This window comes from Plectropomus leopardus, chromosome 10 (assembly GCF_008729295.1).
Source record: "Plectropomus leopardus isolate mb chromosome 10, YSFRI_Pleo_2.0, whole genome shotgun sequence".
Classification (NCBI taxonomy): Eukaryota; Metazoa; Chordata; class Actinopteri; order Perciformes; family Serranidae; genus Plectropomus; species Plectropomus leopardus.
Window position 1 is genome coordinate 20,685,695 of NC_056472.1, and position 62,569 is coordinate 20,748,263.

Below are 62,569 nucleotides of genomic sequence, written 5' to 3' on the forward strand. Positions count from 1 at the left end.
ATATTTTCTACTCTAGTAGTTGTTTATAGGACGAGTAAGCTCAGTGAAATATGTCAGTCGATTCCCAGCAGTGTGTTTGAAGTGAGAGACAAAGTGGAATGAAGCATAATATCCCCAGGGTCCCATTTAGGATTTGGGGAAAATAAACATTTGCCAAGCCCGATCTTGTGTGACTGACTCTGTACGTATAGGTCTGGGAAAAGAGCCAATAGTATTTCTACAATGTAATTAAAAGAAGAGGTATTCAGGAGATAAGTCGCTCTGTGAGGACTAGTGATAATTTCATTATTCAGTCTTGTTGATTCCAGAGAGACGCTGTAGAGCAGTGATACTCAACTCACGGCCCGTGGACCAAATCTGGCCATCGATAAACAGCTGGGCGGCTCACTGAGTGACTCGCCAAAGTCTATGATTCATAATCAAAATAAACTGATTCACATTGGGATTTTTTTTCCCACTTGGAATACCAAGATACCATAGAGTACTTCATTTGACTTGCATAATGTGATTGAAGTAGTGCAGTGATACTCAACAACTCAACAACTGCAGGCCAAATCTGGCCTCTGACAGGGTGCCTGGTGGCCCCCCAAACATTTTCTAATTCACAATAAAAATAAAGTGATTCACACTAGAAATTGTTTCTGTACTTTTAGTATACATAAGGTGCCAGACTGCATAAAAAAACATCAAAATACAGCTTGATTATCAAAAAAAGTGCCAGTGGAGGATCCCTTGCACCCCATGACAGAGGTCCTTAGCCCCTAACATCCTTAAATCCTAGAAATGTCCCAAAAATTCTAGAAACACCCTAAAATCCTTAAAACATGTATGGGGTTGTTGCGACTGGCAACTGGCATTTTGCAAAAGTGGCCCTTAAACAAAGCAAGTTGAGTGTCCCTGGAGTATATACATACAAACATATATATATATATATACATACTCAATATAAGGGGTAAAGTAATGATAGGGGAAACACTACCATACCGCACCATACCGTTTTAAAAGTATCATATTAGCACCAGTACCAGAAAAACCCAAACCATACCCAATTATTCTCTAATCCATCTTTTGTGTACATACTATTCTATTACTTAATTATTATTATGTGTACATACCTTATTTCCTCTATGTACATACTTATTTTATTACTTATTTATTGTTATTGTTATTGTTATTTTCTTTGTTACATTTCACTTTTCTTTTTTCATGCTGCTGTAACATTTGGAATTTCCCCCAATGGGGGATCAATAAAGGAATATTCTATTCTATTCTAACACTACTCCAAAGACTTCAGAAAGTCTGTTGATCCAGCACAATCCAGGATCTGTCCCACAGCACAAAAAAAGGATCAAATGCTGGAATCGTTTGACTGTCAACGTTACGATATCACTCGGTACTAAGTTATTATGGTCAATACCTTAAAGGTACTGAGTATCAATACCCAACCCTAATTTTAAAAGATCATCAAAATAGAGCTTGTTTATATTAAAGGTGTCATGAGAGGATCCACAACAGAGATCCAGACGGAGGCCTAAATTCCTAGAAATGCCCCTGCATGGACTTGCCTCTTGGCAAAGATGGGTTGGGACACTAAATGCTGAAAGGTTTATTTATTACATATGCAGATAAATATTAATGTTTGTGTGTTTTTTTAAATGACCTCTGGCCTCCTGTCATTTTTGCAAAATTGGCTCCCGGAAAAAGCAAGTTGATCACTGACTTCATTACACGATGAGTACTGCAGATTCATGGGGCACTTTAAATAAATATCATACTTTGATACATTTCTTGTGTTTTTCCTTTAATATTTTGAATAGAAAATAAAACAAAACCTCATAGGCTATTAAAACATAAACTGTTAATCCTTGATGTTATTCCAAATGCTTGAGACAACAATTACCATAAGACCCATTTAACAACTGATTTGGAGCTTTCAATCATATTATATGGCCTTCATCAGCAGATGGAGCTTTCCCAGTTGTCATGCAATTGCAGCACTTCAAATTCCAATTTTGTATGGAGGGATAAAAAAAATAAAGCATTATAAAAAGATATTTTCCTTGTGTTGGGTTAGGAAGCATTACGACAATTAGATTTGATCACTAAATGCAGATCTGAGGGGAAGAAGATGAAGTAAGACACAGTTGAGCTTCAAGAACTGACTCATCAAAGCTTATCTGTGCCTTTTTAATGACAAACGTGCTTCTTGGCGTTTACTCAGAGGGTGCTATCCAAGAAAGGAAAAATGAAAATCTTTCTTATGACTGCGAACATATTTTTTTCATCCTTTTCCAAAGCCCACACTCCAACCACTCATAATATTCCTGCTAAATGTCTTGATTTATTACATCTTCGAATTTCACAATCTGGGGACAAATTGGTCCCCTCAAAAATGCATGAACATGGCTGAGAAGCCTCATATTAGATGGAAATGCATTCCTGATGTTGCAACATGAGAGAATGCGGGCATGGTTATGTCACTGTGGATTAAAGGAGATGCCATGTTTTATGACCTGCAATACTGTTACTAATTTGGGGACACTTGATACGGTGCATTTCATTAGAGGGAGACACAAACAGAGAAAGCCACAGTGCTGTCTCTCTTGCAGCCCAGTCGCTGAGCTCAAGGTGACAGAGACACATGGCCCGCAGAGTGGCTGGGTTAAGCATCTCTTTCTAACAAGAGGAACAAAAGCATTGTGAAGCGGAACAGGCCGTCATGCCAAAACACTCATAAAGAGGCATGAACTGGCAAGTCCTCCATCTCCACATCTTGAGAAATAATCACTCCCTTCTGGATGTGTTTATGAGGGCAGAGGGGCCTGTGCTGTGATGCCTGTACAATATAGTGAGGAAGAAGCGTACAATGCAGCTGATCTGAGCCTTGGACTCTCACAGAAGGGCATGCCTGAAGTGACATTGTACTTTCGTCATTCCCAAACGGCAGACACGTTTATTAGTTGTGAGATTATCGTGGAGATCGAGGCGTCTGACATTCAACAGAGCCGAATGCAAAATGTTATTGAATAAGATGACATATCTATCTATCAGTGACCACACAAAAAAACACCACGCATTGTTTCACTTTACAGCGTTATAATCGTAGGTGTTCTCCACATGTGCTTCGGATCAAATCATAAAAGTGCGGCGTACATTAACTTTTGCAAGAAAAATCATTTATCCTAGCGCAAGCTTATATAAGGTTTGCCGTAAAAAAGGATATTTGTCCCTTGGCACCGAGTTATTGTGAAGTCCAAGGAAAGAGAGAGGAGAGTCGAGTCCAGCTTCTCTGTGACTACAACACCATCCAGTGAAAGGCTCTTTCTGATTCAAATGAACGGAGCCAAGGTCGGGGCCAAGGAGTCTGGACACCACACAGCATGCAATCACCTCTCAAAGCGGCACTGAACACATGTTTTTGTGCGAGACCAGGGGCGGGTTCAGAAACTTTTGAATGCACTGGGGCACAGTTTTTAAGAAGGGGGGCACATTTGTAAAATCAGTAAAAATGGGTTACAGTAAGACTTAAATCCAAAGCAATAATAAACAGAACATTATTATAACTATATAATAGTTGCATAGTTGTTTTCCGTCTATCTTCACTATTTTGGTATTTTGGTGGTAATTGTGTGTCATTTCTTATTTTCCTTTTTAATTGATTTCAGTGTCTTTCAGGTCATTTTGCAAGACACGGTTCACATTTGTGTCACTTTTAAATTGTTCGTTTTCGTTAAATCGCGCATTTCTTTGTGGTCATTTTGGATCTCTGAGGGTTTTTTTCTCTCATTTTTTAAAGTAATTTTATCATTTGGGGGCTTTTTTATTCATTTTACATCTTTTTATATGTTTTATGTCTCCTTTTTAGCCATTTTGCATCTTTTAGTTGCATTTTTGTGTCTCTGTTTTCATTTTGGGTCTCTTTAGTCATTTTGCATTTCTTAATATAATTCATGTCTCTTCTGATTCTTTTGGTTCTCTTTAGTGATTTTACACCTCTTTAGACATTTTATGTCTCTTTTTTTATTTGTTTTGCATCTCTTAGTGGTTGTTTGGTTCTCTTTGTAGTTGTTTGTGTCTCTTTGTATTTGGTTTGCATCTATTTGTGGACATGTTTGTTTTTCATTACTCAATTTACATCTGTTTAGATGTTTTGTGTCTCTTTTCGGCTGTTTTGCATCTCTTTGTGGTTGTTTGTGTCTGTTTGTTGTCATTTATGTCCCTTTTATGTGTTTTTTTTCCTCTCTTTTTAGTTGTTTTGCTTCTCCTTGTAGTCATTTTGAATCTCTTTCTGGTTGTTTGTTTCTGTTTGTAGCTGTTTGTTACTTTAGTTGATTTGCCTCACTTTGTGGTCTTTTCTTCTTGCAGTCTCTTTTATCTCTTAGTCATTTTTCATCGATTTAGTTGTTTCTGTTTGTAGTCGTGCTTTGCCTCTTTGCAGTTGTTTTAGTATCCCTTTGTGTCTCTCTGTATTTGTTTTGTCCATCTTTATAGTACTTTTGCTTCTCTTTGTGGCCATGTTATTTTCTTGTGATTGTGTGTGTCTGTTATATTTATTTGTGACTTTTTAGATGATTTGCTTCTTTTTATGGTTGTTTCAGGCATTTTACATCTCTTTTTTTGTCGTCATTCAGCTTCTTATTTTCATGGTTTTGCTTTTGCATTTCTTTGCTGTTGTCTGATTAACTTACTGATAAGAGGGTGGAGTGACCCTCTTATTGGGTGCTGTGTGAGATAAAAGAACAACATGAGGAATGCTGGGAAGAAAACCACAACCTATTGACTTTACATTGGAATTTGGTGGACGCTGATTTTAAAAGCAAGGCATATTGTAAGACGAGAAAGACACTGAAAAATACTTCAGTGGGAATGAGGTATGTCATGTGAGCAGTAGACTGTTTACAAGTTACCACAGGATTAAGATAGGGTGGATTTGTGCCCCAGCAGAGGTTCAAATAATTCCATGTCAAATCCAGGGATATGTATATTTTGTCCACCCATTTTAAAGCAGCCCTTTCAAGCTGATGGATATGGTGAGAGCACATGACATGCAGAGGATTTGCTATTCCCTTTTATGATCGCTGTGGCATTGTTTCTGTCTGAGCTTTGTGAGCCTCTGAGGACATCTGGGAGAAGCCAGGCATGTGTTTGTTTGTCAGGAGCCCATTTATAATAGATCCATATTTCAAAACAAAAGCAAACCATCAAAGTGTTTATCTTAATCATTACATCCTAGTCAGTAAAGCGTTTATGAATTATGTTACAATGAGGAAACAAGCTTCAAAACAGGAAAGAACAAAAGAAACCTAAGGATTTGGTGATACTCGATACAGTGGAATATGAATTAGCATCCATTTAGAGGATTGTTGATTCATATAAAAACAAGTTTGTCTGAACCCACACAGTTTGAAGACACGTTAAAATCTTTTATAAGCCACTGTGCATGCTATAATGGTTAAGTCATGATTTATTTTTCTTCCAGTCTGATTTGCATTTGGAGGAGGACAATTCCTCTGAGAATCTGCTCAGAAGAGTTGCATCAACCTTGTTCTCTGGATAGACGCAGAGGGCTTTATGTGTCTCTGCGAGCTTGTTAAAAAGCAAAGGAGAATGTCAAGGAAAGGAACACGTGGATATACCATTCCCAGTGGAACAGCCCAGACTTTATGAGAGAAATCTGCTCCGGTCGTTTTTTTTTTTCCCCCTGAATGGCTTTTGCTATCAATATATTTTATTAAATATGAAAAGTTCACGAACAAACCTTGCCATTGACCTGAAATGTCATAAAATTTTCCTGGAGCACAACTCGGAAGTGAAATAAAAGAGTGTTTGTTATTGCTGGTTCTGAGTCCGTGCTATTGTTCACAGAGTCACTGACCTTGCTACCTTTGAATTGATAGTTAAGAGTATGATTTATTTCCTACAGATGACCTTAGCACATTAAAAGGCTGTTACAAATAGATTTTCCACCTTCGCCAAAGTTACGCAAGTGGAGCACAGCCCAGATACTGAGGAGTCACTGAGGCAGGAGGCCACAGTGTGTGCTGTAATGGAATCCAGGTTACGACCTATTTTTGTTTAGATTCACCTTCGTTTGCATGTCATGTCTACAGCAGTTTCTGTGCTGACATTTACAAGGCCTGTGATGAATGTGGCTAGCTGTTGCAGGCTTCATTGTCTCACATGAAGGGTACTGGGTGTGGTGTAATGTCAGCCTGTCCAGCGTCTGCACCAACCACAGAGCATCCTGACAGCTCCATGTTGCAAGCCCGGTGACATGACGTCCGGACCTTGAGCTCTGGCTGCCTTGTAGCACCACAGGATCACTTCCTCTAATTGGTTTCTTCATTCATCAGTCAGACCCTTCACCACATGCCGTTTATGTATAGTGATCCTGAAACTAAGAGCTCTCCTTTGATATGGAAAAAACACAATTCGTCACCTTCTCCGCTTCCCGTCGCAGCGGGCAGCTCGGCTCGGACAATGACGTTGATTGTAATGGTTTGCCATGTGAAGGTGCTCCCTCGAGTTACTTCTGATTTGACTTTAATCTGAATCTAAAGGTGTGATCACAAACAGGCCGTGAATCAGTGGAGCGGTTCACGGTAATATCTCTGGAACTCATTTCTCGCAGCGTCTGGACCTCGCTACGAGGTGTGGATGGGAAACGAGAGACAACGTTGTAGTGGCTACAGCTGAGAGTAGATCTATCACCCTGCCAACTGTCCTCTCTGCATCCCTCCTCGGATGAGAGCTTTAACCTTGAGGGCAAGCCAGCGCCGAACATATGCAAGTAATTTGTATAGAATAAATAACAGGATGATCTTATGACAGTCAGTGCAGCTGCGCTAAGCTTTGTTGTTGGCTTGGAGGAGGCAGTTCTCTGGAGGCAACAGTGCCAGGCGTCTAACTGTCACTGTGGAGGCCTGGAGCAGCTCTTTGTAAGTTCAAACGAAGCGGAAACCTTCAGGGCTAAAAAATGAAGCCAACATGAAGTGCCAAAAACTGCAGTTTCTCGAATGGCCACATGAGACTGGCTCCAAGAGTGAGTCAATCCCCATAGAAGCCTATGTTTGAAGTAAGTATGTTTACAGCCTGTTACAAGAAATGTTTTTGGTCTCCATAGCTAATTCATGACTAATGTTCAGGGGCGAATTTTTATATAACTTAACTATTATATCAGGCTCAAAGTTATGCATGATTAAGCACCTGGCATGCTTAAGGACAGGCCGTCTGTGAGGCATCGCCACAGTCTATGAGTCAGATACACCCCTCGCTCATCCATAGCTCCATCCTCAGGCCAGATTTATGAGGACTCCCATGTTTCATGTGGTCAAATTAACCCAAGCTATGTTCTTTCCACAACCTGCTTTTTGTATGGAAATTTAACCAGACTTTAACCACAGCATTATCACAATATTAAACAGCAAGACAAGAAGATTTTGAAGCAGCTCGCAAGAATTTCGTAAATGTGGGGTAACCATCTAACTGAGACCCCTCACATCACTTCTGTCTCCAGAAATCCAGGATAACAAAGCTTTGTCACGCTCTCTGCATCTCATAGAGATGTGCAAGGCATTATTTAGTGTCTCTGTGTGACCTGTAGCTGAAAATCATTGCATGTGGTTAATATTGTGAAACGGGTGGGATTAGATTTAGGCAGTAAAACTACTTGGATAGGTTTAGAAGAAATATCACTTTAAGGGTTAAAATAAGTACTTCTTTTTAGGTAACAATAATATGAAGTGACGAATTTAGTGACATCAGTGTGCAATAACCAAAAGTAAATTACATCACATTATGTTAAAACTACACTGATTTCTGGTTTCACACCAAGCACAAACTGCAGCCTCCTGAGTGGAAGTCTTGTTTTGTTTGAACCATTTCACTCCCCTCCTTCCCACTCTACATGGGCTTTCTTGCTGTTTAAACTATGTCAGTTTTCTCAGCATCAAATATTGCCATGGAGGGATTTAGTCGAAAGCATGGTGCGCCTCATGAAGATGCTTGAGGGTGCCTTTTGCACCAAAATCACATGGCGAGAGGCGTGACAAAGCATTGGTATTTGACGATCTGGGAATAAAAACGGGCTGATTAAACAAGGGCGGAGCCAGATGTTGTAAACATTCAGGGCTCAACCCAAACTTCGGGGCGTCCAGGGGCATGCTCCCCCAGGGAGATTTCTTTTCCCGTATGCGGCAGCTATAAACACAATTTTCCAAGCTATTTGAGATAATGGCGTGCATAAAAATCTGTACATCATTTGGGAAAAACATGAACCTACATCCTATTTTGTGTGTAACTGTTCTCCAGTTATTGCCATCACTCTGAAACCATAACACAATAAATGCTGAGAATAACAAACTGTTACTCCTGCCACCTGAAAAGAAGCAAAAATGGTCTCATGGTACTATTTTTAAGTTGCATGACATAGGTAATGTAGAAGGTTGGCATGAACCACATTACTGATATTTTGAACAACAATCTTTTATTGTTATACTATGTTGACGTAGAGTTCACAGAATGGCAAATCTGCTACATGTCAATCCATGTAATCTGGGTGGCTCGAATTGCAAATCAAGGATCCCCGACAATGCTAAGCAAATTTTAGGGAATAGATAAACAACATGGGCATATATCATTATATGAATAACACAAACTTCAAGGTATTTTAATAACTTAAAAGACTTGGGGCCTTTGAGAAAATATTAAAGGATAAAGCCCCAGAGGCCACCCCTCTGCTCTGCCTCTGCAAGTAAAGACTGTTTTAATGAGGCAATTTGATTTATTGTTTTTCTACTTTTACCTTTTAAATACTGTATAATTGCTTATAATTAGATTGGTGACCACAAAAGTAAAGATGTCAAAAAAGGAGGAGTTTTTTTTTCACGTTTGTAGATGTGAATTATAGGAACAATACGATCCAGAGGTCCTTCAATGTACAAAGGTTAAACTCTGGGCGTGAAAACACTCACACAGTTAAACAGGACTTCAAATTCACACACATACACATGTGAAGGGTGGGGAACTATTTGGGAAATGTCTTACAGCGTGCGAGTAACGGGTCATAAACCTCTGCGTCTCTAGCAGCGTTTTTTCTCTTTTTTTTTGATGTTTGATGATTCACAATATTGGAGCGCTTAGATAGTGGAAGCAAACAGCTTTACGCATTTTTTTTTTCACCCCACTGAGACGTCTTAGCCAAACAAAAATCTCCTGGAAAGATAAACCTGAGCACCAGATCGATCACTCCCGTCACCGTGTCAGATCAACTTGCCAGTGCAGGTATAGATTATGGATCTGCTCATTTCCTCAATGTGAGCCAAAGAACAGATGGATTGCACATTAACAGACCTCAGACGCGCCAATGGCCGTTTATAAAAAGCTAGAAATGTGGGATCGAGGTGACATCCTTTCAGGAAGGAGAAAGATTTAAAATGGCGTGATTTTCCTTCAGTAACTAAATGGCATTTGGAAAGAAGACTTCAGAGAGAAATATAACCATCTTGAGTTTTTGTGATGTGTTCTGTACATGAGTTCATAACATTTCAGATGAATGAAGGCAATAAAAACTCCATGCAGCAGCTCAAGGTTAAGATGCTCATTAGAGAGCATAGCTAAGGAGGATCAACAAATTACACACTGGGAATTCAATTAGGTGCAAATGGATGCATGTGTGTTTATGGACAAATGTTCAGCCCACATGTTGAATATTGGCATCCGAGTAATTCTTACCAGGACTTACTCTGGCTCAGCTAGGGGAAGAAAAACATCGCCTGATGCTTTACAGAGATTAATAACAACCTTGGTCACACAGTACATTTACGTTAGATGGATGAGAGAAGAACATTTTATCAGACATCTGTTCAGCCCGACTAATCTCAGACAGTTGGACCCGAGGCTCGCTTGCAGAACCAAATAAAGCCGTGAACTGTTGCTAACACTGCACAGTGACTCGCCGTGGACCGTCATCCAAGAATACCACATAAAACCAAATCATTCTTATAAAGCTCTGCTGTCCCCACGGCTTTGAGCTGGGGCTTCGGAGCTTATAAAGGGGATACTAAACCCCTTTAAGAGACTCTGTGGCCTCGGGGTTAAGGTAACAGTTAATTGTTTCGCTTGTGTCCTGAAGATATTCGCTGTGAGCTCATGAATCAAGCATGTGACTTATGCATCAAGCCACATCCCCTCGCTCTCCTCGTGCAGCATGCAGCCTGTGATTTATGGCTGGACAGTGGCCTGCAGAGGTGTTGGATTCAATGAAATACAGGGGAGAACATCTGGAAAGCCTATTAGCTCCGAATCACAGCTTGGGCCAGTTTGATAGCGACGGCTGATGCAAGCCTGGAATTGACATGCTGGTGCACACTGAGGGACGCTGCTCTCTCTCATCGAACGGACATGTGCAAGCCGCCGGTGTTCATATTTTAAGTAGATCAATATTAATGGTCCTACTTAAAGCGCCAGGTGAGCTAACAAGAGCCTTAAATGAGCCTCTTCCATGTGTCCCTAATGTCTCCCAGATGTAGAGTACTTCGGTCCTATTGGCGTCCTTGGTTAGAAGCAAGAGGAGCCCTTAATCTGAAAAATGAAAAGGCCTTGATAGGATAAAACATCCATTCCAAAGCTGCGTGACACAGCCAGCGTTACACAAGTCATCCTAGTCAAGGATAATTGGGTAAGAAAGAGCATCGGCGGGGAGTGTCTGAACAAGGTACCCCTGCCTCCACTCATCTCAGCCCCGTAATAAGAGCATGGGGAGGTGTGTTGAAATACAACCCCGTCACTATTCATCCTCGCCCCCTTGATGCAACAATGACTAGCATGCAGTCTGCTTTTCATTTAAGGGAATTACCTTTGGGAGGCCGGCAGACGTCTCCCGAGTTGCTCTGTGTGTGTTCTTCTCATCCCTGCAGAGCTGTCTCATTAACACAGAACCCAGCAGGCTTGGTTTTAAGCATAGCCCCGTCTCTGTCCTGCCGAAACCTGCAGCCTGCTGCATGGAAGCTGAAAATAATGACTCATACATTACAGAGTCCCTGTGCTCGGTCCCCAGCTCCAGCACCACTCCCCAGGTCGCCGTGGCTCAGACCTCCAGCCTCTCTAACGAGTAGACTGTAATGTTGAGGCCATGAAGACTGAGAGCCAGGAGGGAGAGCTGTTATGTTGTGTGTTATGTGAAGCAAGAAAAGAAGCACTACCTTAGTCTGATTTATGACTTTCATGAGAGATTTTGTGACATCTTGTGTAGCTTACCTAATGAGGTTTCTGACATGCTACATGAGTTTAGATTTTCAGCATGAAGCACGAGCTGTTGTCTTATTTAAGTTTGGCGTGGAGGAGCTATAACTCTTCCTCTGTAAAACATGTTTTACAGCCATTGAAAATACCTAATTATTCAATCATCAGTAGGGTGGCTACTTCCTCCTGAACACTTATGAGTTCAGGCGTCATCTCACCAGGGTGTGGCTCATATCATTTACATTTCATTAAAGCACGCTGTGAGACATCATTGATTTTTCAGTTTCCATGATGCAAGCTCATGGGTGGGGGGAAGCGGGAGACGTGTCACCCATCAGGAGCTGTCAGGAGCTGTCAGAGTACAGGATCCAGACCCTTGGCCAGGAGAGGCCAGGCCAGCCAGCTGTCACCTCTCTGACACTGGCTGAGACCATCCATCTGGCTGTGAGAGGCCCACCATGGGTGGAGAGAACCTCGCCAGATCCCAGACTATATGCACATGACGGCAGGAATGCGCACGCACGAGCTGACATGTTTCATGTGCGCATGAACAAACATTTATGCATGTAAAATGGCATGCACGCACTCCTCTACGCATGTATGCACGTATGAACTCGTACAAAGCTGCGTGCCAGGGCTATTTTGGGTAATCACCAGCACAATCTGTGGTGCTGTCCACATGAATCATTCCCCCACAGACAGATCCGGGAAACAGAAGTGACACGCTGCCATCGAGCTGAACAGACACAAATAAACAATTATAACATTTGGCTGTAACGCTCCCTTTCACATACAGTAACTCTCTGTCTCGCAGAGCGAGCTTTAACAGCAGGAGGGTTTTTTTTCCCCTCACCATATACCTATACATCATTATGGAGTACATAAAAAGTCCTCTGCTGGCAATAACATTTGAATCAGTGGCAAGCTTCATCTACTCCAAATTTAGACATGCCACAGTAGTCAATCTATCTCTCCTTGTTAGGTTTCACTGGAATTTTTACTGCTGTGATATTCGTGTAAAGTAAAACAACAACATCACCGCACATCGGCCGAGCGTGGAACACATCCACCCTGGCAATGTTTAAGTAAGAGGGGTCAGCGGAGTTGCCAGACATATGGAGAGCATTTGGACATATTCAGACTCCGCATCGACCACAACAGAGCCAGGCAGAGTGTTGTACATCTTGTTTTGGTAACATCTCATTTTCATAAAAATGTTAAATAGCCACAATTGTCCCCAAAATTCTGGATTTATTTTACTAAAAGAAACATGTTTAACTCAATTAATAATTTGCTATTTTCAAACATTTTCAAGAATTATTGTCATTTTAATGTTTTTTAACTGAAAAGAACACCACTTTAAGCGTATTAGTAATTCAAAGTAGAATTTCTGTCTTTTGGGTCAGATTTTAATTGTTCATTAAGGATTTAATCAGTTAGTGAGGACTGATTAAACCAATTAACCAAGGCACAGTTTAAATGTGGGTGACCTCCATGTCAAACCTTTAGTTTCTGCCTGCTATGCTGTTAAAATCTTGCCCGTTCCTGCAGCGACATACTCAAAGTGGTGATTATGTGTTTGAAATTTTCTCAGAATTGATTTAATAATTGCTGTGAACAATGCTCTTGCAGTCAATGAATACACCACATGAGGCTCTACAATTTTGGCAGAAAGCCTTTCTTTCGGTGTGAGGACAAAACAGCCAGAAATACACCACCAGACTGGCAACAATTACCTCGAGCTGTAGTCCCAACACATCATTTCCTCCAATTATAACCAGAGATTAGCGAGTATTAGGAGCAAGTTAAGGTGATTAGATTCAAGGGCTGGAACAGTTAAAAGTGCATCTCTGAGCACTCAGTTTGTTATTCCGGTGAAGTCATTCGGATTCCTTATCATACTTAAAAGATGAGAGGCAACAATGAGCCCTGAGAAATGTCACTGAAAGACTCAGGAAGGCAAAGACAGACAGGAGGAGAGCAGGAGAGGGAGATCAATGATAATGTGATCTGATGACATAGTTGAGCGAGCGTCTCCCCTCTGGTGGTCTCACCATCGACCAAGTCAGAGTTGAAGAGAGTAAATTTTGTTTGGATTGGCTTTAATCTTTCCATCAGACAATACGAGGCAGGCGGTACACTGCAAGTGTTTTCCATTTTACCACGAGAGAATTGTGTCAGGTTCTGCAAGTGCACAAACGCAGATACGTCAGCATGGCACGCTGACAGGCAGCTTGTTCAAATAAAGAACTGACAAAGCTCCGAACCGAGCGGCTCGACTGTTGCGCATAGTATTTACAGAAACACATGCACATGACAACAGAAAACAAAAACAAAGCAATGCCGGCTCTAAGAAACTGTCTGTCCACGGTGCTGAAAGGATATATTTCAAATTGCTGAAAAGGGCAATGCATACTTTTTCCACAGCAAAGCTAATTACAAATGGTTACAGAGTTGTTTAAAAATGCGAGCAAATGGAAAACATTCGCTTTTTGTGACAGCTTTGCCTACGCAAGAGCATCCAACAACTCTGTGGAGCTTATCTTTGACAAATAGCGTCATATGGGGCTGGTTGTTTTAGAAAAAAGATTGTTAAACCAGATGATGAGTGGTGCGCACTGTTTAAAGAATACTGTATGTAAATCAATAATGTGTCATCCATCTGCTGTATCTTTCTCAAAAGACTCCATGTTTAACTGGACCTTTATTGATTTCAAATAGCCGATTCTGTGAAGAGCAGAGCAAGAGTCCATGCCAGCAGCTTTGTGAGGCTGTAGCTACATGGGCAAAGTGGTGCTTTGAGCTAAATGCTAATGGCCACATGCTGACTGCTTTTTTGTTTCCCGTGTTCACCATATTAGTTTTGCATGTGAGGATGCTAACATTTGCTATGTTAATCAGCATGAAACACAAAATACAGCAGCGAATTATGGAAATGTGATTAGTACTGCAGGTATATCAAGTCAGCAGACTACAAAGTTAAACTGAAATTCCTCCAAATGAATCCGCTGTGAGTGTTGTGCTTGGAGAAAAGTTAAAGGATCACTAAAGTTACTAGGATTCTTGGTAGCCTGGTTTCACTCCCAGACTGTCATAATATGCTACTTGGGGGAGCACCAGTGTGAGACGCACCGGGCTTTCCACCAACTCCAATGTAAACCCATCCTCATCATTATTCGACGCTCAGGGCAACACGCATAGTTTACAGAGCATTGACGTTTGCTCCAGATGGGCAGAGGAGGAGGTAAATTGGGCCAACAAAACACAGAATTTGCCCCTGGACAGCTGTGTCTGGGACACACAAACAACATCAGGTGTGAATTTGTTGCCAAATTTAAAAGTTTGTTGTTTTTTTTTTTGCAATGCCATTGCCTTTCCGTTCGTGGCACTAAGAGCTGGGTGTGTTTTGGCAATATCCGTAATCCTTTTCTAGACATAACAAAGTTGTTTTGCTTTCTAAGTCTCACCACTGACCCTTTACATGGGATGCCTTATTTGAATGATGTCAACCACAATCTGTTCCTAACCTTAGCCAAATAGTTTAGTTTCTGAAACCAAACCACTAACTGCTTTCTAGGGTTGCCTCACATGCATAACGTCAATCACTAATTTTTGATGCCTAAACCTCATCGCTGACCCCTTCTTACCAACACATTTGTGGCAGTCCAAGCCAGGTGTTTTTTTTTCTTTTGCTTGAGCAACATCTGCAATCTTTTTCTAACCATTACCAGGTAGTTTTGTTGTGTAAACCTAACGGCAGAGTCAATGGCATGTGTTACATACGACAGGTCCCAGTACAGGCTATTATGACAGGCCCTTGGGCTCCTTAGTACTCATGCACAAACATATGCACACACTTAGATATGCACACACAATTAGATGTATGGAGTACCAGCCATGTGTTGGATTTTACAGTCATAATCTGTTGCCTAAGCTACTGTATTTGAAAAGTACAGAGGCCAGACAGTCAAAGTACTGAAACATGACAACAAGCAGCCGAGAGCAGAGGAGCTGATTATAGTAAATAAGTAAATAAGAGAGAAGAGAGCTGCGATAATTATCAACAAACAACACCATTTTCTGAGAACTGGCCAGCTACAGCAGCATGTATAGTTAACCCACAAAAGCACATTCACAACATATAACAGGTGCTCAGCAGCGAGCTGACATAATAACGTTTTAAACAGGGGCACAGCGGCCCTTCAGATACCCCAAATCTCCTAGAAAAGCCATTTTTACTCACCTGTTTAAATGATTCTGGCTCCGTCTCTGACTGGTTAGGCCTGCAACCAAAACATATAAATATAAGGGTTATCTAATGCAAAGAATAGCAAGCATATTTCATATTTAGAAAGTCAAATACTGTAAGTCAACCCCTTTATTTAAGTTATTTATAACTGAAATAGACTTTATTTTGAGTCTCTTAAATTTGGAACAAATAAGAAATGCATTTAGGTAACTAATACTTATTGAGAAATAACCTGAGAACTGTCATCTGTCATTGCTATTCAAAAAAGAGTCACCCATTCACTCATTTATTTCTTTATCTTTAATGTACTTTCTTCCATTGCCTCATGCCACCTTTGTTTTTCAGTTTTTTAACTACTATGGCTGATTGTTTGTACTTTACATTGTAAATAAACTGAAACAAAGATAAGGAATAGCCAGCATCCCCAAAGCTACTATGTATCTAACCAGAATAATTTGTAGGCTGACTATAAACCTGATAAAGACAGTAATTTAGTGGTTACCCAAAACTTCGCCGACATAATACACTTATATAACGTACCAATGTTATCTCTCTTGGTTTAAGGATTAGCCTACCTCCATGTTTGTTGACACACACCTGATGGCAGCGGCGGAGTGCGCTGGGCGTTGAATAGAAAGACTTTTCCACATTGACTCACAACGGCAAAGAGACGTCTGTAAATCAGTCTAAAAGAGCCGCAAAAATACATTTTTAGAGCGCCTTTCAAGCTAGCCAAGCGCTAATCCGGAAGTCGGTCGCTCCGCCGGCGAATAGGTCCATGGGCGAAAGTTAGGCGCTCGCGCCATGGATCGATATTTATAACAGTGAAGTCTGCGTACAACCATGGGGGCGGGGCCTCGTTCATTTCTATGACAGCTGTTCACTGTCGACATGGATGTATTATAGCGAAATCCATGGATGTATTGCAAAAACTGGCGCATGAAGCAGAAAAAAGCTCTTTTTCCGGGTTTTACAAATACGTAAAGTACCCGGATCTATCGGCACATAGAGCATGCGTACTGGAGATTAAGTGCGGCCCAGCTGAAAGTCAAAAATAACACCTGGAAATAATTGTATCATACTTTAATGTTTTCTATAACAATATAAAATATGATAATGAATACCCATCACCTGAACTATGAAGCTATATGAAGCGTTGAAAGTGTTTAAATGAGACTACACTATACATCATCACATGGCTTTACAGCGTTAAAGGGGCGACTGTAATTTTGTTCATTTTAGCCTAACAATGGGTTTTTTACTCCTGATGATTGCATTGAGGCTGCAAAAATCCCAAAAAAATGTGGTGTTCATTTGTGAAAAGTATCGTGTTGAACAAAATGTGGAAGTGTCATAAACATTTGTTTACCACAGAGCTTATGTTCCACAATGATCCAAAATCCAATGGAAAAATCCCATAGGCTTTTTGACAAGGGAACCCTTGTGAAGCTAATTTCTTGGTCGGCCTACAGAAAAACGTCATCCCTGGGGCACTCTATCAATATCATATTTCTGCCAGAGGTCCACTGGCCCCAACGCAACCTCACTGTAGCCCACTCAATGTCTAGATGCAATGCAATGGAAGATTGCATTTGTGATCACAGGACTATAAATGTACAAAATATCTTGGCAATATTAAAGATGGCAAATTTGAAACTTTAAAACATTTCAATATTTTTAAACCATTGCTTTGAAACATTTTGAAATGTTTCAAAACCTGTTCGCTCTATATTGGCATCTACTGGTAGAAGCTTGCATTGCACCCATTTATCATTATTTTTGTTGTAAGCACCCTTTTCCCCAGCCCAAAAGCCTACCTCAACAGGTGTCATGCAGATCAAATCAAACTGCTATTGATTTAGTTTTTGAAGGATATGGTGACTATTTTATATCATTATTAGGTATGTGACCTAATGTAATTGCTCTTATACTATGCTACAGTTAGTTTGTTCATTAACAGAGAGTTAATCTGTCTGGGTTTGGTACAGATCATGTGACGTTTCAAAACCCGTCTCGAGCTAGGTGCCAAAGCTAGAAGTGATGAAACAGTTCGATCTTCGGTGTCAAAAATGCCATCTCTAGGCAATGTATTCAACAGTTGATGAGATATTTTAGTCTGAACCAAAGAGGTGGACCAACAACCAACACTGACATCCTTAAAAACAACATTATACTACTAGACAGATAAATTATTCAAATGCTTGACAAAAGAAGCAGTGCCTCGTTTGCCTCTGTTTCATGCTTTAGCCGTGTGCCAACACTGTTCAGATAAAATGCACAAATTAGGCCAGGTTCTGTGTCTCTACCACAAAGATGAAAGCTGTCTCCAAAGCAAAAGCCCAAGAGAAACCATAATGAAAACATGTAAATGCTCCAAGATTTTTTCCTGGCCATGCAGGAGAAAATATTTACCCATTGACTTAACAATTGATGTTTCAGGAGGAAATTATTGCCAAGACGTTGTGTGACAGAGAAAGTGTGCATGCAGCAAGATGTCACCGAACTCCAAACTCAGGCCACAAGGAGATGTCTGAGACTCTGTAATTACCTCTGAGCCGTCCTGATGTTAAGGAATCCACCATGAGACTCACGCAAACATGGCTGCCGCTGTGCACACCTTCACTCAGCCTGGAGGTCTAATAACCTGTGTTTATATTGTGGTCGGCAGATATGAGCGTAGCAACAGTGGTGTGTTTGATAGACGCTGTGTTGTTCAAACACAGAAAAACAGTAGATGACATCCTCCAATTAAGTTCTTTATTAGTGGAGCAATAACAACATGATAGCCGTATAAATATCAACAATGACCTAATCAGGTTTTTCCCTCGCAGAGCATCTGTTATTCAGACCACAAAGGAACTGAGGCATATTTGTTGAATTATATCTGACTACTGAGATCATTTTTTGGTTCAGAGAGGACACTCAAACAACTTTTAACCTTCTACCCTACACCTATTTTATCTCTCTCATTTGTAGCATTTATAGGTATATAAGTAGTATATTAATACGTGTTTCCACCAGGTTGGTTGCTGCCATGGGTGTAATAATCTTTCCGCTTTGGGCACTTCACATGATGACCAAATGCAGCAGAAAAATAAAAGCATAGAAATTTAGTTGGACGAAAATATACAGTCATAAACATCATCACCCAAGAGGGAAACTGCTTAATATACTACAATAATAACAATGACAAACAATGCTCTACTATCACTTCTCATAAAAGCAGGGTCCAAAGACAAATCAAGCCTTAATAGAGGCCTTTTATAGAGATAGGAAAGGATTATTTCATTATAATGTCTCAACCACACTTAGCAATTTATCCACATAATTATGGTGGGCGCCCAGGTTGCACTGTCACAATAAAGAACTGCCCAGAGAGAGCCAAGAACTTTTATTGAGCTGATATTAATTGATTTGTCCTGACCTACCCAGACCTGGCCTCCCCGGGCTCAGCTTCCTCAGTGGAGCATTGCCAAGGTCTGTCCTAACTCTGCATAAAAATAAATGAGAAGCTATGGGGCTAGTCTCTAAAGCCAGAGGATATTGTTCGATTTCACGTCAGCCCTCCAGGAGGCAATTTAAACAACCCAGCATGCTAATCAACCTGGTATAAAAGGCAGCTCTGGAGGGTGGCCCATTCCTTTTTTTCCTCCCCTTCTCTCCCATTGCAACAAGGCCAAAAAAGGACCTAAACAATCTGAAGGGGGGAAAGTGTAATTGTGCCTGTGTCTGAAGGAACATTACACTCCAGTGTAATGTAACTATATGATGTGGAAAGGGAAACAAGTATTTTAAAAGGCATTCCCTGGCCGGTTAGGCTGGCATGCTGTTGTTATGGATCTCAAAATCCAGGAAAAACAAAGCCTCTTTGGTGTAACAATCATCCCGCAGAGAAGATGCTTATATAAAAATATGTTGGCGATGGAGGAACCGCTGCTCCATTGGAAGCCTCTCGAGCCAGGATGCGAGCTTCCCTGCTGCCATCAACACATCAGCAACGTCTCAGTAGAACCACACTGTGACCCTCGTGGAAGCAGGCAGAGCCCCGTTCCCCACAAATAATTCAATACTCGAATATCCCCTTGGTATTCATTGTGACCACAGAAATGCGATAGTGTTCATTCTCTGCTTGTGCCCTGAACCCACAGGTCAGGTGGTAGCAGATCACAGACTTCTCTGTGACTCAGAGGTTAAACTAATCATGCATGACTTTCTCACACGGCCCAAGCAGCACCATCAGAAATCGACACCAGCTTGTCATTTGTGAACCTGCTTTTCATGCATTAGCATCAGAGTTGATTTGACTGCTGGTTTACTGCAGCAGCTTTTCCCTAAATTTAATTATGCAGACCTACAGCACACTTACACACTGCATTCATACTCTGAACTCCACGTAATATCATGTATCTGTATGCTTAAGACTTTGGAGAAATGTTGCAGTGAATTCATGTAAAGCCTCATTTTACATCACATTTTTCAACTGTGTATTTGGTAGGCGTCCTTCTATAGCTGAGGATGTCCTTCAGCTGTTAAGATCTTGAAAAACATTCATTTCAATTTAAAAAAGACAGACCATTATTAGAGGCAAGAGCTAATAAACACTGCCCCCTACTGATACAAAAATGTTCTTACAGTGACGTGCCAGTATCAGCTGATGCAGCGCCAGTATTTTTAGTATGTGTGCAGGTTATAAAATTGCTGTGCTTAGCTGTCAAACACACAATCAGTTTATTACATTTTCTCCTATTTTACTGCAAGTGTATTGCATTTCATTTTACCAATCATTCCTCCGTCATACATGGCTTGTATAAATAAATTCCTTGAGGTTTCTGGCTCCATCATTTGGCTTTCAAAGGAATCTCAAAGCAAATACTACAACCTGCAATAAATATCCTGGTACTTTTACTAAAATATTTCTTTTAAAAACATTGGAATCTGAGCTTTTATTTTTAACAAAAAGAAAAGAAACTGGAAGTAAACATCTCACTGTGGCCTTTACTAGTGCAGTGAAACATTCAGCATCAGTGAAAAACAGCTGCAAGAGAAAGAAACAAAACACAAGTGTAACTGTAGTGTCGTGCACGGAAATCACATAAAATTAATGAAAACCAAAAATGATGAATATACCCTGTGTTTAACCCAGAAAATTCAAATATCATCACAGCCACAAATGAGCAAAAACAAGATGGTCTCAATAAAAAATAAAGAACTGTATAAAACACTTTTTAAACCCATGCAGGAACAAATATTAGACAAGCAACCATCGTTTTGGTATCAGAGATTGTTGACTCTGCTGCTAATAATCGCACCACTGTCACTTTTATTTTTTATTCTATTTTTTACTTTATATCCCTCATATTTCTTTACTCTCTGCAGGCTGCTTATCTGTATTTATTTCTGTCTTTGAGTTGCTATAACAACCAAATTTACCACTGGAAAACAACAAAGTGTGCATTATCCTATATATGTTCAACATCATAACAGCACAAATATTTTTCAGTCGTTTATGAATCCAAGAGGATGATGTGATGCGTGTGATGATTTTACACTCACACACCTTCACTATGGTGTTTTGATTTTTAAAGAGCAAAGATCTGTAGTTTTAACCTTGTCACAGTCACAAGATACCTCCAACTAAGCTTCCCATACACAAGAAAGTCTTCCTTATGAGTAAACTCACACTATGAGTATGACATTTATAAAATTATAAAAAATATATAAAATGTTAATCTAATTAGTTAAACACATTATTTCTTAATCATAATAGTTTGATCCATAAAAAAACATACATGTAGATATAGTCACCATATCCTACAATAATGAGATACTTTTTTTTCGTAGTGTTTAAAGACATACAATAAAAAAATAAATGTACAATGCAGATGTAAGTCACATTACATAACAAAGACATTACAAAAATAATATTAAAGGTAGAGAAGAAGTTTTAAAAAAAAAGGAAATCTTAAGCGAAATATAGAAAACAGATTTTTTTCTGCATGAGGTTAACTCGTGTAGATTCAGGTGCATGACAGCGCTCCGACTGACGTTTTTGCTGTGCACAAGATGATGATCTCGGCTGCATTTTTATCAGCTATCTAGTGAACATACTGGTATAACTGGTTTTAATGAAACTGTTACATTAAAAAAGTGACAGAGGAACCACCCATAACTGTCTGCTTCTTTTCTTAATGTATGACGTGTCTTCTTACATTCCCAAAACAAACATTTGTCTGCATTTGTACATCTAAACTCTTTTAACTCTGCCTTTATATCTGTGTATTGATGTTATTCCCTTATTGCGTGCTGCTGTGCTGTATTTACAGCTTTCACTTTCACTATCTGCTTCCCCCTTAAGATTTTCTCTTTTCAGGTTGACAGGTTGCATGAATGCCTATGCAACAACTTCGTCTTTCTTTTGTCCCACTTTATCTTCACTGAGGTGCTCATTGTCTGGTTTTTCTTCTTTTGGGCCACAGTGGACCTCATTTTCGTCTTCGACAGCGTTACCCTCACATTTCTGTAATTGTCTGTCAGAGCCGTAGCTCTGCTTCTCCTCTTCTTCCTGAACTGGGTCTGCATCTGCAGCATCTGGGGACACTTGACTGGTAGAAGTATTTATGTCATCTGGTTTGGTTGGGGGCGGGCCCTGAGGCTGCTGGGAGGTGGCCTCTTCACAGTCACCCACATTACCTGTTTCATTTTCAACCTCAGAAACTGGTTTGACTGTTTCTTGCTGGTTGTCTTTGCTTGTGTGCTCCTCTTCCCGAGGCTGGTTTACATCTTGGCCATGTAGTGATGTTTCTGAACCGTTCTGTTCAGGAACAGTGGTTGACTGTTTGTCCTCAGAGTTTTCCGATTCATCTCCTTCCCCTTCACTTGATGAATCAGATTCTTTGGTATTTTTCTCTGCTGTTTTTCCAGTGACCTGATCTGAGTTGGTGTCTTCTTTGTGTTCACCAGCCGTGTCTTCAGGTGCTGCATTTGGGGAGCATTGAGTCAAAGGAGAGCCTGGCTGAGCAGCAGGAGAAGTTTCATCACCAGCAGGAGCAGCAGGAACGGTGGTCAACTGTTTGTCCTTACTAGAGTCGTCTAATTTATTTCTTTCCCCTTCAACTGATGAGTCAGATTCGTTGAGATTTTTCCCTGCGGTTTCTCCAATGACCTGATCTGTGTTGGCGTCCTCAGGTTCTGCATTCAGAGAGTTTTCGGTCAAAGGGGACTTTGGTTGAGCAGCAGAAGTTTCATCACCGGCAGCAGCAGATGATACTTCCTCAACTTCAACCTCGTCCTCATCTGCCTCTTTCTCTGGCTCTGAAACAGACAGTAAAATGAGTACAAAAATGATTTTAGAAAAAGTGCACGTCTGCAAAGATTAAATTGTTCAGAGGCAGTTTCGTTCTAAAACGAATCAGACTTGCTTCATGGTTTACAAACAGCAAAGCTAAAAAGCCATCTCCAAAACTACCCATGGACTGCCTTTAACAGAGGAGCAATAATGTCAGTCAAATGTACCTCCTCATCCAGCTTTTAATATGCGCTTAAGTTTGAACTGTCAAAATGAAGAAATGCTTCTTAAAAGTCACGATAAAATGAAAAATGCCTCTTTAAAAAAATGCCTCTTTTTTTTAAAGAGATCACATCCCTGGTAATATTGTGCAAATTTTTAATATATGCCATAAATTCAAAAAAGGCATGTCTTTGTGTTCTTATATCAAAATCCAATCATGTTTTCTTCTTGTAAAACAAAATCTGAAATAATGTGCTAATGTGAACTGATGACTCCTATGACAAGCCCACTTTTTAGCGATCTATCCCCCCAAAAATGCCACAATACTGGAGCTACATACTCTCAAAATGTGTTTCATGTAAACTTTATGGGGTGGTCATTGGTCAATTCCTTCTTCTATTAGTACAGCAATACTGAGAATAACCAGTCAATAAATGAAACTGCTGCTTCATTTTTTATCTTGTGTGCTAGACACTAAAACGTATAATTAACTTAACTTTGGTGTTTCATCCAGCATTGCTGTACACTCAAACTGAGGCTACTTTTATTACTGCACTGCTGAAAAATGGTTTTGTGCTTATCCATAAGTTTTGTTTGATGAGGCATTTTCGGGTGCATTTTCTTCTCTATACAGCATTTTGTTTGTTTTTCCTGTGACTACAGTTAATTTAGCTCAGATGGTGTAGTTTCCAAACCTGGCTGCTCAGGAGTACCGGGGCGATCAGACTGTCCATTCTCACTCAAGTTGTCCGGCACAACAGCTGGGTCTGCTTCATTTGCCTTCTCAGAGTCTGAGGGGTCACACCGTGGGACTGTTTCCTCTCCGGGTTCTCCTAGTTGCTCTGCATCCACATCACCTTTGTCATTACTAGTAAAATTATTCCGATCCAGAGAAGAAGGTGACTCACTACATGGAGGGGAGGGAGGAGATGCCATTTCCTCATGCTCATCTGTGTTTTTTCCTGAACGGGAAACAGAAAAAAGTTACTGAAGAACGCAAAAGCTTTAAGAGATTATAAACACAGAACCAGTCTTAGAAACTGAAAGTCAAGTAACCACTAAATAGTGATTTTAGAAAAAATAGAACTGAAACAGTGCAGTTAACTGCTGAAATGATTAACAGGGAATGTGTTAACACGAATTCTAAAAATCACTTAAAAAGCCAAATTTAAACATCATTCTCACATTTGAGGACTTGCTGCTTTTCCTCCTTTTTTTTTGTTAAGTTTAGTTAACATTGGGTTTTGGAATGTTTCACAATTTGTTAACATATTATAAATAATAATAATTTCAGTGATAATAATGATAATAACAATAACAACAACAACAATACTACTTCTACTACTAGTACTAATAATAATAACAATTATCATCATCATCATCATCATCATCATTATGATTCAAAGAGCACTTTTCTCCGTGCTCAAACATCAGTTAAAAGGACCAGCGAAAACACTGAACTAGTCGTTAATTAAGACAAACTAATCATTAAATTGAGAGATTATTAAAATAAACATTTGTTGCAGCTGTTGGCAAACAACCTATTTTTGTTAACTGACAAAAATTACCTTTCAGTAAGTTTTCAGGCAAAGTCTGTCCACAATTACTCGGCTCAAACAGCATTTTTATCTTTTGGACGTACCCTGGAAAGAGTGAAGTCACAACCAGCAATATTAATGTGTAGTACCTTTTATATTTTCTATGTATATTTGTAAGTTATAGTAAATAACATTTGTATTATTGCAACCTTTTTGTGGTATTTCTTCTTCTTGACCCATATCACGTACTACAAAAAAAAGATAAAATTAGGAATTTCAAAATAAAATGCTTCCTATTTCAGCCCGTAATAGTTGTAATCGATAGTAAATTGTGACACACGTCATTTCCTGAAATGATCTCAGTTTCCTCACTCTATTCTTTCCCTATAAATCGTATGTATTTACGCTCTAAGGGGCAAAGTAAGAAAATCAAAGAAAACAATTATGAAAACAAAGCATTATGTTATTTCACTATTATAAGAAATACATTTTTCTATCAATTTGCTTTAAACCCAAATTTTTGCTCCTGTTGTGGCACACAAAACTGAATACATTTCTTAGCAGCCTTTCACCTTTTACAGTGTCAAGGTCTGAATCTGTGTCATCTTCGTGATTGTCATCATTTTGCCTCATACTCCTCTTACCTTGGACCAAATGGCCAAGTGGCTGAGTGGAAAGAAGTGTTGACTCTCTGTGGAGAAGAGGTTTTTTTTCCGGAGCTTTTCTCTTATCTGACCCTGAAACGGATTGGAATACAAACACAATGTAACTCACAAGGAAGAAAGATCAAAAGAGTTATTAGAAAATAGTACCTTTGAGTAAAACAGTAGAGCAATGTGTGATGAATCTGACAAACCCTTTTACATGGTAGCCCTGTACTGCATCAAAAGGGACCACAGAATCCATCATTATACATCATCAAAAAGAGATTTAACAGTGGGTCTTTTGTGGTTCAGTCCATTATTCATATTTCAACTTAATTTGGTAAAAAAAAGGTTTTCAACGAAGGAACAATTGCTTAATCAGTTCTGATTTTAACCCAGGAAATTAAAAAGAGTTTTGCAAGGCAACAGGTGTCTCATCAGCTTTCACAAAAAAACTTATGATTTAATATCACTGTGTTAATTTTGCAGATTGTATGCCAATCTATTTGAATTATTTAAGGGGATGTGCAGCTTTACAGGTATAAGGTATGTGCTCTCTGAGTGCTTTTTAGCTCCTATCTGCAGCACTCTCTCTACACGCAATGAACCCAACACAAGCCAAATGAAACTGCTAGACCCGTCATGCTCTCAGCACTGCAAGTGATAAAATCAATATGCTGAATCATGTTCACTCATATTTTATCTAGTTGCAATACCTTGCCATAATCTAACATTATACTTTCAGTTAAACTAGAAAAAGAAAATGAAAGTAAAGAGAAAAATAGAAAAAAGGAACACACTAGTTGCACAATTGTGCTCAATGGTCTAGTACATAATAAGTCAGGCTTATAATGCACTATCACTGACATTGCTTTACTTTTTTTTTGCTTTTCCATAACTTTCTTTATTATAGAAAAAACAACTATGCACCCAAACTTTTTTTTTTTTACCCTGAATTGAATTGTTTTCACTGCCTGTTTTCTTGTCTGAGTAGTGCTGAAATGATTAGTAAATAAACATGATTAGTCTATTCACAATTCAAAAAATATTTTGATATTATTGTTTTTATTATTATTTGATAATTATCAATTGTCTTCATAATTTCTAAGGGACAGATGCCAAACATTTGCTGTTTCAAGCATACATACAGTAACATACCTTCTGTTGTAACAGGTGGTTGTTTTTCCAAATCATCTTTTGCGAAACATGCTAGAACTAAGAGGACAGAAAAACAAGAAAGAAACCATATGTTTTAGTGTCATACATAATAATAGCTGATTGTGTTCAGTAATACTGTACATAAATAGCTTCCTGTACATATGGTTGGTAGACAAAGAAAAAAAAACTTTATAATTCATTAGCCGTTATGGCTTATCCTCTTAAGAGTCGCATTAGACTGGCTGCAGACTGCAGGGCTGACAAAAAGAGACAATCATTCACTCACATTCACAGCTACGACCAGTGTACAGTCACCAGTTAACCTGACCTGCATGTCTTTGGAGAACCTGGAGAAAACCCATGCTGACACGGGGAAAACAAGCAAACTCTGCACAGAAGGCTCCTATCACCAAAGGTCCAAAACCTGAGACCCATTTGCTGTGAGGTGTCAGTGCTAACCACTGCACCACTGTGCCACCTTCAAAGACTTGCCCCTTATATTACGGATTATTCATTTTGTTAACTGGTACACAAAGCCTTGAGAATACATAGACATCAGTGCATGTGTTAGCTAGTTTTCCATAGTGGCAGAAAAATACATTTTTTGTGGACCAGTTTCTCTGGTTATGTTGTCTTTTTTAAAAAATCTTTACCTTTAGGGCGTAGTTTGCAGAACAGCGTAATGCCCAGAGCCAGGAGCACAATTAAGAGAATGCAGACCACGCTGGCAATTATGGCTGTAGATGAGCTTTTGTCTGCTAAGAAACACAAAAATCAAACATAAAATGTCTTATTTCATTACATGCATTACTAAAAAAACATTAATGTAGTACCAAAAGACCGGACAATGTGTGGACAAACTGTTGTTCCCACTGGTCACTTAGACACAAAAACATGGGAAAACAGGCCCAGGTTGGAAAATACCAAAGTTACCCTTATTATGGGTTATTAATAAGAATATCCCATGTAAATTAGCATCTAAAATTACATTTGAAAATGACAAATTCCACAATATAAACAATAAATCTACAATACAGCTTAAGCCTGAATGAAATCCTACCTGAGTAACAATCCTTTGCAGTGAATGTAGCCGCTTTGCTACTCAGAGGATTGCTCACATTACAACTGTATACTTCATCGTCATGTCTCCCCCCCAGAGATATTGTTAAGTTTGGGCCAGGCTGCACTTTTTCTTTTGATCTCCACTCAAACGTCATCAAGGACTGAGGTTGTCTGGGCTCTGCAGAGCACACCAGCTTTCCCGATCCGTTAGAACTGCCGCCATCGTTCATCTCACAGGATATGGTGGGCTTGGCGACTTCATCTTAATGAATACATCAATGAACAAATAAATTAAGACATACAATAAATAAACAATTCTATGTTATGTCATGTTCAACAAACTTTTAACACTATTAAGATAAAAAAGGACATAAAGCTTTAGCATAAAAAAATAGGATAAAATATGAATAAAACTACTGACATTTTTGACATAAAAGTCATATCAAAGAAACAATTAAAACAGAGTTCACAGGGATTTCTACTTCGTTTTACTTTGTCACTGACAGTAAATGTATACAGCCTTCAGTTGTTTGGAAAAACTGAACAAAGTCTCTAAACTGAGGACATCATAAAAAACAAAGCAAACAGCCAGCTATGAAATCCATCTTTATAGGTGATATATTAAGAGATAATGTTGGTTTTGATATCTGGATTTCCTCAATACACTCATGGGTGTGGGCAAGAAGTCCAGGCTAAATGTTTCAGTTGACTGGAGCTCAATGTGTGAATGCTCCGTGGGGCTTTTGCAATGAAAAGAAAGCACGCTGCGCACCAAAATGTTTCTGATACTGCTACGCTGTTTACTGTTCATGATTCATTATGTTCATAAAAACTATATAATTTGCCAATTTCAATACAAATGGAATTCAAAAATGATAAACGTTACAGAATTAATTTCAAAACAAAAAAGGCCTCAATGAAATCAGCAACTTGCCAAAAGTGCAGTACCTATGACATATTCAACACCCCTTTCGGGTTTTATTGTTTTATACTACTGAGTTACAAGTTTTTCTGAAAATAATCAACTCTTAAATGTGAAAACAAATCTCTACAAAGTGATCTAAATATAAATTTTATCCATTACTCCTCAGGTCACTGTTCATTAAAGGGCATCTTTAGCACCATACAAGTCTTGACCCCTGTGTGGAAAAGGTCTTTTACAAATGACCTCTGCAATTTCAACCTACACTTTGTTGCTCAAGGCAAGATATTCTGAACTGGACTGTTGGAAAATAAATCATCTTACATTCTCTTGTCAGCTGCAGCATGTTTTTCTCAAGATTCCTCATAAGTCTTCAGAATCTAATTTTCCTTTACCACCTCCTCCAAGGCCATCACTGAGCTTCATGTTGGGTGATTTTACTTCGTCTTTTTTCTTTCTTAAGCCAAGAAAAGCATTTAATTTGATATTCAGAAAGCTCAGTTCTTCTTATTCGAACCTTCCTCCGTGTGTTTTTATATTTTGACTAGGACTGAGGTTGTGTTTTTTATATGTCCTCTAGAAACACTTGCTCACAGGTTGCAAGTTTTTTTTCTCCCAGCATCCTCTTTATAACTCTACTATTATGTTGCAACTGGTAAAGTGACCGAGCAACAGTTGCTTTATGCACAGAATCTCCCACTGCAGGCATTGAACGTGACAAGAGTAAAACAATAAAACATGAAAAGATCCCATATTTCTCACTGGCAGTGGTATAGTCACTAAGCAACAGGGTTTTTTTTTATTACAGGTTGTCCATTTTCTGTGTGTGTTGGGTTTTATTTTAAAATCATTTAAGGGCTTGGAGCTGCTGAGGCAACATCTCAACCTAAAGCTATGGAAAGCATGTACAAATGCTGAATGATTCACTGCAAATAACCACTTTGTTAAAAAAATTACCAAACAAAACAACCCAGAACTTACCTATGACCTCCAATTTGTAAAGTGAACGACGAAGTCCTTTGTTAATTTCTACCTCCAGTTCATACTCTCCACTGTCTTCGAATCTGAGGTTAGCGATGTCGAGTTCTGCAGACACCCAGTCAAGAGTGATCCTGTCTTTAAATGGCTTGTACACATGTTCCTCATTGCCATTAAACTCCACCACTTTGTTGCCATTATGCTTCCACAAAATACCATCAGGGTGTCCAGAGATGTCTGGTTTCAACAAGACCGGGTGCCCCTTGAGTGCATACTTTGGAAACTGTCCTGCAACTAGACACAGAGAGGAGAGATATATAGAAACATGCAGCATAATGTGCGCAATATTTGTATTGAAGGGTATAATGCTAATGCAACAACTAATATAATTTCATATAATCTGATATAAATACATCTGCAATAAATCCTATATGCATGAATCTTATGTGTTCAGTCTTTGTTACCACTGTGTCGGAGAGGTGTTGATTCAGTCCTGTGATCATTTTTGACACTAGTTACTTTTGGTGATGTATCTGACAGCGTAATAGAGGTCTGTTTCTTATGTTTTGTACCCCTAAGGTATGTTCATGAAGGCTGGCGCAAAATCAAAGTTGGTTCCAGACCTTGTGAATACATACTTTTATGAAATAATTTTGATCCAAGGTCTGCTTATCTAGCTTTTTTAATGGAGCTTTTCAACAGTATTTCACAGTATTCAGAAGTGGATGCAGATTGCTCAGTTGTCATGGATACAGTTGTCTTCACATGACCCAAGTATGAAACTTTGCTCTCCACTTGTCTGCCTCTTCACTATGGACTGATCAAAAGTGAGAAATGCCAACAAATACACTTAAAAAATAGTGTTTCCTGTAGCCTTGTTGTGCTGGTATAAATTGCAAGTGTCATCACACAATATTATGTTGATTCTTTGGAAAACGATCTTTGCTCTTATCACAAAGTCTACACAATAAAATTCTAATATGATTTTAGTCAATTCAGCGTCCTGCATTCAATATTACACAATATAAGTAAATATTTTAAATGTCTTTTCTTGGCTGCTTACCATGATCTGCCTGGCACTGGCTGCTGGCACGGTTTAAATATTTAGAAACGAGGTGACCTTGGATGTAAATGGTAACACAGACATGCCATGGAAATTTCAAAATAAAGGTGTACCTTAAAGGTGTAGTGTGTAGGACTTAGTGGCATCTAGCTTTGAGGTTTTAGATTGTAACCAAATTAAACTTCTCCAGTGGTGCGTAGGAGAACGTCTTTTACAACTTAAAGATCCAGACGTCCAATGACCAATAACCTTCATCCCATTAAAAGATAAGGAAAGAATGGGCAAGGTTTATAAAGAGACAGTGATGTGTCTTGAAACTATGACAAAGAATGAAACTGGAAATGTTTCACCGTGTGGCAGCAATGGAAAACCCTGGAGCACTTTAGCACTTAACTAAGCACAATGAAAACTGAGCCATCTGCATGTCAGATAATGTAATTAAATGTGGTTTAAAAACACACAACACCTCTTTGACAATGTGTAAATAAAGCTTATCAAAGACATGGTTGAATAATGCTGGAATGTGGTTTTACTTGGTTATGCAGGTGTAACTACAGGTGTAAAGCCAATGTAAATAATATACATAAATAGTTCTAACAAATAAAAATCTGATGGCTTAATTCTTGGTGTTCTCCTATCCAAAAGTAATACTGTAGGCATAATCCTACAATAAATTATTAAACAGTATTTATTGGATTTTTACCCAAAAACATAATCTAAAAATCTACCACACTGGCACACAATAATGAGACTGCACTGCTGTGACATATTATGAATTATGGAACCCAATATAGGTTAATCATTAACTCGCCTCTGGCTTGTCTTGGCAGGCCTGCAAGGTGCACACAGCAGTTTGTGTCAATATTAAGGGACAAAGCTTAAAAAAACATAAACATAGACAAACTTACCAATACACGAGGTACAGATGAAAGAGACCAGGAAATACCAACGAGCCATTTTAGAAAAGCTGACAAAAATCATGCATTCAGCCGTCGTCTTACATTTACTTTCACTTTGTCGCAGGTGTTGCAGGAATAAACAGGTTAACTGTCTTCTGTCCCGATGTGGTAACGCTCAAAAGTTCACGGTTTGTTATTTTACTTCGAACAAGCTGGGGCAGGCGTGAAAGCAAACTCCTGAAAGTACCTTTAATCTAAGGGGTGTGTTCATCGGGTAGCAACTCGTGAGCTTCCTTAGGCGAAAGTATTTAGTCCAGAGAAAAATCCGCAGGTGACACCTGGAAGTTTCCGGTCTACTGATTTCCCTGGCCTTCAAAATAAAAGCGGAAGTTGACCATTTTACACAGCAACAGATATAAGCCTGGACTTGCAAACTTAAATGTAGCATATATTTAAAACATGCCCATGCTATTTGAAATACATTAAAACAATCAACATCATTGTGCCATCTGTTTTTACATTAGGCCTATGCGGTTTCTTTACAGACAACCAAATGTATCTGTTCATCCACGACACTGAACTGAAATGATTATTGCTTAAAGTGTGTTTATGTGACCAGCAAATGCCAATACATGTAATAAAATTTTTTTTCCACACCATATTTGTTAACTTCAACAACGTTGTTAGCTAGACTTGTCACCCTCATATCTGCGTTTTATTTTGAAATTGTACCGGAAGTTCGACTGTTTTCTTTGACAGTTGAGGTTTATAGTAGGATGGTATTGCTGCGAGATTTTTTCTTTTTGGTTGTACGTGAATGTCAACTGTGTGTTCACTTGGAAATGTGTCAGGAGTTTCAGGAATACTTGTAAATAATTTAAACAACGTAGTTCAGTAACTTTATCTGTAAAAACTGTAATATTTTCAATAACTGCTTTGGTACAAAGGTTTGCATTTTTTTAAACACCTTTGCAGAAATGTGCAAGAAGAGCAATCCAAATGTGATTTTGATTAAGATATTTATTCATTTAATTAAGAGTTAATTACTTAGAATTAGACAAAACTCGGGGCAATACAAACATTTATAGTGACCACCAGATTGCAGTGTTTACATGAGTTTGCTTATGTGAATGAAAAAACACCAGGTGTTAGTATGATTCCTAAATGACAGCTACACCTCATGTTAATGTGCATAATTTCTGTTGATAATAAGCATCTATTTGATCCATCCAAATATAGCTCCATTCTGACAGCAACATTCATTGCTTAACATGTTTTTTGCACCGTGTTAACTGTAAAGCCATAAAACACTGTATTTCTTAGTATTAAAAGTCTTTCACTTACAAGTCCATTATAACTGTTGCACATTAAGCTATTTATCAGTCAATCAAGTTTGAACAATTGCTGCTGTAATGTTAGATTATACTGTTAAACAATAAATATAGTGACTCCCAGCATTTCAAGCTGACATAAACTGACATCAAATTAATATAGTGAGTGGGAAAAAGGTATCTTCAGTTATATGATTTCCTTTCTCAGCAAAAATAACGTCCTGTTCACAGCAGCCTGCGTCACTGGCACTCTGAAGTAGGCGTTATTCTGTGTATGTGTGTGTAGGACTTCATGAGCGTTACACTGCCGTGATGTGACACTCCCATAGGTAGAACACACTCCTCTGTCAACACCCCTCGGCTGACATCCCAGCACATCACCGTGGAGATGACTTGGTTTTTATTATCCCTTCCTCCAGTGATGAAGAGTTTGTTGTTGCAGGCAGCAATGGCGCAGCTCGCCCTCTCCCCTAGACGGGTCACGAGGGACCAGGAGTCTGACAAAGGTGAGTAGCAGTACATGGCATGCATTGCACCACCTATGAGGAAACAGAAAAAAACATATTAAAGTTTAGAAGAATGTACTCATATCCGATTATCCATTTCTCACACGATATATCAGAGCAGAGAAGACAACATTCTTAAAAAGCAACAATTATTTGAGCAAGTTTTAAATTTGATCCATTTCCTTATGTCATAATGCATTATAGCTTAATGCTTGCAATCTTTTTTTTTTAAAGAGTAGTGTCTATACTTATTTTTTCACATTGTGTTCATCTAATTTTGGAATGAAGCTTTTCAAATGTGTCAATGATGACAAACACAGACACACCAAATTTAAAGCCACCAACTCACGGTGGAGGAAGTATTTATATCATTTACTAAGTAAAGATAGTGATAACTATATATAAAATACACCAGTGTAAAAACAAAAGTCATTGAAGTCATTAGCAAAATGTACTTAAAATACAAACCGAGTAAAAATCCCTTTTATTATAGATTTACATATTACAATACTGTATACTATAAAATGGTAGCAATAAATATATCTTTTTATATACTGCTGGGTAATTCTATTTACACAGTATAAAGTAAGCTGTTGTTTCAACTTATAATAAAATTTTAATTTAGTATTGCTTCAAAACAAATTAAGATTTCCAGTCAAATAAACTTGATCTTGATTCAGTTATACTTAAATCCTTTAGTTACTTAAACTAAATAATTTAAATACAACTGAATTAATGTAAACTCATATGTTGTAAACTTGTATTTGTGTATCTAGTAAGTATTCTTTTGACTTAAATGTCAAATACATAAAATGTAGAAAATTGTAGTATAAAAGCATAAAGAAGCATGAAATAAAAATACTCATGCAATTGTGCAGTTTTTGTGTGTGTTTGAGTAAATGTAGTTATTTACCACCTACCGACTATATAGATGCAGTTCTTGAATGTGACAGCATTAGTGCATTTGGTTTCAATGGGAATGGGCGCTCGCAGTTCCCAGCAGTCTGTCCCAGGTTCCCAGCACTGAACCTTATCAGTTGCCAACTTTCCATTGGGCCCGCCACCGATCACATAGATCCATCTGTCAAAGCTTGCAGCAGCGAAGGAGCTCACACCTTCTGCAAGCGGGGTCACCTGTAAGCAAAGCCAGAAGGGTATCTAAATATGTATATGTAGTGGAGTGCAGCCAAACAGGCACAGGCACATATATATGTACTGTATACTTGTCTACTTGGATTTCGGTAATTTTATGATGTTGATCTGTTCTGTCCCATGATAGGTATCGCATGTCTGTCCTTCGTGGAAGAGGGATGTCTCCTCAGTTGCCCTGCCTTATCATTTTTTTCCACATTAAAGGGTTTTTGGGGAGCTTTTCCTTATCCACTGTAAGTATCCAAGTATAGAGGGATGTTGTATATTGTAAAGCCCTCTAAGGCAAATTGTGATATATGATATTGGGCTTTTTCAATAAAATCGAATTCAATTGAATTTAACATACATATGAGATATGCTATGTTTAAAAGCGGTATACTTTATGGAGCATAAGATGCACAGTATTTAACAACTAATGTACACATCAATAGTACAGTTATTAGCAATGTAATTATAAAAATAAATGAAATGAAATAATAGCAAAAATATAGTAATTATGACACAAATACACATATTGATTATTGTAAAAAAAAAAAAAAAGGATATATATGTAAAAATGAAAAGAATTTGTGAGTTCTGAAAAATAAATGAAAAGGGACATGTATGAAATAAAATACGTCATTATGTACCAATACAAAAAACTTGACATGAAAAGATGCCATAGTGATACTAAAAATAAATAAAACTAAATGTAAATAATTAAACAGAAATTATATCCAATCATTACCAGATTGAATGATAAAATAACATCCATGATGGATTAAGAATTTTAAAATAATATTGAAAAATTTGAGGTACCAGAGTTTATGGGCCCAATCTAGTGTCTGAGAAGGACTAAATCTTTTACTATACGCCACTGATGGCGAGATGAAGTGTCATGAAGCACTGAAGCTTTCCATCCAATTGGTTCACTCATGCGCCGAAGCTTCACGGTGCTTTATTTGCTCTACTGTGCCATCAAGTGGATAATAAATGTAAAACAGGCAGAGTGATTATAATGACACCATGACTTTGGTGCGTGAAGCTTTGAATTGAATTGTGCTTAAATGATAATGCCAATAAACCAATAATATACTCATTAATAAGCTTGAATAGATTTCAAACAAACGCGCAAAAAAGTTCCAAGTCCACAAAATGTGAGGGGACAGGGGAGGTCCATTGCGTTTTGTTGCCCCTTATATTTCGAATCGCACGCCAAACACGCAAACCATTTCCTGAATCGGTCACATCGTACAGCCGGCTACCGAGGCGATACAAACCTTGATATGCGCTTCACAAAAACATTCATGGATAACTCGACACGTTTTGAAGCCTCAACACGGAAGGACTCATCACTACTATACACTATTTATATATATATACTTTTATATATACTTTTTTTTTCTACTATATCTTATATTATCTGCCCACATTCAGTAGACATGGCCCAAAATTCGAAGTTGTGTGTCTTTAAGCAAAATATTAATTCTCCTTTTAGCTCTGTTTGGGTCCCCACCATCTTCTAAGGAAAGTATCTGTCAAAATGCTCCACCACATTCAAACTGCACTGACTAAATCGGGTTTTAATTCTCTTTAGCTTTGTCAACACTTTGTTATTCTAAAATTGTGAATTCTAGCCACTTTAAGGAACATTTTGAGTAAATTTAATCGCACCACTTTTCTATAGACTTCTTATATGTTTACCTGTGACCAGCGATTGTGAAAGGGATCGTAGGCCTCTACACTATCAAGTCTCTGAGCTCCATCAAATCCTCCCAGTGCGTACACATTGCCACCATGAACTGCCATCTTGTGTCTCCAGCGCCCAGTTATCAGAGGTTCAATCTGGATCCACTTGTCCAGGGCGCCATTATATTTCCAGACATCATGCTGTGTCTCTTTACCTCCTGCAACAACAGGAGCATGAGAGAAAACTGTCACAAAACTGACTTTCATCCCAAAACAATGATGTGTTGCTGAATCTTTAGTAACTGTTTTTTCTCTACATGTAACATTCTGATTCAAGATGTAAATTCCCATAACCTAGTCTAAACTTTCACAGTGTACGTGTTACTGAACTGCTAAAATAACCACAGCTGTGGTGTCAGTTCCTGAGTTGGGAAACACCTTAACCCACAAAAACTGTAAGTACAGACAATTTCACATCATCCTGTTTCATTCAGCTATAAATTATGGATTCACTCATTAAAACATAATATTTAATCATTTGAAACCTGAGTAGTTGCCCGTTCAGCTGATTTCTTTCAAAAACATGGGAAGAAGGTGACGAGCAACTTATAAATGGCCCAAAAATTTCCAAAAGAATTAGCAGAGCAAGAAAGTTACCTGACAGATAAAAGAAACTGACCCAAAGAAAATGCAGTATTTCTTTCTATAACATTATTTAAAATAAACAATTATAAGAATTAAGTGTGTAATTAAGTGTTAAGTGTAGTTTTATGGACATTTTCCCATAGTTTTCTGAAAATATTCAATAATTCCCCCTCTTGTTATCTTCTATTAATTTTTTGTTTTGCAATTTTGGGGACTTTTTTTTGCCAATTTATTTATCAAGTTTATCTTTTCTTTCTTATCTCTTTGTTCTCAAAAGAAATCAGACCAATTCTCTCAGGTTTCTGAGGTTTAAATGTTCATGAGAGGCGTCTAATCGCAGCACAAGAAACAAGATCGATCAAGGTATTGAAGGGTTAACTATGTGAAGCCTTGAATTATTTACAAAAACATGACAAATATGTAAGAGAAATCCAAACTTGATGAGCGGATATAATAGAAACCAGAACTTGGCAGATACATTATCAGTAGACAGGGAACAATTTCACTTTCACCTACAGTGTAGCGGGTCTCCTACACATATTACAGGAACTTCGCTGAAAATTTTTTTTAAAAACCCCAACACATGACTTCTCTCACCAGATATGTACACCTCATTTCGAAAGGTGATGCACGCAAACTCCACCCATTTCCTGTTTTGGGATTCATCCTCCATCTCTGTGATTGGCATCCTGGCAACCTCAAGTCTGCTGCGTCTGAGAGGGTCCAAACAGGTGACAGTGGAAATGAAGCGTTCGTCTTTAGTGCAGCCTCCAATGATCAGGAACACCTCTGACAGAAAGTGGTGCACACGGGGCTTGGTTCGTTCAGAGACCACCTATAAAAAACATGTACAAAGCATATTAACCCTTTGTAACCTGAGCATATTGGCTTGGTTTGGCTTGATTGGCAAAAACATGGGAAGAAGGCAATGAGAAACTTAAATAGAAATGGCCCCAAAATAAGCAAGAAATCAGCAAAAAGTTACAAGAAAATTACAAGAAAGTATAAAAACAAAATCAAGATGGTGAAAATTAGGAAAGAACAAAAAATTTATATTTTTGATAATTCTTATTAACTTTGTTAGTACTAATTGTAAGGAATTTTTCATGCCACATTTTACTATTTTCTTGGAAACTGTTTGATATTTCTTGCCAAGTCCCATCAAGCCCCCATCCCCCACCATGTTTTCGAAAGAAACTAAACCAATGACTTTTAGCAGTAACTCTGCCCCCAATAAATGCACACACTAATAATATGGAAAATGTCAAAGGATAGTAGATAGCTTTTTCAACTGGTGGACAAAATGTTTTTGAAATAGCATAGCAGCATTTTGCAGAATAACTGATCTAATATCAGACACGATAACTAATTTTTGGCCTTCCCTGTATACTGACCTCTCTGCCAGAGAGATGATAGATGCGAGCCTCTTGCAGCAAAGGAAAAGCTTCACTGCAACAGCGAATCATTTCATCTGACTCCACCTTTTCTACAAAGTATGCAGGCTCCAACAGTGGCAGTCGCACATGTGAAAGCAACCTGGCCAGTGAAGGAGAGCGTTCATCCTGGCAGGCTCTCACCCAGAGCATGAGTGCTTCAAAAACACTCTCCTCACACTTCACATCAAGGTCGTCCCTCTGCAGGACAGCCTCCAGAGACTCTGTCGGAAGCTCCAGGAAGTCCTGCTGCTGGACTACTTGGGAGAACTGAGCAACGATGTAGTCCTGGGCCCCGGTCTTCAAGGCCGGCAAGGCATGGCTTTCAGCAAGATTCAGGATCCCAACACAACTCTCAAGGTGCAGAGACTTGCTCAGGAAGCTGGCACATGCATCCACGACACGCAGGAACTACAGGAGACAGGCCAGCATACGAGCTTTAGTACTGCTTTTAAGATAAAAAATGAGAAAGCACTCTGATGACATGGTTTCTCAATATTCTCAGTGAAAAAGCAGAAAAAGCAGATGGAGCTACATTTCTAAGATAAGCTGCAATAGATTTTCAAGTGTCCGAAACTTACAATTGTAGTCTAATTATTTGTGTAATTTTGTAAGAATGAGACAATAACAAAATAAATATTTAACTTCCTAAACAAAAACTGACAATAGTTAAGTCCTTTTTGCAATAAATATGTATATATATGTATATGTGTGTGTCTATGTGTGTGTGTGTGTACATACATACATACACACACACACACACACACACACACACACACACACACATATAGACCAAATATGTTCTGCAAACCACAAATATGTTACATTTGCATATTTCATATGTAACATATCAATGTTGTGTAAGTGAGTTACTGTATGACCTACATTTTTGTCGTGTCACCTTGGTGAGGCGGCTTCAGAGAAACAAAAGCGGTTGTGTTTTAGCAAGTCATTATTTTTTTCATAGGCTTCAAACATGGGTGTTTAGTAGCAACCTTTATCTGTTTTCCATTAGTCTTTTAGGCCCCAAATGTGGGTGTTTCTTAGTGGCCGGTCTGTGTTTTTCCACCAGCTTTTTAGGCTGGACATTGCTCCCATCGGAGTATTTTGAGCCAAAACATGATATTTTCCTAACCTAAGTTTCCTAAGTCTTCTTTGTGCCTAAACCTAACCACAAGTTACTGCATTGTTGAAACATAAAGTTTTAACAAATACATAATAACATGCAAATGCAATATAACCGTGGTTTGCAGAAATGTTCAATTCCAATGTTCTTTTCTGGTGATTAAGTTGAGGTCAGTAATGGACAAAATTTACAATTTAGGTAGCCTAAGTAAGTGATCTTGAGTCGCCTACAAAACAAGCACTCCCGTGATTCTTTGGTTAAAAAATAAAACACATTTGGCTGTTGTATTAATAGTTATAAGTTAAACAAAATTAATGATTGAAACATTAATAAAAATCAACACAAACACAATCTGCTGGCCCTGCAGTCCATGATTTAAGTCAAATTATATACAGAGATCGGTTTGAGAGGACCATTCATAGTCTTTAGGGAAAATACCGTAATTAAAGATGGTGTTGCACCTGATAGTTCCTACTTAAGACTTCATGTTTTGGACCCCAAAACCAAATTCGTTCAAGGCTGCCAAAAATCTAGGGCTGACCTATACTGTTTGTGTTATCAATTAGCACTTTGTCACTTTGTAATTCCATTTAGACAAATAAATGAAATTAATATTATTACATTCACATGCTCAAAGTTTACCCTAAATTCTAATCTGTGACTCTAACCTAAATCCTGAAGTAAATCGTAGTCCTAAAACAACCTGTTAAAGAAGTACAAACTTGAATGCTTACTTGAATGCTTGAGCTTTTTGTTTATTTTCAAAAAACTCAAAAAGACAAGTATAGGAAAACAAACCCCTGCCTCCCCCTTTGTGCGTGGCACAGCTGTGAAGTTATTTTAAGACTATATGGAAAACTGATCCTGAGTGTAAACAACTAGGCAACTTTCACTTCCCTGTTTCACTCATCGTTTACTTAGTAAGATGTTTGTTTCACTAAATGAGAATAAACTGTCTAAAGTAAGAAGATTAGAGAAATGAGGATTTAAAATGTAGTTCTACACTACAGCGGGCCACAATGCTGCTAAAAATCCTCAAAAATCCTCAGAACAGGCCTTTCTGAATGTAAATAAATCTGCTAATTGTCTACCGTAGAGTTTCCTGGCATGTTTTTGATGCATCATGTGTCCCAAGTGACTAATATTAAGCATATTGTTAAAATAGCAGACATGTGGGCTCAAGTCCCGTCAGACTTGCGTCAAAAATTTGACTTTATGCTCGACTTGACAAAATCGTAAAAGTTGTGCAACCCGACTGAAGTTTTAACACCAGTGACTCATTACTTTACTTGAACTTGAGCCTTTTGACATTCAAATCTATGTGATACCTCCCCAAAAATCCCAAAATTAAAAATGTGCTGTAAAGTACTTCATTTTGTGAATCAAGTAACAGTCCATTCACAGCAAGTCGACCCTAAATTTCCAACATACACTTGATTTCAAACCAATCCAACAACATCCAACCAAGTTGCAGAAAAGAGCCATGAAGAACAAAGTGGTGGTCAACAAAAGACTGTTTGCGGTATGTGAAACGTGCAGGTCAAAAATTACAGATGGAGACACAACTTTCAACTTTGACAAGTCTAATGTTTGTAATAGAGTAAACAAGCTAAAGCTAAGCTAACAATAGTACACAGTTGTTAAAAAAGGCTTTACATTTGTTGAAGAACGTACTACTCAAATTCCTAAAGTCGAAGTTTAGGACTTTGGACTTGTCAGTCTTGACTTAGGACTTAAGACATGAGACTTGCAAATTAATGGCTTGGCCCAAACTCTGATGAACAATGAGCTGCTGCTGTTGGGTTCAAACTGCAACACTCTAATTCTGGTAGTTTGTGGTGTTTTTTCACTTCCAGTGAAGAACCACATGACCATGCCTGTGGTCACACTTAAGTAGAATGAAAAGTGTAACTCCCAACCAGGATCAGTGCAAAAGGCATCAAGCTAAATGCCGATTGACTTATATTTTTAGATTTATTTTTAGGGTCTCATTTTTGGTCTAGGATGAGTTTTTTGAAGTCAAAAAGACATGTTTTTTTTTAATTTAAAAAATCAATTTCTTTGATAATTACAGTTTACATTTTGTAGAACTTGTGTCTTTCCTGGCAGTCAGTTTGTATCACTATAAAATGTGATTGCTGCTGATTAAGATAGACAAGGAATTCTCTGTGTATCAAATGGTGAATGTGCAAAGTAAACTAATAAACTAAGTGTCTTTAATTGTGAGTTCACCTGAAATTGACTGGCAGCCTCGAGTATTCGCTGGACATTAGAGTGTGTGAAGAGGGCTCGGCTGGTGTAGGTATATTCCAGGAGAGAATGCATGGTTCCACTGTCCACCCCCTTTATCTCCACGCACTTCTCGTAACTCTCCTTCAGACCACTGCAAAACATGGCCCTACACAAAAAAACATTCATTCAGTAAAACCAGCAGTGCCATCACAATAGAGTTCGACAATAGTGGATTTATTTTACCTGAAGTACTGACTGGCAGCAGCGAGTACGGCTCTATGGCAAGGGAAGTCATGTCCCTGAACACACAGGACCACATCGGTTAGCTCTCTGTTCACTCGTAGGGTCTCCATCCCTCTCTGTAGCTCCACAGGAAGACCTCCATCCTCCCAACGCAACTCACTTGAGCCTGTCAAGCTGTTTCTGTTGTTTCTGTCCTCGTCTGGGCTGCAGTCATCTTTAAGAAGAGGTAGAGGACAGTCTGTAGTCCTCTCCAGTGAGTCACTCATCTTTTAGAAGCTCTACAGAAACTCAGAAGAATGGCTTGCATCTACTTAAGTTGCACCTGCACCAGTTAAAAGACCCCTGTGGTTTACGCTTGAAACACTTGCGTCGCTTTGAGATGTGGATTTGTTTTTTCCTGTGCTCTTCATACTTCCTATTGCTGTTCTATGAGGAACATGCGCATGTAGCAACCGTTGTTTCTAGACACTTCCTCTTCTTATGCTGAGTAAATTCTCCGCAAGTTAACCAATTTTCCTCTGTCTGAAAAAACACAGACGCAAGAACTCCACCACCAGATGACAACAAATACAGAATACTGCACATAACACTTAACACATTGTGGGCTAAAAGTGTGGCTGAAGTGTTTTATCTTGAATACATAGTTTAAATGTGTGTGTTGTGTGTCGATAAAATGACTGCAAACATGAACTCATTTCTTATCTTACATTACTGTCATTCTGGCATTAGGCAAGTGCTCAGTGATGGAAGAAGTATTCAGATCCTTTACATAAAAAAAAAGTACCACACTGTGAAAATACTGTGTTACACGTTAAGTCCTGCATTGAATATTTGACTTAAGTAAAAATAAGTGAGTATATTTAAGAAAAAGTGCTTAAAATATTAAAAGTAAAAGTATCCACTGCAACAAAAATCTGAAAAAAATGAGTACACAAATATACCTAAAATAATGTAAAGACAAATGAAAAAACACAAAAACCCATATATAAAGTCCTGGGTAATTTAAGTTATAACAAAACAAAAATAATTTCTGAGCTCTTAAATTAAACTGTAAAGTAACTAAGCATTCAGAAAAATATATAAGTAAAATTACAATATTTCGCTTTGAAATGTAGTAGAGTAAGGGTATAAATTGACATGAAAAGAACAGTACAGTACAGTAGTTGAATAAGTGTACTTAAGTGACCAGAGGGTGGCTTGTTTGGTCTTCAAACCAGCAGAATGACTCTGAGTGTCTAAAGTGAAAGATCAGCTTTTGCCCTTTACTCGTGTCTTCTGCTTTTCGCCCCTTTGCACAGTTACATATGTCTGACTTTTGAGAAAAAAGTTTTTTTTAAGGCCTTAAGAGGTAATGCTGTCCATGCTAGATCAGAGAACAGCTGGGAAGAAATAAATCTGTAGGACATATATTTCTTCATTATTACAACATAATGTCAATAACATGTAAGTAGTAGTAAAATATGTATCCCTATATTCCTTATGTCACTGTGCAGTCACATTACATTGTTGTATTCCCATGCCATATTTTATGTATCATGGTAGTATTTTACATTTTCATCATTATGACATATTCTAATAGATGTACACGCTATAATTCATATTATACTCATACGTAAATAGTTCACACATTAAAATTAATGGAGTTGCTCCGCTTGATTTCTGCTGTGCTCATATTTGCACAATTCTCTTATGAAGTGCAATATATTGTAGGTATATATGGATTTTGAATGTCATATCTCTATATCTTGTATAAATAAAGCAGAGAAAAAGTCTACAAACTCATGCTAGGCTTCTGTGTGTAGTTTGTTTCTTCTGTATGCAGGGAAAGTTATTTTAGATTTTAATCATTTTGACAGACCGATCACAATGTGTGGGAGTTAATAGTAACCTTTCATGCATTTACTGGTTCACCTCAATGATGTGTTTTGTCACCCTCCTTCATATTCTTCAGTACAAGTCAATTCAGTTGGCTTTATTGGCACAATGTAATACTGTACATATTGACAAAGCATATTTGAAGGTAGGAAAGTTAACATGAATCACATTGCATATAACATCAATAAAATAAACTAAAAGACAAACACTCCTATTGCATGAAGTGTGTTGGAACAATACCCACAGCAAACAAAGCCAAAATAACAAACAATGAAAAGAAATACCAAGGCGTCTATCACTGTCACTCACGCATACAAACATATTTATATACACCTACATACATACAAACATGTCGTATATGTCTTGTATGTCTCATATTAAATGTTTACTAATAAACACATGTTTTATGTGGGTATATTTGTATGTCTGCATGTGATCTGTCAAAGTAAATACCAGAAGAGACACATTAGCTTTACAGTACAAGACAACTGATAAATGAACCCAAATGCAATGACGGCAGGAGTTTTGAGGTAAAATGAGCCCTTATAGGATCAATTATGAGTAGATTATTTCCTGTAAATATTGCATCAGAGATTAATTTTCCCAATATTTTAGAAGCTTTATACACTAATTATGATGAACATTTCTTTCTGTATGCCTTTAGTTATTTTTTAATAATTATAAATACATAATAGGCATCTTAGTAATTAATATGTGATTGATAAATTCAGTGTTTTTTTTTACTTCCTGGTGCTTCTTTTAGCTCTTTGGTTGTTTTAATGGCTTACTTTTCTAATGCTGGACAAAGCTGTTACTTCACTTCTTCACACTTTAGAGAGTGAAGTATGGCAGGCTAAATATGACAAATAATAATTTTAGACCGATTTTTTTCATGACAATAATTTTGTCAAGTTATTTTATTGATTTATGACTGTTTATTGATTGTTTGACTTCATGATCTATGGATGCATTACTGCTTGTTTTTTTTAAATGTGTCTTGTAAGGTGTCCTTGATTGCTTCGAAAAGTGCCTATAAATGAAATGTATTAGGCTATTTTTTATTATATCAGAATAAGAAATACTTTATAGATCCCTGGGGGGGCATTGTGGTTTGTTACAGTCGTTTTGACGCCAGCATATAATCATCGCAAGTAGAAATAAGTATATAATATATATTTTTTTAAAAACAGAAATATAGTAAGAGTTTATAATTAGCACAGTATATAAATATTTAAATATTTAACCTAAAGTTATGTATTTAATCATAATCACAGTATAAGACTATTAGCACTAATATGTGAATATTTAAATTATAATATGGATTATGTGTAAAATGTGTTAAATTAAAAAAATTGTGCCTCATGCTACAATGCAATGTAAAGGACCCAGCTACAGCAGAACTGTATGATTTCATCTTTTCCACCAAGTGGCACTGTTGCCTCATAGGTCTATACACCACTCAAACATAATGTAAATGTTTCCAAACTTATTCCCTGTTTCAGTTTTTCCCGAAATGAGTCAAACTGGGACCCAAGCTGTTTCCTAGCAACACACTTCAACCGCAGGGCCTTTCCCTTACCCGGTCCTGACTTTCTGATCGGATTATGGACACATATTTTCATGGAAATGAATAATCGAATATTAAAAAGCCGGAAGTTACGCCTGTTTTAGTGAAAAAAGGAAAAAGGTTGGCGCTATTCGCTTTGAACGGGCGAAAACTTTTAAGTATGGAGGGGTGTCTATCTCAAAGGGTGACGATAGAGCGCATCACCTGTCTGCAGCAGAGAGCATCACCTGATTTCATATTATTTCAGGTATATCGAGGTCAAATCAGCGCTCATCACCCTTTTTCACAGGTTGTTACAGGTGGAATTTCTGACTTGGTATTACATTTGGTGATGGTGTCAAACAGTCTGATGCGTTCATGAGCCCTATCGAAGACAATGTGATCTTTCTGAATGTATGTATGCCTAATCAAAAAAATTATATATATATAAATGACAATGATAGATGTACTAGTCCAGCGTGCTGCCGTTGTGTGTGAAGGCAGGAAACATTTCAGACTTCCTCTTGGTGCGCCTACAGGAAGCATTAACCACCTAAATGTCTGTGTGAGGACACAGATTGTCACACAGAGATCGACTTAAAGCTTAAGCACAACTGCAATGGTGTGTTACTTCTGAGGCAGGTTCAGGATGAAGAGTTCCCTGCAATTTTGTGTGAGGGCCAATTTGCTCTTTTGTCTGGGGCTACTTCTGCACTGCGGTGAGTAGCACATTGAATTCTTGCAGTTGAATTGTATAGTAGTGAATGAACATGCTGAGCACATAAAATAGTTATTACTTATTTTGTTGAAAACCTTGTTAAAAATAGCAGAGGAAAGAAAGAGTGATTTTAAAGTAAGGGTGTAATAAGTGGAGCCAAGAAGCTTGTAGTTTTTAAGTGCAGTTTGAGTGGAACATTGTGCATCTGTCATTATGTCCACCTTGAATATACCTCTAATAAATAAAAAGAAATAACCACTAAAATACTCACTGTATTTTTGGTAACTCTTCTTTTTTCTAAAGTTTTCATAAAGTTGCATTTGCAAAGATTTCCAATTATTCATAATGATGATTCACTTCAGTTATTGTCTTAAAAAAACAAAACAAAATACAATTTAATGATGTAGGCAAACAACTTACTGGCAAATAATTTTCATGGAGTTGAAAAAGCATTAATAATTCCTTCCTTACTTTCAGATGAAAATAAATGTCCTGCAAGAGATCTGTTTTACTATTTGCAGGAGCTTGTTGAATATGTTCAATGAACACATACATCCCCTTATATAGTACTATTTAGGAAAAAGAGCATATTGCACTTGCGATAACAGTTGCAATTTTACAGAGAAGTTAATTTTTGCCTTAAATTTTCACTAAAAAATAAAAATGATATGATTTTTGCTGGTGTCCGTACCAAACAATCATGTTCCCATATGTCTGAAATATAATGTATGATTTTTGGGCTGGGGCATCTCTGTAGCTCCACAATGCTTTTACATTGTAACATTTTTAATGGTATGTGGTGACACATTTTACCTTTGTCAAAAAAATTGAGCTCCTGCTACTGTATATCACACTTGGCCATATTGCAATTTTGGATAATATTTTGATAAATTGTGCAGCCAACTATAAAGTGCCAGGTGTTATATTTTAGCAACTTGCAAAGCAACTTCAGGGCTACAGATTAGGCTGGGCGAAGCAGAGAAAATAAATACAATCACAAAAGTTTTGACCGAACACCTTGAGCTTGATATAATAATGACATTGTAGGTTGACTATTGGTTCTTTCACAAAGTGTTTATACAATGAGATATGAGATTTTTGATAATGGTGACATAATGATAATAAGTGAGTAAAGTCAAACAATAGAAGAGCTAACAGTCTGGTAAGTTGTTAGGAAATTCCATTACTTTACTGTAATGGAGCCTTTAAAACCAGGAAAAGATTTCAATATTCAGTATGCAAAATCCAAGATGATATCCAGTCATATCATTATATTGACATAATATCAAAATATTGCTCATCCCAATTTCCACATATCACCTAAATAACAATGTAATAATGTCTGTAATGTATCTATGATTTGCAAAAACAGGCAATGCCAAATTTTTTTCTGGTGATCGGTTTGCTCTGTAAGCAGCTCTATAAATTAAGCTGTGTGTCTCATGTTTGAGAGTGGAAACAATCTACCCATCTAACGTGTGGTAAGACATATCTAAGCACAATATCTTTTTTAATACTATTTATTTGTCAAAATGAGTCCCTTACAGCAGTCAGGCTACTTCTCATAGGAACAGGAGAAAAGCATTGTCAATCTTTACAGTAGCTACTGTATGTCCCTCCCACCAGCCCACACCATGATCCCAACATTTGAAATAACATAAAACAAACAAACAAACAAATACCCAACAAATAATAGTAAATATGGCAATGATATTCATGATATATAACTTCATACATAGTGTGCATATTCCTAAAAGGGTAATGTATGTAAGAAATGGTTTAGTTATCACAATATCCGTTTAATGTCGATATATTGCCCTTGCCCTTTTGCTTTGCATATCAATGCAATACTAAAACATAGGTAGCTCTCAGGGGTGTAGCACTTTTATAAAAACACTTGGAGTTTCAGCATTGAATTGATTTAAACATTTGTGTTTTGTCTGCCTCACACAGGAGAAGCCAAAGTGCACACTGAAGCAAAGGCTGGGCCTCTGTATCGCGTTGTGGGCACTCCACTCTCCATCTCCTGCAACGTGAGCGGCTTCACCAGTGCCAGCACTAGAAAAGAATTTGAATTCCGTGTAAAAAAGCCTGCAAGGCCTACACATGAGCTCAACGTCATCAGCACCGGGGACAAGTTCTTCCCCTATGCCATGTATGGGAGCCGCGTGATGAGCAAGGAAATCACTCTAACACATGTGACTCCAGAATCAGTCTTCTTTGAGATACAAAAGCTGGAGAAAAACGATGAAGGAGAATATGAATGTACTGTAGTCAACCCGGTATCTGTTTATGATGGAACCTACAGCGCTATGACAACAGTGAAAGGTAATCAATCACTAATCTCCTTTACTTTAATGTAACTGCATTTCTGTATTGCATGATCGCAAAAATGTTTGACTTTCATGTCTTTGTCTCTGATTCTGATGTGGTAGTGATTGACAACTCCCTCAGTGTTTCATCACCTGCCTCCACCTCGCTGAGCTATAACGAGGGTGATGCTCTCACTTTAACATGCCAAGCCTCCAGCAACACCATCCAGCACACCCATCTGTCTGTTGCCTGGTTTCTCCGCAAAGACGGCGCGGACGATCCTCAGCTTATCATTTCTCTGGACAGACATTTCACACTGAGCCCAGGCCCAGGGTTTGAAGGGCGTTACCAAGCTGGACTCATAAGGTTAGATAAAATGGGAGATGCCACGTACAAGCTAAACATTGCACAGCTGGAGCTGTCAGATCAAGGCAGGATCTACTGTCAGGCTCAAGAGTGGATCCAAGATCCTGACCGCTCCTGGTACACGATCTCACAGAAAGATGCAGATGAAACCACCCTGACTGTCAAAGCAAGAGGTTAGAAGCAGCCGACTGATTTTATCTGTTAAATAGGACATCTTGATATCAGTCAACACAGTCTTCATTGCTCTTCCTCTATGCAGTCATTGTGGTCTCTTGACAGGATGTGTGTGTCTGCTTTTGTCTAACTATGCTTTTTTTTTAAGTAGAGGTGGCACAAGACACGTCATCACTGGCGGTAAGAATCTCGGCCCAGTCCGCTACTCTGCAGGACGGGCAGGAGCTGTTACTGTCTTGTAGTGTGAACACACAAAACCTGGAGGAAAAGTTCTTCTCTGTCGCCTGGCTCAAGGGAAGTGTTGAGTTGGCCCGTATCGGCCCTACAGGTATTCTGTCCGTGGGGCCCGAGTACAGCGGGCGGTTGAAAGAAGGAGAGCTCAGGGCAGCCCGGACAGGGGACAGAGATTACCGTCTCACATTGCAGCCAGTCAGAACTGATGACCAGGGAAAGTATATCTGTAGAGCGTGGCTGCAGGACAGAGGCCAGGATGGTGCCTTTACACAGGGAGTAGCCCAAGACTCCAGCTTCCAGCTGGTCAACATCTCAGCCACAGGTCAGTCAGTCAGTCAGTCAAGTGAGCCCGTACAGAGACACACACACACACACACACACACACACACAAAGTTGATTTTTTTTATCTGTATGATTTACCCAGGCTTTTGAGTTTTATCTTCACACGTTTATCTTGTAATGGGGATTTGCAATAACTGATTTAATTAACTTTAATTATTTTATTTTATTTTATTTGGGACCATGCAGCATACAACAGTTCTGCTACAGAACACAGGATGGATACTTTTTCACAGACAATATATTGCTTGTGCTTATTTTCAGCTCTTGTCCCTAGTTGGACTTTTACATTTAGACCTATACTATTCTTATAGTGTACCGTTTCACACATTACTGAAACTGTAAAGCACAACAAAATACATATACTACAATAAATATACCACAAAATACATACCACAATACACCAACACTTATATGCTTGGAAATATTATTTTTAACGAAGTTAAGGTGTGTACTGTGACTTTCTCAATCACACTCATCTGCTGCCTTGTTTCATCACAGAGAGTGGGCTCTCAGTTGAAATGCAAAACACCAGTGTCAACGAAGGCAACAGGCTGAACCTCACCTGTAAAGTGCACGGGGTCAAAGGTCAGCTCTCTGTCACCTGGCAACGTAAATCAACATTGACGTCAACGGCCGTGTTCACCGACGTCATCGGTCTAAGTCAGGAGGGTGTTATGGAGAAAGCGGAAGAGTTCAAGAGTCGTGAAGTAAAGGCAATGCGTCCAACAATCGACACCTTCACCCTCGAGCTCGATGAAGTCACGGCTTCAGATTCAGGAGTCTACAAGTGTGCCGTGTCTGAATGGAAAATCCACAGCAAGACCAACAGCCACTCTCAGACTGCAACTGTGACAGTGGCTCCTACGGGTGAGATATGTCTCCATGTATTAACGATCATTCGGGGCAAATGAATGATGAAACCTGCATATTACCATAACAAATTCCTCTTATGAAACAACTGATCTGTTAACTGAAAAACGGTGTAATGTTCACCATATCTGAAACGTCTATTAAAAAATATTATTTTGTCTTTTTTGCCAAAACAGTGGTAAAGCTAAGTATGTGGGTGTTGCTTGGTCTGCCCAGTGATCTGTCAGTCTGTGCAGCCATCCAAAACTATAGTCCAGATGTGATGTTAATGTTGACAGCTGCTCGCTAGATTGCCATAAAATTTAGGATTGGTATTCATGGTTCCCAGAAAATGATTTCTCATGTTTTGACGACCCCTCTGATCTTTCCTGCAATACCACCATCAGGCCAAAACTTTTATTTGTGGGCAAGAAATTAAAATCTAACTGAAAGAAACTAATTTTGCATTTCCACTGCATGTTACAGCTCGGCTCTACTAAATGCTACTCGCCCTTTTTTGTTACCATTGGCCTCATTTAAATTTCCGATGAGCTGAGTCAGTACTAGATAGCGGAGTTAAAACACTGCAGACATTCTGCACAAACTCGCCAAGCTACCATCAATAACAACTACAATTTTTTTTCTTCATTTGCCCCAAATTTTGAAGAAATAAAGCACTGTACAATTGACAAAGTGTGGTGAATGTCGCATTGAAGACGATGTCATTGCAGTGTTAATGCAGCATTGCTATAGCAATCAGCTGAGAATCTTGCCTACACTGAGGGAGTACTAGCCTGTAGTGGAAAACAAAATAGAGAAAAGGACCTGGTGTCAAAAATACCTTTAGCAGAACCACGCAGTTGAAATGAGCTGTTCCTGAGAGCAGTCACGCTTCACAGAGGGTAAACACTTTATATATTAGCACCGTATTGTTGCCCCCTCTTGTGCCACCTCAGGTCAAAAAATAATCACAATCATGAGCAAAATTTTTTTGAATATTAATCAAAAATCTTAAACATATTAATATTAAACAAAATCTTCAGGAGGTGTTTTGTGTAATCCAACACTTTTGTGCTGCACAGTGTAATAGTCATTGGGTGATTCACTTCCTTGAGACTAGAAGTTTTGTCAGCATGCATGTATTGTAATGACACTCAAGTATCGACTTTGGAGTGCCTCACTGCTTGTATTTGCATATAATGACTGAAAATTGATTCTCTCAAAAATGTTAAGAATGCTTTAAGTTCTAAGTTGGATGTGAAGACAAGCAGGTTTACAAACTGGATATTAAATGCATGAATGACAATGACAAGATTATGGAGATATTAAGCTTTTGTCCTTTTAAAGTAAAATATCTCATAAAGGAAATTATGTTGAGAAACGTGTTAGTAGTAGTACTATGGGAATGTCGTTTACTCACATCTCTTTTTCACTTTGTCTGATCACATGATGACTATATGATCACTAACTTCTGCTTTCTGACTAGTAAGTCTCTGCTGTCTATTTTGGATTTTTGTTACAGAATCCTTTCTGAAAGTGAATCTGTTAAGTCGCAAGTCCATGGTGACTATGGGTGAAAATGTGATGTTGATGTGCCGGGTGATAGGACCACGTGTACCAATAACACTCACCTGGAGCCTGCAGCGGGACGCCTCAAACATAGATAACATCCTGACACTGTACTCTGATGGTGTTATCAGCTGGTCAGGAAACCAGAACCGCTACCAGCTGAAAGTAGAAAACCAACAGAATGGAGCAGTTTACTATCTGCTTATCAACGGTGCGAGCCACAGGGAGGCAGGAAGGTACCACTGTAGGGCATCTGTTTTCCTGGAAAATGTGTATAAGAAGCTGCCTCCATCCAACCAGCTGGCTGTGGTGGTGCAGAACCCAGGTACTGCTGACACTTCAAAGCCATCTGTGGAGCATTTTTGGGGTGAAACCTGCACTGTGCATTCTGTTTCTCTTTATCTCTAATCATGACTTTACTTTTTCCCCTCTCCTAGTGAGCAAGCTCATCCTTACTCCCACCCCCGCCTTGACAAGAAATGTCAACACAGATATAGAAATGAAATGCTCAGTTAAATCAGATCTCTCTGCATACTCTCGCTATGCTGTGACCTGGCTGCTCCAGCAACAGGGAGAAAATAAGACCATTGTGAGCTCGGACCGGGATGCCCAGGTGACATTTGGACCCCAGGTACAGCTGAGCCACAGACAGCGAATCAGCACCAAGCGCACCGAGGGCCCTAGTTTTGAGTTGAATATTCGCCAAGCTCGACTCTCAGACAGCGGCTCATACGTATGTGAGGTGGTGGAGTGGCTTCAAGAACCTGATGGTGACTGGTATCCCCTCGCACCAGTGTCCACAACTACAGAGCTAACAGTTATTGAGCCTAGTAAGTTTGTGTCACTGAAAATGTCTCCGTATTACATTAAGCATTTAACATTTATCATCCATAGACTATATATAAAGATCATTTCCTAAAAGTGAAGCCAAAACAGCTTGATTGCCTCCTGGTAATGATTAGTAAGTAAGTAAATAATACGTCATAAACCCCGCCCCCTCTATGTTAGTGAATGTGACACGGGCCTAACTAGAAAAAATCAAAGTACATGTCAAATCTTTTTTTTCCCCAAAGATGGTTTTTATCATTTTAAAGGTCCGCTTTGTAGGAGTTAGGGAGATAAATTGGCAGAAATGTTAACAATAATAACAATAACAATAAGTTTGTTTTTTTGGTGTATAATCATGAGAAAATAAGAATCGTTTTGTTTTTGTTACCTAAAGAGATGTTTTTATCTACATAGTGAGCGGGATCTTGTCTAACCTAACCCTAACTAAGCTAATTAGTTAGTTAGTGCTATAAGAAGGGCAATGGGGTATACGTCATGATTGATAGCTGTGATTGCCAACAATTGGGTCGGATTGGTTTATGGGTTGGACCTCGATAAAACGGCTGATCACTACTGCGCAGACTTTGGCTTGAAATGATGACACCAGCAAAACATGGCAGCGCTTGTATCAAGGATATTTTGGCATCATCTTTGTACAGAGGAAGGAAGTGTTGAGACGTTGTCCATCTTTACCTTCTATAATGTGATGAACATGTACTGTAGTTGACAAGGCCTTACAAGACCGGACTATGTTCTGCCAATTATGAACCTGTTTTGTTTATTTAAAAGATTTAAAGAAAGATTTTAATATTCATACAGTATATCTGTCCTTTACTTCCTCTCAGCTTTGAAGTAGTTTGGGCTTAGTTGGGAAATATGGAGATTTCTTTGCACCATTTAAGCAACATTTGGTTCAACATTTGGAAGTTTTTAGCAGCTTTCAGCAAAAGCAATCTAGGTTTAGTAAAAAGCTTCTCTTCTCTTCCCACTCTCATTTTCCAGCCAATGACCTTAGATTAGACAAATCAGAGCAGCCGGTGACCACCATGGAGGGAGACGAGGTCGAGCTCCAGTGTAACATCATCACAGGTGCATCCGGTCCTTCTTTTTTCTACAAAGTCGCTTGGCTCTACACTGGACAGGATTCGTCCGTCTCGAATGCCCTGGTGGAGCTTGACCACACGGGCCTGCTCAGTTACCCAGAAAACCGGGAGCTCAGAGGCCTGCAGGGGAGGCTTCGTCTCTCCAGGCCCACTCAGAGCAGCTTCTACCTGGGGATTCAGACGGCCAATGAGGGTGATAGTGGGACCTACCAGTGCCAGGTGGAGCAATACCAGCTGGATCACGAGGGTCAGTGGCAGCAAAAAGCCTCTGACAGCGCTGGCCCTATCGAGCTGACTGTAAATGTTACAGGTATGATCTTTTAGATATCTCTGTAGTCCAGTCATGAGGAGAACGTGTTGGCTTTAGACGTCTCTGCAAAACACTAACATGTTACTTTTTTGTGCTGAAAAAAACCCCCCCAGCTTGACCAGATTAAGATGGTTAAGGTGGATGACCAGCTTTTTTGACCAGCTTCAGATATGTTTTCACATCATTTTTGATTGTTTGGCTGGTCATACCAGGTCACTCTAGCTGGTTAAACTAATGAAGTTCCTGTAAAATTGAAACCAAACCAATGTCTTTGAGTATGGGGAAATGACAGTGTCGAGATAAAGGTTAGTGTTATGCATAGAAATAGACGTGCACAGCTTGATAGGATAGTCACACTTGAATGATCAGCTTGGTTTGACATGCTGGGTTTTAACTGTTTGGTTATTCTCAGCAGATTTGCATGTTTCATATGTATCATATCAGTATCTCTGAAGTGAAATAATACTTGTTTATGAGCTGACTTCGTTAAAAGGAAGTGGAGGAGATAGCATGCCACCTCGACAAGACACCCACTGTTTGAGAACAACAAACAACAACATCGATTGTGATTGCTGTATTTCAAAATGTTTTTGGGAACAACACGTGGGTGCTTTGTAGCGACCCATCACTGTTTATCCAGCAGCGTGAGTGGCGCGAGGAATGTTTGTTGTTTTATCGAGACATCTCTGCAGTGGACATCTCATCAGCTACCAATATATACCAACGAGAGGAGTGTATGTTTACAGAGAGTAAAATTAGTAAAAAAAAAAAACAACAAATCCGCGTTGAAATCGGAGGGAACATAGCTAGTCAACTTTACCTGTAAGCGACCGGTGACCGCAGCAAACGGAGGTTTCATTGAGTTACATTATGATGCGTTCAAGCTACATTCAGTAAAAATGAGAATTACGTGAAAGTCAACTACAACGTCCTGGTGATGTGTTCAGTGTAATATTGTAAAATGTAGCATTTGACAAGAAAACGAGCTGATCAAATGAGAAATGTGTTAATATTCTCCAAGTAATATAGAATAGATATAAATGATCAAAAAGTATTTTTTGCTTATTTTTTAAAAAGCCATACTTTTATTTTGAACATTATCAGTATCAGCCCAGAAATGCATAATGCGAACATGTTTTCTGACGATTGGGTTGCTCTGTGGGCAGCTCTCTAAATGCGGCTGTGTGTGTCTCTCCTGTTTGAGATAACTATTCATATGACAGCAAAACATATTTCCCAAAATGCTGCACATTTCCTCTAAAACTTGCAATCCATTTACCAATATCATATGAAGGGCTGTATATTGTATGCATGTGTTTTTCTGGCTTGTGCTTCACGACCGCATGTATCGTTCTGTTTCTTGACAAAATAACCACTTCTCTAATCGTGCTGTCATATGTTTTGCTCTAATGGTGTTGCTTATCTTTACTTTGTTATGTACATATGCCCTACTTGCTCTGCTCTTTTAGTTTTACAGAATCATTTTATGTTGTTTGTTCCTGCCCTTTGCAAAGCCTCCTAATCTCCCTTTTGTCTCCTTTCTCCAACTTCTCCCTTGTTTGTGTACCCAGGAATTTAATGTTAAGTCCCATTGATTGGCGTGTCTTGTGAACTGAAGTTGAATGAAATGTGTCTTTTTCCTGTGTGTTTTCCACAGAGAAAAACCTGTCCATCGAAAAGGGTGAAAAGAACTTAAATATAAGCAGATCCCACAGTTTCACTATCCCCTGTCATATCATCAAACAATCCAGCAGCCAATCTGAGTTCCAGGTCAGGTGGTTCTGGCAGAGAGAGGGACAAACTCAACAACGCCCCATATTTACAGCTTACCGTAACTCCACGCTAGAAGACATGTTTGGGAAGGATAATCAGCTCAGATTTCGCCACCCTGTGCCCAACCAGTTTACCCTTACAGTCTTGAAACCAAGTCCTGAAGACAGTGGTATTTATTTCTGTGAGGTAGAAGAGTGGCTCCCATCTCTGTCCCACGGGTGGAGGAAGGTTGCAGTGGAATATTCGGGATATTTGACTGTTAATGTCTATTCAGAGGGTAAGCACATCTTAATGTGTGATCAGTCGTATCTCTTGGCAAAATCCAGTGTTGAAAGTCATGCATATATGGAAGGAAGTAAAGCGAATCTTTGTCTTCTTCCTTGCAGGAGATGTTAAACCTGTCTCTGAGTCAGCGTGCGAGTCAGATATCTGGATGGGCATTCTCATAGCTATAGCCGTCTGCTTGTTGTTGATCATATTCCTACTGTTTCTGAAGATATGCTGGAGCAAGATCTCAGAAAGAAAGCAGTCGGGCGAAACTCTGTGGGCAGAGCAACATCCTCTGAACACCAAACCCAGTGCAGAGAACTGAACCCTTCAGACCAGAAGAGAAGAAAAGAGAGAAAAAAATGCACTTCTATTTTTATGTGCAATGTAGTATAAGCAGTATTTTATGCAATTATTCAAGCTTGTGCTGTATATATATATTTTTAAATTCATTTTTATTCAAAGTTCAATAATTCTTTTTTTAAATGAGTGTGTTAATAAACTCCCATAAAAAGTTTGAATGTTTCCCTCTGCACAGCTGGGGATAATTTTGCCTTTATGAATTAATGAAATTCATTAAACCTTTAAAATTAAACAGGCACTTTTCATTTTCCAGCTAAAACTTCTTTGCATAATCGCCAGCTTCTTACTGCCTGCAATGGACAGTCGAGCTCTGCAGGAGATCAACTTTGTGGCTTTGCACCTACAAGGCAACACACTCAGACTGACAGATTCCTTTTTATGTAGCAACACACCAGGCAGCTTGATACGATGTCTTTGATGGGGAGAAGTCAAAGCACATAGCATGTCTAAGGGTGCAGCTGAGCACGACATGTGGAAAGTTTTTAAACTTTTTTCAGTAAGTAGCACGGTGGTGAATCAACCAGGAAGTGCTCTGTGGTTCTGCAAGAGCACACGATGACTGCGTGGTCTGCAAATGTGCTGCAATGTGTGTGTGGCCAGCATTTGGGCAGACAGTAGTCACGCCATTCTTACAGAGGTTACATTCGTACAGTTAAAGAAGAAAACTGCTACAGCAAACATTTCATGTTTGTGACTCTGGATGCAGAGTTTCACTTACAGATGCAGTGTGACAGCTGTGTGTGTTAACAGTGTTCTGAAACATTTTTCATTGTTTAGACTGATTTGAAATTAAACAGTCACCATGAGAAACAACTACTCTGAGGTCTGTCATTTAAGGGTGTTTCACAGTTTATTTTACATCAATAATTATTGAACAATGTAGGAATCGCCACTTTTCTTATACAGCCAGAGCATTTTTGGCCGGAGGAATGTTCTTGATTGGCCAAGTCAATAATTGAAAATCAGCTGAGCATGTCATTTGATTCTTGAAAACTAGATGACCACTAACCAACCTAAACAGCAAGGTCTGGTAGAGCATAATCAATTTATCTTTATTGTTACTGTATTATGTATACGTGTTTGCTTTACTGCTTATACAGTTCATATTTATTACTGGACTTTTTCTACTCTTATGTTGTCATTTTTTTAGCAGTCTCTGGCACCTCTATATTTCCTAACAGAGTTCAATCTGATCTCTTATCTTTATGTCCTATTACGTCTACAAGTTGTTCACATTGTCTTCAGGCAGTCATTGGCTGTAAATTATAAGCAACCAATTTTAAAGGTATTATCCAATTTAATTTTGGTCCCCTAAAACTCGAGGACCATGCATTAAAGCACTAGTTGCCAAAAGAGAATGTTAGCACTGAACATTTCTGCAAACCACTCACCTGATATCAGACAGAATTGTGAACCCATTTCTCTCTGTTTCTATCTTCAAAATAAGTCAACTCTAACTCAGTGGAGTGGGCGGATTCAAAGGTCTGGACCCAGGCACACAAACCACAGATGCATTAAATTTTTAAACTTCAAATGTATCATATCAAAGTTTTAATAGTAACATAGTATATATCAAACATTTTTATCTGAAGGTGGATGATGGTGGCACCTAGGCAAGACGCCTGCCAAACTGCATATGGTTCTTTTTTAGCAACCTATTGCTGTCTTTCCACCTCGGATAGTGCCACAAAAACAGGTTTGTTTTTCCCCTGAGAGTGCTACGATACCTGCTGGGATAGTGCAACAAAAACAGATATTTTTTTAGTGACTAGTTACTGTGTTTCCACTGGGGGATAATGCCACACAAAGTGGTTGTTTTTTAGTCAGCAGCTTTTTAGCCACCCAACATGATTGTTTTCTGGTGACCCATTGCTGTATTTCCATCAGAGATAGTGCCATGAAAAGCAATTGTTTTTCCCAAGACATTGCTGCATTACCTGCCAGGATAGTGCCACCCAAACATGCTGTTTTTTAACAAGTTTTTGCTGTGTTTCCACCAGGGATAGTACCATGTGAAGCAGTCATTTTTTACAGAGACATTGCTGTGTTACTCGCTGTGATAGTGCAACAAAAACAGGTATGTTTTTATCAACTTGTTGCAGTATTTCCGTTGGGCATAGTGCCACAGAAAGCAGCTGTCTTCTATTAAGACATTGCTATATTTTCTGCTGGGATTCTGCACCGCATATTTAAAAAGCTAGTCTTTTTAAATAAGTCTTTGGGCCTAAACTAAACCACAGGTTAACAACAATGCTTCTAAAATGTAGTTTCAATGTATCTGTTACACATTAACCTACAAATGTAAACAATGCCAAAATTTATAGTGACAGTTTGGCTCTTTAGTTGTCTGGTGTGGCTGTAGTTGTAAGCACCTTCTAAGTAAAGACTGAAGTCAGCACTTCAACTGAAAAAATGTCTGACTGTCCTCATACTGACAGGCTGCTGTGTACTTGTATATGTTTGCACATGAATGCATGTCATATTCTGAATCCCTGCCATAACGCCGTTGCTGCATTTTAACAGATGTTCCTACTCAACAAAATTGGATGCTGGAGAGTAATCAAATCAAAACTAAAGGAAAAGAAAGTGGTGCTCCCCCCTCTCTCTCTCTCTCTCTTTCTCCCTGCATCAGCCCTATCAATGTTTAACACCCCATCTGTGTAAGAGACAAGAATAGAATCCATTCCTTGCTTTCACTTTTGAGGAAACAGGCACAGACATCAGATTACTCTCATACAGAGAAAGGCTCTTGTCCGTGAGTGTATACCAGTTATGTCCAACTAAAGGTAAAACTAACAGTGGTTTTCTGAAAAATGTGAGGGACTGAGGGAACACTGTGGACCTTTAAGGCCAGCTGTAGACGTCTCAGCCCCGGAGATATGATGTACCACTGTCTTTGGTCTTGGATTAAAGCAGCCCTTCACAGTCTGGTGGACTGGCTCCTTCTCACAGACTCCCTCTTAACTTTCCTGTAATTCCACTCCCTTGTGTTTCCATGGCAATGCCTGTCAGAGCAAACAAAGAAACATTGAATTTGGGAGGCAAATCAATGCTTGTGTCTATGCAGCAAAGACTCGATTTAACGGGGACAAACTACAATGCACAACGGCAGCCATGCTAGAGCTCCCTCGTCGGGCTTTTTGCCTTAATAAAGTCTGAACATTAACATGATGAACAGCCGTTTCATCAGCTCTTGTTTTGACATTAGACGCGGTGCATGAAGCGCAAAGGAGAATTTATAATCCCTCTCCTTCCAAATATTCAAAACTCATAGGTGGTAGTAGACATTTTGATTCCCAGTTTCCCAGCATGTGGCTGGATGCTTTGAGCTGGTTATCTCTATTTCTATGATCTCACTCCAGATCTGATTTGGCATCAGCTCAATGCTCTGTCCTTCATGTGCCATGAATGAACTAGATTTATGAAAACCATACAGCCATTGTTCCATAACTACAGCTCCTTGAACTACAAGAGCATGAACATTGTAAGTGCACATATAGCCACTGCTATGAAAGGTGCACCATGTGGACTGCGACATCGCAGCAGTATCTGTAATTAAAGAAACAGCCACTTGTTAGTGAAACTGAAAGAAGGTTGCTAATCTGAAAGCAAAAGCAGGTTTTAAATCACATACCTATTGCACCTGTAAATCCCAGGTGCATTCCAGTGGCAGGACTCTTTTCTTTGAGCATCCCGTCTATCAGGTTTACTGACACACCTGAACGTCATGATGCAATGATTAATGTTATTAGTCTCACCTGAACATTTATGATCCTCTCACTTTTCCTCTAATGCCATCGTAAAGTATAAAGACGTTCTTCGTCTTGGTAAAATGTTCGGAAAACCATTGGATTAATTGCTTTAACATTCGGACCAGATATTCAAGGATGAATTCATTGACAGGATGAATGTTAATAACTTTTATGAACCTCTGACTTTTTCTCTACTGCCACCAGCAGTTCAAGTGTTTCTCTTATCATGTGAAATAGCTCAACATTTATTTTATGTACTGCCACAACTTCATGTACAGACATCTGTGGTTCCCAGGACAATGACTCCACCAACCTTTATGATCCCCTGACTTTTCCTCTAGTGCCACCATTAGAGTGAAAGTCTTGGTACATTGTGAAATGTCTCAATTATTGGATGGTCTGCCATGAATTTTGGTACAGACACTCATATGCCACTTAGAATTAATTGAAATAACTTTGGTAATCCTTTTACTGTTTATCTAGCACCATCATCTGGTCAAAATTTCAATTTCAGTTTTATGGTACAGGCAGTCAACTACCCTGGAGAGCAAACTCCAAGAAAAAAAAAGTTAGTTCCTTACTTATTACCTCTGTGTTGACTTGTTCAAAAATGTGGACACTTTTTAAATCAGTCAATGCAAAGGTGATAAGTGTGTGTGAGAATTCAATCCTCGCCCCCTTTGGGATCAACATTTCAGACCTTTCCTATCTTGTTTCACGTCTCTCTCAAATACCTTTTACATTACATTTTTATGATGTCATTTTGCATTGTTTCTCTTTTGTTTCTTTCTTTCTGCTCCTTTTTGGAACATTGATTTGCCTTTCATGGAGCAAGACATGACACTATATATTGTTGCTCCAGCATGTGCTTAGAGCCGACTTCTAGTGAAGGGGCAGACCAAACCATTTTGCAGCTTTAAGGGGTAAGACGGGCCTCAGAGAGCTTTTTACTTTTTTATACATAGTTCAGTCTTTCAGTTGATTTATCCAGTCAATTTGAATGCAGTTATTGCACTGACTACTTAAAAAAGTGCAAACAACACCAAACTTTTCGAGGGGCCCTATGTAATCAGTCACACTTTTGGCAAACGGCAAATGGACCTGCGCTTGTATAGTGCCTTCCAAGTCTTCTGACTTCTCAAAGAGCATGTTACACTACATCTCCACTGCACTAATACACACACACATTCACACACTGGTCGCTGAGGCCAATCTACAAGCTATCACCTGCTTCTCAGTAGCCATTCTCACACACTTACACACTGATGGCATTGGGAGCATTTTGGGTATCTTGCCAAAGGATACTTCAACATGCAGACTGGAGGAGCTGCGGATCGAATGACGAGTTAGTGAACAACCCACTCTATCACCTGAGCCACAGCTGCCTCCACTATGGTGCTCCTGCCTGAAAGACAAGAGATTTCAGCAAGTACCGAATCGCAAATATAGCCCCCATCTCCCGAGTCTGGGGTGTTCATGAGCTTTAAGTCACAATGTGGAATCAACAGTGACACTTCAAAGCAGAAGTGTTGTTGTCCAGAACATTAAAACAACATGTTGATAACAACTTGAAGCTTTATATTAGAAAACGATTTTGTTGTTGCACCATTACATCCCTTAAAACTATGAAAATATTGTTTCACCTGACCTGTTATCAGGATTAATGTTGATTAATAACTTTTGTATAACCAATGTAGCTCACTCTATGTGGACAGCAATTTACAACCTAATGACATATGACAAATTACATATGAGCAAAAAATTGACATGCAATATGTGATTTAATAAGAACTTTATTACCTCACCCGACTTCAGCGCCAGATTGTTTCCACTGCAACCGTGGTAGATTGACAGTCTCTCTCATGAGATTTCTTGTTGTAACTTTTTGCAATTCCTGTTGTCTCTGGTTCTTATGCTTATGTTTTTTTGTGCCTTCCTGCTTCCAGTGCCTACCACCATCGAGCTCCAGCACCTCGCCACCCAGCCACTCGCCTCCACCGCCTCCTCAGTTCCTCACCAACCTCACCATCACCGTTCGCCTCACCAATCCCTTCCACCTTGGAGATCCCCGGCTCCCATCCCCCGACCGTCATTCCTCGCCTTCCTTCCTCATATTCATTAAACCCTTTGTTTGTTCACCCCAAACCTGTCTGTGTCTGCTCTTGGGTCCACCTCACACACACACACACACACACGGTGTATACCCACCGGCACACATGTCTGATTATTCTGACTGATCATAAATTCTGGGGTGAATGTGGTAAACATTTTATCTGCTTAAACATGAGCATGTTAGCAGATGACTTTTGACTCTTTTTGTGAAGTCAGAATGTCCTCTGCGAGAAAGGTCTGTTGTGGTCCACTATGCGTCCTGCTTTTCTGACTGTTGTTTGAAGTAATGACTCACTGTGTCTAAAGGTGGTGTGCAGCAACAACAACAACAACAACAACAAAACACAGTAAACAGATCAAGTGACCAAAGTTCGCCCTCAACCCTCCTGAACAAAAGGATAATGTGTCCTGGCAGAGATAGGGGCGACACGAGGGGAGAGACACACTCAAACAACCATCTGCACAAATTACGTAACGT

General features: G+C 38.9%; 3 protein-coding genes across 4 annotated transcripts; 1 reads left to right on the plus strand and 2 right to left on the minus strand.

Annotated features, from left to right (window-relative positions):
• Positions 1–20,403: 20,403 nt before the first annotated feature.
• On the minus strand, positions 20,404–31,595 carry LOC121948632 (nucleolar and coiled-body phosphoprotein 1-like). 2 transcript variants are annotated; one of them, XM_042494032.1, is made up of 10 exons: positions 31,271–31,595; positions 29,303–29,593; positions 27,398–27,661; positions 26,991–27,092; positions 26,338–26,394; positions 25,180–25,272; positions 24,745–24,783; positions 24,566–24,640; positions 23,693–23,959; positions 20,404–22,801 (listed from the first exon to the last, which is right to left on the minus strand). In XM_042494032.1, exons 1-10 carry the CDS (start codon positions 31,341–31,343, stop codon positions 21,882–21,884), a joined length of 2,181 nt encoding a protein of 726 aa, XP_042349966.1. In that variant the 5' UTR covers positions 31,344–31,595; the 3' UTR covers positions 20,404–21,881. The 2 variants fall into 2 exon arrangements, with proteins under 2 accessions (XP_042349966.1, XP_042349965.1); XM_042494031.1 differs by having other exon boundaries at positions 26,991–27,095.
• Positions 31,596–32,263: 668 nt separating this feature from the next.
• klhl6 (kelch-like family member 6) lies at positions 32,264–41,998 on the minus strand. Its single transcript, XM_042494004.1, has 7 exons — positions 41,598–41,998; positions 41,355–41,520; positions 37,958–38,407; positions 37,161–37,398; positions 35,934–36,136; positions 34,019–34,232; positions 32,264–33,131 (listed from the first exon to the last, which is right to left on the minus strand). The coding sequence occupies exons 1-7, from the start codon at positions 41,861–41,863 to the stop codon at positions 32,833–32,835; spliced, it is 1,836 nt and encodes a 611-aa protein (XP_042349938.1). The 5' UTR covers positions 41,864–41,998; the 3' UTR covers positions 32,264–32,832.
• Positions 41,999–45,588: 3,590 nt separating this feature from the next.
• Positions 45,589–57,037, plus strand: LOC121949331 (immunoglobulin superfamily member 3-like). The gene is made up of 10 exons (XM_042494994.1): positions 45,589–45,737; positions 47,690–48,064; positions 48,172–48,588; positions 48,741–49,145; positions 49,664–50,032; positions 51,537–51,908; positions 52,021–52,413; positions 53,414–53,824; positions 55,482–55,874; positions 55,984–57,037. The coding sequence occupies exons 1-10, from the start codon at positions 45,668–45,670 to the stop codon at positions 56,187–56,189; spliced, it is 3,411 nt and encodes a 1,136-aa protein (XP_042350928.1). The 5' UTR covers positions 45,589–45,667; the 3' UTR covers positions 56,190–57,037.
• Positions 57,038–62,569: the final 5,532 nt, after the last annotated feature.

What these genes read in the sequence shown, in the direction of transcription:
- LOC121948632 (XM_042494031.1), bottom strand. Translation starts at nt 31,343, where the DNA reads ATGATTTTTGTCAGCTTTTCTAAAATGGCTCGTTGGTATTTCCTGGTC. An exon ending in CATCTGTACCTCGTGTATTG is followed by an intron (nt 29,594 to 31,270) that starts GTAAGTTTGTCT and finishes CTCTGTGTCTAG; the next exon opens with TTGCAGGACAGTTTCCAAAG. An exon ending in CTGCAAACTACGCCCTAAAG is followed by an intron (nt 26,395 to 26,990) that starts GTAAAGATTTTT and finishes CTGTCCTCTTAG; the next exon opens with TTCTAGCATGTTTCGCAAAA.
- klhl6 (XM_042494004.1), bottom strand. Translation starts at nt 41,863, where the DNA reads ATGAGTGACTCACTGGAGAGGACTACAGACTGTCCTCTACCTCTTCTT. An exon ending in AAATGAGGTGTACATATCTG is followed by an intron (nt 36,137 to 37,160) that starts GTGAGAGAAGTC and finishes CTGTTGTTGCAG; the next exon opens with GAGGTAAAGAGACACAGCAT. An exon ending in GAACTGCATCTATATAGTCG is followed by an intron (nt 33,132 to 34,018) that starts GTAGGTGGTAAA and finishes GTTTCCTCATAG; the next exon opens with GTGGTGCAATGCATGCCATG.
- LOC121949331 (XM_042494994.1), top strand. Translation starts at nt 45,668, where the DNA reads ATGAAGAGTTCCCTGCAATTTTGTGTGAGGGCCAATTTGCTCTTTTGT. An exon ending in TGTGACAGTGGCTCCTACGG is followed by an intron (nt 50,033 to 51,536) that starts GTGAGATATGTC and finishes TTTTTGTTACAG; the next exon opens with AATCCTTTCTGAAAGTGAAT. An exon ending in GCTAACAGTTATTGAGCCTA is followed by an intron (nt 52,414 to 53,413) that starts GTAAGTTTGTGT and finishes CTCATTTTCCAG; the next exon opens with CCAATGACCTTAGATTAGAC.